At 60.1% G+C, this 66,375-nt stretch overlaps 3 protein-coding genes and 1 long non-coding RNA gene across 8 annotated transcripts; 1 reads left to right on the forward strand and 3 right to left on the reverse strand.

The window, feature by feature from the left end:
• The first annotated feature begins 17,483 nt into the window (after positions 1 to 17,483).
• Positions 17,484 to 21,386, forward strand: LOC141986039 (neurofilament light polypeptide-like). The gene is made up of 3 exons (XM_074950208.1): positions 17,484 to 18,491; positions 19,451 to 19,575; positions 20,205 to 21,386. The coding sequence occupies exons 1-3, from the start codon at positions 17,499 to 17,501 to the stop codon at positions 20,254 to 20,256; spliced, it is 1,170 nt and encodes a 389-aa protein (XP_074806309.1). The 5' UTR covers positions 17,484 to 17,498; the 3' UTR covers positions 20,257 to 21,386.
• A 1,810-nt stretch (positions 21,387 to 23,196) lies between these two features.
• LOC141987006 (interleukin-12 subunit beta-like) lies at positions 23,197 to 29,714 on the reverse strand. The gene is made up of 5 exons (XM_074952091.1): positions 29,558 to 29,714; positions 29,110 to 29,209; positions 28,417 to 28,625; positions 27,504 to 27,652; positions 23,197 to 23,582 (listed from the first exon to the last, which is right to left on the reverse strand). The coding sequence occupies exons 1-5, from the start codon at positions 29,712 to 29,714 to the stop codon at positions 23,454 to 23,456; spliced, it is 744 nt and encodes a 247-aa protein (XP_074808192.1). The 3' UTR covers positions 23,197 to 23,453.
• A 5-nt stretch (positions 29,715 to 29,719) lies between these two features.
• LOC141986041 (uncharacterized) lies at positions 29,720 to 32,213 on the reverse strand. Its single transcript, XR_012639110.1, has 3 exons — positions 32,106 to 32,213; positions 30,244 to 30,319; positions 29,720 to 29,806 (listed from the first exon to the last, which is right to left on the reverse strand). It is a non-coding gene; the product is annotated as an uncharacterized LOC141986041 (long non-coding RNA).
• A 6,929-nt stretch (positions 32,214 to 39,142) lies between these two features.
• On the reverse strand, positions 39,143 to 59,757 carry DQX1 (DEAQ-box RNA dependent ATPase 1). 5 transcript variants are annotated; one of them, XM_074952004.1, is made up of 12 exons: positions 59,706 to 59,757; positions 57,922 to 58,253; positions 55,414 to 55,607; positions 49,746 to 50,121; positions 49,320 to 49,565; positions 43,112 to 43,211; positions 42,633 to 42,791; positions 41,853 to 42,044; positions 41,386 to 41,511; positions 40,816 to 41,006; positions 40,396 to 40,586; positions 39,143 to 40,108 (listed from the first exon to the last, which is right to left on the reverse strand). In XM_074952004.1, the coding sequence occupies exons 2-12, from the start codon at positions 58,216 to 58,218 to the stop codon at positions 39,925 to 39,927; spliced, it is 2,256 nt and encodes a 751-aa protein (XP_074808105.1). In that variant the 5' UTR covers positions 58,219 to 58,253; positions 59,706 to 59,757; the 3' UTR covers positions 39,143 to 39,924. The 5 variants fall into 5 exon arrangements, with proteins under 5 accessions (XP_074808105.1, XP_074808104.1, XP_074808106.1 ...); XM_074952003.1 differs by lacking the exon at positions 59,706 to 59,757 and adding an exon at positions 58,722 to 59,236; XM_074952005.1 differs by lacking the exon at positions 59,706 to 59,757 and adding an exon at positions 58,584 to 58,603.
• Between the last annotated feature and the right edge of the window lie 6,618 nt (positions 59,758 to 66,375).

The raw sequence follows: 66,375 nt of genomic DNA on the forward strand, positions 1-66,375 counted from the left end.
TTCCTCTGAATAGTGTGGGGGTGCCTCAGTTTCCCCTAGGCAGTTCTTAAGTATCTAGGTGGTGGGATAAGGGTGTATGATCATTGCAGAGCCCTAGAGGGCAGGTGCATGCAGGGGTCTGGACACAGAGAATGGCCGACACCCTGTTTCCTGGCAACTGATGACCTGGGCCCTTCCCCCCCTGCAAGGTGAGAGCTAAAGGGTTGGAGAACAAAGGAATCAGGTGACCTTCTGGCCCGGGAAAGGGACAAAGCCCAGAGGAGGGGGGGCTGGAGGGAATTTCAGTTTGGGGCTGGCTGGGGATGAGGAGTGAAGGGCAGACGTGGTTGTCTGGCTCACTGGCCCCCAAAATGGACCCAGCTGAGGGGTCCTGTTCTCTACACCTACAAGCTCTGTGTTAGAACATGTTCCTGTCATCTAATAAACCTCTGTTTTACTGGCTGGCTGAGAGTCCCGTCTGACTGCGGAGTTGTGGGGCAGGACCCCCTTGCTTCCCCAGGACCCCGCCTGGGCGGACTCGCTGTGGGAAGCGCACGGAGGGGCAGAGGATGCTGAATGCTCCGAGGTCAGACCCAGGAAGGTGGAAGTTGTGTGAGCTGTGTGTCCTGCAGACAGTCTGCTCACAGAAAGGAGACTTCCCCAGAGTCCTAACTGGCTTCGTAGGGAGCAGTTCCAGAGCATTGCCTGGGGACTCTGTGACAACTGGTGGCAGCGGTGGGATGTACTGCACCCCATGGATGGCGCTTCCTGCAGTAAGTGACTGGGGAGCAGTAAAACGAAGGGGGATTGACGAGGACCAGGTGTGCTGAAGGCTCAGAGAGGAGCGGTTTCGGGGGATGGTTAACCACTGGAAGTGTGTGACCAGCGAGAAGGACTGTGCAGCGGGGAGCAGTCTCAGGGGCGGAGGAGCCTGCGGCTTGGCCCTGGGAGAGAGAAGGACTTTTGCAGTAACAGGGTCCCCCAGGGGATTGCAGCGAGCGATCCAAGGGGCGGAGGAGTCTGCAGCTCGACCCTGGCAAAGAGGTGGTGACCTCGAGAAGGGCTGGCACACTAGGGGTTCTCCCTGGAAACCGTGGGGAGCTGAGATCACACAGGCCTGTGAGTCCACAGCAACTGGGGAAGAGCGGAGTGATGGCCTGTCACCGTCTCCTTAAGAAGGACATTGTAACCCTGTGCAGAAAGAGAGGGTTGAGCATTGGAAAGTTCACCAAAGCACAGTTAATCGTGCAGCTGGAGGAGGATGACCGCTCTAAGGAACAGATTCCTGACCCCAAATGGGGCTATAGCAGGATCTGGGAGCAGCAGGAGTGGTAGCCAGGCATCCCCAAGACTCCTGTCCCACACCAGATGAGGGTCTTCACGATCGGGTTCCCCATCCGGGGATCGGAGATGGACGGGATTGGAGCTGAGTCCGAGAGAGCAAGAGGACTGTGAGAGACAGCGAGAGCCCGAGAAAGAGCTGCAGAAGCAGCAGCAGCATGAACTGGCAGTGGGGGAGTGGAGAGGCCTAGGGGACCTCCCAGGGGTGAGTGGGGATAGACCCCGGGGGGCCAGTTCCGCAGGGAACCTCGAGACTCAATTGCTGCCCCTGGGTAAGGAGGGGGGGATGTGGATGCCCACCTCACTGCCTTTGAGCAGGCTGGAGATGTGAACCGGGGGACCCTGCGGAAAAGCCCCTGTGTCTAGCTCCCTTGCTGGGTCCCAAGGCCATAGACTCCGTCAGCCAGATGGGTGGGGAGGTGGACAGCTCCCACTCCTGACCCCAACCTATATGTCTGTGTGGAGTCTCCTGGGGTCAGGCCCCTCGGACCCCCAGTGGGAGTGGAAGGTGATGGTCAATGGGGAGACGTTCCTGGGGTGGCGAGATCCTGGGACAGAGAGAACTGTTGTCAGGCCCTGGGTGGTGGAGTCTCAGATGCTGAGGGGCTGTCTGAGGGTCCCAGGGATGAAGCCCCTCGCCCTGCCTATGGCCCAGATCCCTGTGCAGACCCAGGAGGGGTGGGGCTGGCTGGCTGTTGGGGTTCTCCAGGACACCAGCTGCGAGACCCTGTTGTGGGGCGACTGTGTCTCTTTGGGACAGGATCCAGGCCTTGCTCCTGTAACTGCCAGGGGTTTGGATTTGAATCCAGGGAACCAATCGGTGGAGAGGGAAATGGTCAGTGAAAATGCAGATGACCTGGCTGGCAGGGGGGAGGAGCTGCTCGGCCTAGGCTACCTGCCTGCCTGTGACCAGACCCCTGGGGCTCCCTGCCCCCTTGCACACCGGAGCGGGGGTGGGGGGGGGCTCAGGTGGCTCAGGCTGGCTCTGATGCAGTGAGGAAAGCAGCGAGCTCGCTGCCTACCCCCGCTGGGACAGCAAGGGCAGCGCTGAGCACAGTGGGAGCTGAGACCCCAGCTGAGTGGGGGGAGACACAGGCAGGGCAGGGGATCTGTGGGGAGTGGCAAGGTGCTTGGTAAGGAAAGTCTGGATGAGCCTAGGCAGCCTTGTGAGCTGATGGCTGTGTCTAGTCAGCAGGGTGGGAAGGCCAGGAGAGTGGAAGATGAGTGTCCCTGGACCTTACCTGTTAGCTGGGTGGAGAATTGTGACAGGGAAGGAAACGTGCCTGTGTCTGTCAGGGGTATTGACTTGCCTATGGAGGGAGCTACCCTGATCTCCAAGCAGTTGTCTGTGACCAGCCTTGTGTGCTGGGACAAGGGGAAAGAGATCCCAAGCTGTGTGTTTGGTAAAGGAGAAAGTGTCTCCGGCTTTTCTTTGTCTGTGGAGCAGACAGAAGGGGCCTTTCAGCCTGTGACGGTTGAGGGTCGTGCAGTTGTCTCAGAGTTGGTTCTGGATTCAGCTAAAGCCCAGGAAGGGAAGGGTCCTAAGTTTGTGTCTGCTCGGGAGAATGGCCCTGTAACTAGGTCGCATCCAGTTAGTGTCTGTGTAAAATCCCAGAGCCCAGACAATTCTGGTGCTTGTATTTTGCCTGTTGCTCGTGTGTGGGTGGGAAAGGGTGCAGCAACTCTGTGTAATCAGGGTGAGATCCTAGCCAGGGCACAAGGAGAGCATGAAGGTGATGTGATTGTGTTACCTACTGAGGGTGTGGAAACCTGTTGGAAGAAGGAAAAGATTCCTGAACCTGTGTGTGGCAAAGGGAAGGAGAATGCTTCTGACCTTTCATCTAGGAAGTCTGTAAGTTTGCCTGGAAGGGGATTGTGTAGGAATCCGCCGGATGGGCCAGAGGTAATTCTGGGTGTAAGGGAGACCCAGAAAGAGTCTGTTGTTGCTCAGGAAAATGTTCCTCTAGAGCAAGCCCTAGGGAAAGAGGGTAAGAGCAGAATTTCTGTGAAGGGTGAATTGTTGCATAGAAAAGCCCTAGGGAAAGGTTTCAGAGTAGCAACCGTGTTAGTCTGTATTCGCAAAAAGAAAAGGAGGACTTGTGGCACCTTAGAGACTAACCAATTTATTTGAGCATAAGCTTTCGTGAGCTACAGCTCACTTCATCGGATGCATTCTGTGGAAAGTGTAGAAGATCTTTTTATATACACACAAAGCATGAAAAAATACCTCCCTCATGGAGGAATCCTCATGGAGTCTTTGCAAGCAGTTTACTGCAACTGAAGGGTGTGAAAGTGATTTAATCAAGAAAGTTTCAGTTCATAACAGCCAGAAATTTTCTGTTGTGAATGGATCCGCTGACTTTCCTGTTGAAAGATCCAGTGTGGATAGCTTTGAGAAGGTCTCAGGTGGAGTGAAAGCTGTTAAGAAAGTTAAACAGTCCTCTAACCAAGTGGCTGTGTTTGGTCAGCTTGTTGGGGAGACAAGGTTGTTGAGAAAGGGATGTCTCCATGCTAGTTCTGTAAGTGAACAGTATGTGACCCAGGTCAAGATGGGGGCCCTTAACCAAGAGAGCCCGAATTGCAGGCCTCCAGACTGGAGCGCTGGGAGAAGACCCGATCCCAGTTTGACCCCCGGAGTGTTTGGGATGGCAAAAGGGCGCGGGCTGCATAAACCTTCCCACATGTGGCATGCGAGTGCTATCGACCACCCCAGACCTAAGGGAGGGCGTGAAACTGGAAGGGCCTGGTGTAACTCCCACCAAGGAATGGGAGAGATGCTGGGGCATCCATGGGAACGTTGGTGGGTTCAAACTTCCCCAGGTCACTGGCTAAAGTGACCCCGCTCAGTTCGGTCTCAAAGGGGGGAGAGATGTGACGAAGCGGGACTGTTCTTAATGTTTCCTCTGAATAGTGTTGGGGTGCCTCAGTTTCCCCTAGGCAGTTCTTAAATATCTAGGTGGTGGGATAAGGGTGTTTGATCCTTGCAGAGCCCTAGAGGGCAGGTGTGTGCAGGGGTCTGGACACAGAGAATGGCCGACACCCTGTTTCCTGGCAACTGATGGCCTGGTCCCTTCCCCCGTACAAGGTGAGAGCTAAAGCGTTGGAGAACAAAGGAATCAGGTGCCCTCCTGGCCCAGGAAAGGGACAAAGTCCAGAGGAGGAGGGGCTGGAGGGGGAGTCAGTTTGGGGCTGGCTGGGGACATGGAGTGAAGGGCAGACGTGGTTGTCTGGCTCACTGCCCCCCAGAAAGGACCCAGCTGAGGGGTCCTGTTCTCTGCACCTGCAAGCTCTGTTTTAGACCATGTTCCTGTCGTCTAATAAACCTCTGTGTTACTGGCTGGCTGAGAGTCCCATCTGACTTCGGAGTTGTGGGGCAGGGCCCTCTGGCTTCCCCAGGACCCCGCCTGAGCGGACTTGCTGTGGGAAGCGCACAGAGGGGCAGAGGACGCTGAAGGCTCCGAGGTCAGACCCAGGAAGGTGGAAGCTGTGTGAGCTGGGTGTCCTGAAGACAGGCTGCTCCCCGAGAGGAGACTTCCCCAAAGTCCTGACTGGCTTCATGGGGAGCAGTTCCAGAGCATCGCCCGGGGACCCCGTGACACATACCACAGTTAGTCGTTCTGTAATTTCATCTATGAGTTCCTTGAGAACTCTTAAGTGAATACCATCTGGTCCTGGTGACTTATTGCTGTTTAATTGATCAGTTTGTTCCAAAACCTCCTCTATTGACACCGCAGTCTGGGTCCCTGGGACAGTTCCTCAGATTTGTCACCAAACAAGAATGGCCCAGGTGTGGGACTCTCCCTCCCGTCCTCTGCAGTGAAGATCAATGCAAACAATTCATTGAGCTTCTCTTAGCTTCATTTAGCCTTGTCTTTCCTGAGTGCTCTTTTAGCACATTGTGTGGCAGGCTTCCTGCTTCTGATGTACTTAATTTGTTTTGTTTTGCTTTGTTTTTTGCTCTTAGTTTTTCTGTCTTTTGCTAGTTGTTCTTCCAGTTCTTTTTGGCCTGCCTAATTATATTTTTACACTTGACTTGCCACAGTTTGTTCTTTTCTATTTTCCTCAGAGGCTTTTCCTTCCAGTTTTTAAAGGGTGTCCATTTGCCTCTCACCGCCTCTTTACGCTGTTGTTTCACCATAGTGGCATTTTTTGGTCCACTTACCACTTTTTTTTTAATTTGGGGTATACAATTAGCTTGCGCCTCTCTTGTGGTGTGTTTATAATGTTTCCATGCAGCTTGCAGGCGTTTCACTCTTGTGACTATTCCTTGTAGTTTTTGTTTAACTAGTTTCCTCATTTTGTGCAGTTCCCCTTTTTGAAATGAAATTCCACTGTGGTGGGTTTCTCTGGTGTGTTTCCCCTTACAAGGATGTTAAATTTAATTACATTATGGTCGTTATTACTGAGCAGTGCAGCTACATTCACCGCTTGGAGCGGATCCTGTGCGCTCCTTGGGACTGAATCAGGAATTGCCTCTCCCCTTGTGGGTGCCAAGACTAGCTGCTCCAAGAAACGAGCATTGGTGGTGTCTAGAAATTGTTTCTCTGCTCCCTGCCCTGAGGTGAGTGTATCCAGTCGCGAGGGGGAGAGCTGAAATCTGCCTTTATGACTGGGTTTTCTGCCTGAGCATTTCTGGTCAGGTGATTGGTAGCCTCTTCCTACTGCTAGACTCTTATTATACAGCCGGGAATTTCTAGCCAGTGAGTTTCTTAGTGATGCAGTTTGAGTCATTGACACTTTTTGCTATATATGACTCTCTGCTTTCTCTCCTGTACTGTGCCCCTCCCCACCCGCACAACCTACTCTGTCATTCCGGCATCGTTTGTGCCCTGGTTTTACTGTGTCCCTTTGATTATCAGTGTCCCAGCAAGTTTCTCTGATGCCTGTTGTATCAATATCCTCATTCAATACCAAACACCCGAGTTCACCCATCTGAGTATTTGGACTTCTAGCTTTTGTACACAAACACTTATAAAACTTGTCAAGATTTAGTTGTCTGCCTCCATGTGATGTCATCAATGGGACTCCGTTTTGTTTGACTGTTTCTCTTCAGCTCCTACCTGCACTTAGCAACTTCTATCCTCTCCTCTTTACTAGGATACAACTCCGCCCCTAAGGGGTGTCTCTGTCTGAGCCGTGTGCTCCTCCGCCCGTTGGCTTCCCCCGGGGGGCCGCAGCCTCCAGTCTGGCCTTTTACTGCAGCGTGCCAGCAGTCTGGTTCCATTGTACGTTAGGTGGAGCCCACCCTTCCTGTGTAGGCTCCTTATTTCCCAAAAGGTTTCCCAGTTCCTAATAAATCTAAACCCTCCTCCCTACCCCATCGTCTCAGCCACGCACTGAGACCCAGCAGCTCTGCCCGTCTCCCTGGCCCTGCGTCCGGAACTGGGAGCATCTCAGAGAATGCTGCTGTCACGGCGTGAGGGGGAGTCCGGGCCCTGCACCCCCATGTCCTGCCATTCCCCGTGACTCTCAGCCAGCCAGTAGAGCAGAAGGTTTATTAGAGACGACAGGAGCACAGTCCAGACCAGAGCTTGCAGGCATAAACAGGACCCTTAGTCAGGCCTTTCTGGGGGGCAGGGAGATTAGACCCCAGCCTTGGGGCTCCCTCCTCTTCCCCAGCCAACTCCCAAAACTGGAAACCCCTCCAGCCGTCTCCCCCAGCCCCCGCCAGCTCCTCCCCCAGCCTTTGTCCAGTTTCCCCCGGCAGAAGGTGTCACCTGGCCCCAGCCCCCCTCCTGGCTCAGGTGACAGGCTCAGGTATCGTCCCTCCAGGGAAGTCTCCCCTCCCCAGTGAAACTCCCCTGCCACATCCCCAGGTCAATCCTCCCCCTCCCTGCTGCGTCACAGCTGCCATGCAGGGCCCTCCGGGGGAGGGGGGGCAAATGGGGCAATTTTCCCCGGCCCCACAGGGGCCCCCACGAGAGTTTTCAGGGGCCCCCATGAGAGTTTTTGGTGGCACTTCAGCGGCAGGTCCTTCAGTGCTGCCGAACACACCCGGAGTGAAGGACCTTCCACTCCAGGTCTTCAGTGGCAATTCGGTGTCGGGGGGTCCTTCCACTCCATGCCTTTGGCGAAGTGCTCTGAAGACCCGGAGCGGAAGGACCTCCGCTGCCGAAGACGCCAGGCCCCCTGAATCCTCTGGGCAGCCCTGCTGCCATGGAGGTCCTGGACTTCAATTTCTTACCTGCCTAAATGTGGCCTCCAGGACCTCTCTCCTACCCTTCCCAATGTCACCAGGACCTACATGTACCACGGTCATTGGCTCCTCCCCAACACCACACATACGTCTATCTAGATGTCTCCAGAGATCTGCAACCTTCGCACCCCAGGCAGGCAAGTCACCGTGTGGTTCTCCCGATCATCACAAACCCAGCTGTCTACATTTCTAATGATCGAATCCCCCATCACTATTACCCGTCTCTTCCTAATAACTGGGGTTCCCTCCCTTGGAGGGGTATCCTCAGTGCGAGGGGACACCATGACATCATCTGGAAGAAGGGTCCCAACTATGGGATCATTTCCCTCTGTTCCAGTTGGATGTTCTCCTTCCTGGAGATTTTCATCCTCCTCAACAGCACAGATGCTCTCAGACCGGGGGTGGGACTGCTCTGGTGTGCCCCGGAAAGTCTCCTCCGTGTACCCCTCTGTCTCCCTTCGCTCTTCCAGTTCAGCCACTCTGGGCTCCAGAGCTCGTACTCCGTCTCTGAGGGCCAGGAGCTGCTTGCACCGAATGCACCCATAGGCCAGCTGCCCAAGGACCCGTAACTCTCCATGCTGCATTCAGGGCAGTACACTGGGCTGCTGCCAGCGCTAGTTTGACTCTGGCAGGGGGGTTGTTTGTTCGTTCTTTGGGGTCTTTTGGGGGGCTGTTTTTGGCCTAAGTATAAGGTAAGGCCTGGCTCTCATCCCCCCTCTCTAAACTCCCCCACACAACTCTCCCGTTTGCTAGCTCCTCTGTGTCTTGGGAGCGGGCTTTTAATCACTGTTCTCCCGGAGTCAGCGCCCCGAGAGGGATTGGGGATCCAAGACTGGCTGGCTAGAGCTCCTCGGGAAGCAGCTCCGCATGCAGCCCCCACTGTTCACTTCAGTCACTCACCCCCAGGGCTGGAGCTCACTCCCCTGCCAAGCAGTGGGTGCTGCTCCTGCCGAGCGGGACACTGGACACCTCTGGCAGTGACCCCAGGCAGCTTGCACCCCAGAGCGACGGGACTGGTCCCCTGGCAGGCAGCGTGGGGAAGTTCTCAGGCTCACATGGAGATACCAGGCTTGGTTTTACACCCATCCTGCCCGGGGAGACGGCCAAGCAGTGGGGAATGGGGGAAGCGGGGCAGGGGCTGGAGGAGCCATGGCCCAGAGCATGTTCTGGGGGCCTGGCTGCACGGGCTGAGTGTGAACTCGGGCATTCTGCAGCTGCATGCCACTGCACCACGGCCACCCCCAGTGTCGGGGGAGATCAGGGTTGCAGGCCAGGCACTGACTGGGGAGCAGCACTGGCCGCAGCCCCCCCTAGGAAAGGGCCTGCCTCCTGTAAGGACACAGACCCCTTCCCATCACCCTGAAACCCACCAGCTGCCCCACCGGAGAGCCAGGGACTCCTCAAACCCCAGGCATCTTGCCCACGACTGTCGACCTGAGCCCAGACACTGCGGTGATGGACGGGCTGAACCCCTGGCTGGGGGGCAAGATCCTCGCTGGGAACCAGGCACTCAGGGTGGGTCTCAGCACGAGGCGCGCCCTGGGCTGTGTGCTGGGGAGGGAGAGTTCCTGGGGCCCTTGGCCATGGAAAGCAACAACAGACCCGACTCCCGCAGCCCGGGGCGCAGCCAGGGCCTCGAGCCAAGCCAGAGGGGCGGCGCTGCCCTCTGCGTGGAGCATTGGCTGAGCGGCTCTGGGGCAGTGCACATGGGGTGGGGGTGGAGGGATGGAGAGGCTGCTGTTGGGGGGGAAGGTGGGGTGAGGTGGGTGGGGATGAAGTTGGGTGGTGGGTGGTGGGAAGGTTGGTATGAGGTTGGGGATAGGGGATGAGGTTGGTCTGGGGGGGGGGATGTGTGAAGTAGGATGAAGAGGTGGGGTCTGTGGGGGAGGTTTCATAGAATCTCAGGGTTGGAAGGGACCTCAGGAGGTATCTAGTCCAACCCCCTGCTCAAAGCAGGACCAGTCCCCAATTTTTGCCCCAGATCCTTAAATGACCCCCTCAAGGATTGAACTCCTAACCCTGGGTTTAGCAGGCCAATGCTCAAACCACTGAGCTAGGTTTGATGGGGAGGGGGAGCAGGAGGTGTTGGGGGAGGGGGAGATGGGATGTGGGGGAGATTTGTTGGGGGATGGGGAGCAGGAGGTGTTGGGGGAGGGAGAGATGGGATGTGGGGGAGGTTTGATGGGGGATGAGGAGGTGGAGTGTGGGGGAGGTTTGATGGGGGATGGGGAGCAGGAGGTGTTGAGGGAGGGGGAGGTGGAGTGTGGGAGAGGTTTGAGGGGGGATGAGGAGGTGGAGTATGGGGGAGGTTTGATGGGGGATGGGGAGCGGGAGGTGTTGGGGGAGGGGGAGATGGGATGTGGGGGAGGTTTGATGGGGGATGAGGAGGTGGAGTATGGGGGAGGTTTGATGGGGGATGGGGAGCAGGAGGTGTTGAGGGAGGGGGAGGTGGAGTGTGGGAGAGGTTTGAGGGGGGCTGAGGAGGGGGAGCTTTGATGGGGAGGGGGAGATGGGATGTGGGGAAGGTTTGATGGGGGATGAGGACGGGGAGGTGTCACGGAGTCCCCGGGCGATGCTCTGGAGCTGCTCCCCATGAAGCCAGGCAGGACTCTGGGGAAGTCTCCTCTCGGGGAGCAGCCTGTCTGCAGGACACACAGCTCACCCGGCTTCCACCTTCCTGGGCCTGACCTCGGAGCCTTCAGCGTCCTCTGCCCCTCCGAGCGCTTCCCACGGCGAGTCAGCCCAGGCGGGGTCCTGGGGAAGCCAGAGGTTCATAGAATCATAGAATATCAGGGTTGGAAGGGACCTCAGGAGGTCATCTAGTCCAACCCCCTGCTCGAAGCAGGACCAATGCCCAACTAAATCATCCCAGCCAGGGCTTTGTCAAGCCTGACCTTAAAAACTTCCAAGGAAGGAGATTCTACCACCTCCCTAGGTAACGCATTCCAGTGTTTCACCACCCTCTTAGTGAAAAAGTTTTTCCTAATATCCAACCTAAACCTCCCCCACTGCAACTTGAGACCATTGCTCCTTGTCCTGTCCTCTTCCACCACTGAGAATAGTCTAGAACCATCCTCTCTGGAACCACCTCTCAGGGAGTTGAAAGCAGCTATCAAATCCCCCCTCATTCTTCTCTTCTGCAGACTAAACAATCCCAGTTCCCTCAGCCTCTCCTCATAAGTCATGTGTTCCAGTCCCCTAATCATTTTTGTTGCCCTTCGCTGGACTCTCTCCAATTTATCCACATCCTTCTTGTAGTGTGGGGCCCAAAACTGGACACAGTACTCCAGATGAGGCCTCACCAACGTCGAAGAGAGGGGAACGATCACATCCCTCGATCTGCTGCCAATGCCCCTACCTATACATCCCAAAATGCCATTGGCCTTCCTGGCAACAAGGGCACACTGCTGACTCATATCCAGCTTCTCGTCCACTGTCACCCCTAGGTCCTTTTCCGCAGAACTGCTGCCTAGCCATTCGGTCCCTAGTCTGTAGCAGTGCATTGGGTTCTTCCGTCCTAAGTGCAGGACCCTGCATTTATCCTTATTGAACCTCATCAGATTTCTTTTGGCCCAATCCTCCAATTTGTCCAGGTCCCTCTGTATCCTATCTCTGCCCTCCAACGTATCTACCACTCCTCCCAGTTTAGTATCATCCGCAAATTTGCTGAGAGTGCAATCCACACCATCCTCCAGATCATTTATGAAGATATTGAACAAAACCGGCCCCAGGACCGACCCTTGGGGCACTCCATTTGACACCGGCTGCCAACGAGACATGGAGCCATTGATCACTACCCGTTGAGCCCGACAATCTAGCCAGCTTTCTACCCACCTTATAGTGCATTCATCCAGCCCATACTTCTTTAACTTGCTGACAAGAATACTGTGGGAGACCGTGTCAAAAGCTTTGCTAAAGTCAAGAAACAATACATCCACTGCTTTCCCTTCATCCACAGAATCAGTAATCTCATCATAGAAGGCGATTAGATTAGTCAGGCATGACCTTCCCTTGGTGAATCCATGCTGACTGTTCCTGATCACATTCCTCTCATGTAAGTGCTTCAGAATTGATTCCTTGAGGACCTGCTCCATGATTTTTCCGGGGACTGAGGTGAGGCTGACTGGCCTGTAGTTCCCAGGAACCTCCTTCTTCCCTTGGTCCTGCCCCCCAACTCCGCAGTCAGACGGCACTCTCAGCCAGCCAGTAAAACAGAAGGTTTATTAGACGACAGAAACATGGTCTAACACAGAGCTTGTAGGTGCAGAGAACAGGATCCCTCAGCCGGGTCCATTTTGGGGGGCAGTGAGCCAGACAACCACGTCTCCACTTCACTCCACATCCCCAGCCAGCCCCAAACTGAAACTCTCTCCAGCCCCTCCTCCTCTGCCTTTCCTGGGCCAGGAGGTCACCTGATTCCTTTGTTCTGCAACCCTTTAGCTCTCACCTTGCAGGGGGGAAGGGCCCAGGCCATCAAGGCAGGAAACAGGGTGTCGGCAATTCTCTGTGTCCAGACCCCTGCACACACCTGCCCTCTAGGGCTCTGCAAAGATCATACACCCTTACCCCACCACCCAGACACTCAAGAACTGTATAGGGGAAATTGAGGCACCCCCACACTATTCAGAGGAAACATTAAGAACAGTTCCGCTTCATCACATCTCTCCCCCCTTCGAGACCGAACTGAGCAGGGTCACTTTAGCCGGTGACCTGGGGAAGTTCGAAGCCACCAATGTTCCCACGGATGCCCCAGCATCTCTCCCATTCCTTGGTGGGAGTTACACCAGGCCCTTCCAGTTTCACGCCCTCCCTCAGGTCGGGGGTGGTCGATAGCACTTGCAGGCCGCGTGTGGGAAGGTTTATGCGGCCCTTGCCCTTTGGTCACCCCAAAACCCCAGGGGGGTCAAACTGGGATTGGGTCTTCTCCCCAACACGCTGGCCAAACACAGCCACTTGGTTATAGGACTGTTTAACTTTCTTAACAGCTTTCACTTCATCTGAGACCATCTCAAAGCTATCCACACTGGATCTTTCAACAGGAAAGTCAGTGGATCCATTCACAACAGAAAATTTCTGGCTGTTAGGACCTGAAACTTTCTTGATTAAATCACTTTCACACCCTTCAGTTGCAGTAAACTGCTTGCAAAGACTCCATGAGGATTCCTTTCCCTAGGGCTTTTCTATGCAACAATTCATCCTCCACAGAAATTCTGCCCTTACCCTCTTCACCGAGGGCTTGCTCTAGAGGAACACTTTCCTGAGCAACAACAGACTCTTTCTGGGTCTCCCTTACATCCAGAATTACCTCTGGCCCATCCGGCGGATTCCTACACAATCCCCTTTCAGGCAAACTGACAGACTTCCTAGATAAAAGGTCAGAAGCATTCTCCTTCCCTTTGCCACACACAAGTTCAGGAATCTTTTCCTTCTTCCAACAGGTTTCCACACCCTCAGTAGGTAGCACAATCACATCACCTTCATGCTCTCCTTGTGCCCTGGCTAGGATCTCACCCTGATTACACAGAGTTGCTGCACCCTTTCCCAACAACACACAAGCAACAGGCAAAATACAAGCACCAGAATTGTCTGGGCTCTGGGATTTTACATAGACACTAACTGGATGTGACCTAGTTACAGGGCCATTCTCCTGAGCAGACACAAACTTAGGACCCTTCCCTTCCTGGGCTTTAGCTGAATCCAGAACCAACTCTGAGACAACTGCACGACCCTCAACCGTCACAGGCTGAAAGGCCCCTTCTGTCTGCTCCACAGACAAAGAAGAGCCGGACACACTTTCTCCTTTCCCAGACACACAGCTTGGGATCTCATTCCCCTGGTCCCAGCACACAAGGCTGGTCACAGACAACTGCTTGGAGATCAGGGTAGCTCCCTCCCTAGGCAAGTCAATACCCCTGACAGACACAGGCACGTTTCCTTCCCTGTCACACTTCTCCACCCAGCTAACAGGTAAGGTCCAGGGACACTCATCTTCCACTCTCCTGGCCTTCCCACCCTGCTGACTAGACAAAGCCATCAGCTCTCAAGGCTGCCTAGGCTCATCCAGACTTTCCTTACCCAGCACCTTGCCACTCCCCACAGATCCCCTGCCCTGCCTGTGTCTCCCCTGACTCAGCTGGGGTCTCAGCTCCCACTGTGCTCAGCGCTGCCCTTGCTGTGCCAGTGGGGGTAGGCAGCGAGCTCGCCGCTTTCCTCACTGCATCAGAGCCAGCGTGAGCCCCCTCTCCACGGATTGGGTTCCTGGATTCAAATTCAAACCCTTGGCAGTTACCGGAGCAAGGCCTGGATCCTGTCCCAAAGAGATACAGTCACCCCCCAACAGGGTCTCGCAGCTGATATCCTGGAGCACCCCAACAGCCAGCCCGACCCCTCCTTGGTCTGCACAGGGATCTGGTTCATAGGCAGGGCGAGGGGCTTTGTCCCTGGGACCGTCACCCAGCTCACCAAGCCCCTCAGCATCTGAGGCTGCACCACCCAGGGCCTGACAACAGTTCTCTCTGTCCCAGGATCTCGCCACCCCAGGAACGTCTCCCCATTGACCGTCACCTTCCGCTCCCACTGGAGGTCCAAGGGGCCTGGCCCCAGGAAACTCCACACAGACATATAGGTTGGGGTCAGGAGTGGGAGCCTGTCCACCTCCCCACCCCTCTGGCTGACGGAGTCTATGGCCTTGGGACCCAGCAAGGGAGCTAGACACAGGGGCTTTTCCGCAGGGTCCCCCTGGTTCAAATCTCCAGCCTGCTCAAAGGCAGTGAGGTGGCATCCACATCCCCCCTCCTTAACCAGGGGCAGCAATTGAGTCTCGAGGTTCCCTGCAGAACTGGCCCCCCGGGGTCTATCCCCACTCACCCCTGGGAGGTCCCCTAGGCCTCTCCGCTCCCCCACCGCCAGTTCATGCTGCTGCTGCTTCTGCAGCTCTTTCTCGGGCTCTCGCTGTCTCTCACAGTCCTCTTGCTCTCTCGGACTCAGCTCCAATCCCGTCCGTCTCCGATCCCCCGATGGGGAACCTGATCGTGAAGACCCCCGTCTGGTCGGGGACAGGAGTCTTGGGGATGCCTGGCTCTCTCTCCAGCTGCTCCCAGATCCTGCTATAGCCCCATTTAGGGTCAGGAATCTGTTCCTTAGAGCGGTCATCCTCCTCCAGCTGCACGATTAACTCCGTTTTGATGAACTTTCCAATGCTCAACCCTCTCTTTCTGCACAGGGTTACAATGTCCTTCTTAAGGAGACGGTGACAGGCCATCACTCCGCTCTTCCCAAGTTGTTGTGGACTCACAGGCCTGTGTGATCTCAGCTCCCCACGGTTTCCAGGGAGAACCCCTAGTGTGCCAGCCCTTCTCGAGGTCACCACCTCTTTGCCAGGGTCGAGCTGCAGACTCCTCTGCCCCTTGGACCGCTCGCTGCAATCCCCCGGGGGACCCTGTTACTGCTAAAGTCCTTCTCTCTGGTCACACACTCCCAGGGGTTAACCACCCCCTGAAACTGCTCCTCTCTGAGCCTTCAGCACGCCTGGTTCCCGTCAATCCCCCTTCGTTTTACTGCTCCCCCATCACTTACTGCAGGAAGCACCATCCATGGGGTGCAGTACATCCCACCTCTGCCACCAGTTGTCACGGAGTCCCCGGGCGATGCTCTGGAACTGCTCCCTGTGAAGCCAGGCAGGACTCTGGGGAAGTCTCCTTTCTGTGAGCAGCCTGTCTGCAGGACACACGGCTCACACAGCTTCCACCTTCCTGGGTCTGACCTCGGAGCATTCAGCATCCTCTGCCCCTCCGTGCACTTCCCACAGCGAGTCCACTCAGGCAGGGCTCCTGGGGCAGCCAGAGGGTCCTGCCCCCCAACTCCGCAGTCAGACGGGACTCTCAGCCAGCCAGTAAAACAGAAGGTTTATTAGACGACAGGAACATGGTCTAAAACAGAGCTTGTAGGTGCAGAGAACAGGACCCCTCAGCTGGGTCCTCTTTGGGGGGCAGTGAGCCAGACAACCCCGTCTGCACTTCACTCCTCGTCCCCAGCCAGCCCCAAACTGAAACTCCCTCCAGCCCCTCCTCCTCTGGGCTTTGTCCCTTTCCTGGGCCAGGAGGTCACCTGATTCCTTTGTTCTCCAACCCTTTAGCTCTCACCTTGCAGGGGGGAAGGGCCCAGGCCATCAAGGCAGGAAACAGGGTGTCGGCCATTCTCTGTGTCCAGACCCCTGGATACACCTGCCCTCTAGGGCTCTGCAATGATCATACACCCTTACCCCACCCCCTAGATACTTAAGAACTGCCTAGGGGAAACTGAGGCACCCCCACACTATTCAGAGGAAACATTAAGAACAGTCCCAGGTGGGATGTGGGGGAGGTTTGAGGGGGGATGAGGAGTGGGAGGTGTTGGGGGAGGGGGAGATGGGATGTGGGGGAGGTTTGAGGGGGGCTGAGGACGCGGTGTGGGCACCAGGGCTGACCGCGGTCTGCGGGGGCAGCGGCTGGGCTGACACAGCGAATGGGTGCCAGGCAGCTGGAGCTCTCCCTTGCATGGGCTGGCTCTGACAGTGACTCCTTGAGGATCCCCCCACACAGCCGGGGCAGCCGCCCAGCAGGGCCAGGCCCAGTTCCGGCCTCCGCCAGTCGTCCAGCCCCTCCATGTGGGGCCCGGACTGCCCTGGGCTGGCCTGGGGTCGGGGAGGCAGGCGCTGGATCATGCCACAGCGGAGGGCGGCTCTGAGGGGCAACGCAACAGTGCCCCCGGCTGGCAGCTGCTTCCCATTGCGCCTGTGGGCCTGAGCCTGGGCCATGACAGGCAGCAAGCGACCCACACCACTCCCGAGCTCACTGGGACAGGGCACGCCCACCCCAGCACAGCCCCACAACCCGGCTCAGGCCCGGCCTGTAGAGGGGAGCAGTTTGTGGGGCTGGCCAGGAAAAGTGCTATGGCGGAGTTGGGGGGGGGCACGTTTGGGGTGAGAAAGATTAGAAAAATTGGGTGTGTTTGGGATTAGGGATTGGGGGACAGGTGCAGGGGGTTGGGGGACAGTGAGGTTTGGGGGAAGGAGAGGTGCAGGGGGTTGGGGTGTGCCTGGCATGGCCTCACTGGGCTCCTGCCCCACACCCTGCAACTCCCGCCCCCACAGCGCCCCCTGCTGGGACAGGCCGGGACTGTGGTAGCTGGGAACTCCCCCCCACACCAGCCAGGGCTCCTGCCCCGCCCGCCAGCGCCCCCTGCTGGGACAGGCCGGGACTGGGGTAGCTGGGAGCTCCCCCCACACCAGCCAGGGCTCCTGCCTCTCCCGCCAGCGCCCCCTGCTGGGACAGGCCGGGACTGGGGTAGCTGGGAGCTCCCCCCACACCAGCCAGGGCTCCTGCCTCTCCCGCCAGCGCCTCCTGCTGGGACAGGCCGGGACTGGGGTAGCTGGGAGCTCCCCCGGGTCCTGCCCGCTCCCCGGCGCAGATCGCGCTGCCCCTGTCACACTCCGAGCAGGAGTCCCAGGGTAACAACTGCAGAGAGACGGGCCAGTCTGGGGGGACCCCTGGGACTCCACATGGGGCCGGACTTTGCACCCGAGCCCTGCGGGGCGTGGTGGGTGCCGGGGGCACCCGGACTGGGGCAGGCAGGGCCCCAGCCTCCAGCCCGTTCGCTGCCGGCTGCGCCCTCCCGCTTCTCTTCCTGGCTCCTGGGCTCTGAGAACCAGCGAACTGCTCCTGCTGCTCGCCGCAGCGCCCTCTGATTGGCCCCCCGCGCTGGGGGGAGGGGGAGGGGCGGGCAGGAGGCCCTATATAAAGGCAAGGGCACTGCAGCATTTTGGCATTGGTGCAGAGCCGCGGCTGGTGCTCCGGCTGCTGGCTGTGCCCCCCCCCCTTCCCTTCCCCCTCCCCCGCTGCACCTGCTGGCTCTGCTCACCCCCCCAACCCCGCTCCAGGCCCAGCCCTGCTCTCCCCCCCGCACCCCCTTGCAGCTGCCCGGCAGCCAGGCTCCCTTGGCCAAGATGAGCTACGACCCCTATGGCTTCCGCAAGCCCTGGCAGGAGTACCGGAGCGTCCGCTCCACCAAGTCCACCGTCTCCTCCTCCCTGTATGCCCTGCACCGGCCGGCGCTGGCCCCCGCCACGCACTCGGGCTGCGTCGCCTCCCTGGAGAAGTTGGACCTGTCCCAGGTGAGTAGCCTGAACGCGGAGCTGCTGGGGCTGCGGGCCCAGGAGAAGGAGCAGCTGGTCGGCCTCAACGACCGCTTGGCCGCCTACGTCGAGACGGTGCGCCGGCTGGAGCGGGAGAACGAGGTGCTGCGGGCGGAGCTGGAGGCGCTGCGGCAGGAGCAGCGGGGCCCCTCGCGCCGGCAGCTGCTCTACCGTCAGGAGCTGCGCGGCCTGCGTGGCCTGCTGGAGGCAGAGGCGGGCGAGAAGATGCGCGTGGAGGCCAGCCGGGACCAGCTGCGCCACGCCTGCAGCCAGCTGAAGGAGCGGTACGAGGAGGAGGCCCGGCTGCGGCTGCAGGCCGAGGAGACGCTGCAGAAGGTGCGGGAGGAGGCCAGCCAGGCCGCACTGGCTCACAGCGACGTGGAGGGCAGCATCGGCTCCCTGCTGGGGGAGATCGCCTTCCTCCACAAGGTCTTTGGGCAGGAGCGTGCCGAGCTGTCGGCCCAGGTGGAGGCGGCCAGCCGGCCGGTGGACGTGAGCCTGGCGGGAGCCAAGCCCGACCTGGCGGCCGCGCTGCGGGAGATCCGCGCGCAGTACGAGACGCTGGCCGGCAGGAACATGCAGGCGGCCGAAGACTGGTACCGCACCAGGTTCGCCTCGGTGGCTGAGCTGGCCAGCAAGAACAACCAGGCGGTGAGGTCCATGCGGGAGGAGACGGCCGAGTACCGGCGCCAGCTGCAGTCCCGCTCGGCCGAGGTCGAGGCCCTGCGCAGCGTCATCGACTCCCTCAACAAGCAGCTGGAGAGCGCGGAGGACAGGCAGAGCAGCGAGGTGGCCACGTACCAGGTGAGGCCAGGGCCGGCCTGGCATGGGGCAAGCCAGCTCCCTCCCCTGTGGAGGGCAGGCGCACGGACCTGGAGCCAGGACTCCTGGGTTCTCAGCTTCATTTAGCCCCCCGTGGCACGGACAGAAAGCTGGGCCCAGGGCTGCCAGGGTCTCCTGCCAGGGTCCGACGCCCTCCCCACAAACAGCCCCTGGCAGGGCTGGCCACCACAGCCTGCACTGGGGAGGGCTGGCACCAGGCACAAGGAGGGAGCCTGGGAAGTGCCCTCGATCCTTGGGAGAGAGCAGCTCTGGGCCAGGGGGAGCGGGGCCATCGGCCGGGTCGTTTGAGGGGCACTGGGAGCAAACCGCATCCTGGGGGCGGCAAGGAGTGGGGAAGGGAGGGGGCGCACACTCTTTGGAGCAGAATTTCTCTCTCAATGAGCAGCGACCCTGGCGGGTCGGCCCCGCTCCCCAGCTCAGAGGGATGGTGCTCCCATGGCCCGGAGCTGCCAGGGGCCAGGAGAGAGCAGAAGTGCCACGTTGGCTCAGACGCCCTGAGGGCATGAATGCCATGGAGGTGACCGGGCCATGCCCCAGTGGCGGCCGGATGGGCCGGGGGTCATGGGAGGCGTTGGCAGGTCAATGGGTCTGTCTGGAGCCAGCTCCCTGGGCAGGGCTGGGAGCCCCAGGGTGGGGGCATTCAGAGCCTGGGGAAGGCTCTGCCCCTCAGCCCTGGAGCCTTTGCCATCCCTAGCACCTCTGGCCGTGGGGCCTGGAGGTTGGGAACTCTGCCCAGTGCGGGGCTGGGGTACCCTGGCCAGACAGTGGCTGAATGGGGGAGCAGGGGGTGAAGGCGCAGGGACCTGGCTGGCCAGTGGGTCTGGGGGCTGGGTCGTGACCCCCGGGCTTGGATACGGCAGGCCCAGGGCTGAGAGCGGGGCCCAGGCGGCACTGACCGGCCAGGCCTCTCTCCCTGCCAGGAGCGTGTGGCCGACCTGGAGCAGAAGATCAGGGAGGCCAAGCAGGAGATGGCACGGTACCTGCGTGAGTACCAGGACCTGCTCAATGTCAAGATGGCGCTGGACATCGAGATCGCCGCCTACAGGTACTGGCCCCCAGCCCTGCCTGGCCCCCCAGCTCCCCCAGGCTTCCAGAGGAAGTGGCTGTCCCCAGAAGGCGGGCTGCAGGGCGGGCTGTGTCTGGACTCCTGGGTTTGGTTCCCAGCCCTGCACTGCGGCCCCCTCTCGCCTCAGTTTCTTCCCCTGCCGGTGCATGGGGAGAAGGATCCTGACTCCGCACTCTGAGGGGGAAGAGCCAAGGGTTACATGCTTCTGGCTGCCCTCGGGCCGTCTTGCTACGGTGCCACCTATGCTCAGCCACAGACTGGGGGACGCGCCAGCCCCACGTTGCCCCAGTGCGAGGTCAGTGAGCTCTGCCCCTACAGATCTCCCTGCTATGGACAGGGCCCCCGAGCACCAGCCCCCAGAATGGCTCCGTGCCCAGGTCGCTCCCTGGGTCACAGGGTGATGCCTGCCCCCTGCTGGATGGACCTAGAGCTGCTCCACCGTGTCCCGGGCCGCCTGGTCGGGACCAAGAGTCCCCCTTTGTTTATCTTGTTGGGACAGGTGCTCCGAGCTCGGCCTGTCATGCAGTGGGGCTGTGGTTGGGCCTGGCAGGGGGCTCCTGCGTGGGCTGGGGGGCTGAGCTGCGCTATCCCCTTTGGGTGTCTTACAGGAAACTGCTGGAGGGGGAAGAGATCCGCCTGAGCTACTCATCTCCCCTGTGATCAGCGGGGGCCCCTGCAGCAGGAGCGCAGCCCCCAGTCACCCCCACGTTCTCTGCACCCCCTGCTGCCCTGTCCCCTTCACACCCCTCCAGTCACTCCCCTTTCGCCCCCAGTGCTGAGGGAGCCGAGCAGCTGCCCCCCAGGGCCATTCACCAGCGGCCAGGGCCGTGCTGCCAGGCGCGTGTGAGAGCCCAGTCTCGTGGGGCAACAAGGCCAAGGGGCTGCAGCCAATCTCTGCCATGGCCCGGCAAGGGCAGGCTCCAGACCCCCCGTCACCAGTGCAGGGAGAGGCCAGGAGCGTCCTGGACTCCAGCCACTCCCTTCCCCTCCCAGCGCTGTGCTGAACACGGGCCAGGCCCTGCTGGACAAGGCCTCTCGGGTGTGTCCTCAGGAGCCCAGCACCCGCCCCAGGTACCGCTTGGCCCCAGCAGGGCTCCCGGGGCTGATGCCCTCTTGCTGCTGCCTCCGACCCAAGTGACGTCCCCCGGGCACCGGGCCTTGAACCACAAGTGGCACGTGCCCTCTCCGGATCCCGGAGGGCGAAACCACAAGTGACGTCCCCCTCAGAGCTGCCCCCCCGGCCGTGCTGAGGGAGAACCGCAGCGGGGCGCAGGCAGCACTGCCATGCCAACAGGGAGGGCTGCCCCCAGGCCCTGGGCTGCCCCAGGCTGCCCCCCCAGGAGGGGGCAAGGCTGACCAGCATGCACCCCCTGCTGTAAAGGGGCAAACAGCGCAGGGAGGGACAGCAGTGGGCAAGCAGGGAGAGCTGTACCCCATTCCCCTGACCCTGCTGTGCCCCCCCCAGAGGTGCCTCCCACCACTGGGTGTCCCCCACACAGAGGGGGGATCCCACAGAGCTGGGAGCCAGCCCAGCCTCTCCTGAAGGGGGTGCTCACAGCCACCACAGGGCCCAGTCCAGCTCTCCCAGCAACTTCCCCCAGGGAGCCCCCATGCAGGCGGAGGTGGTGTGGGGCTAATCAGCACAGCGCCCCCCGTAGGCAGCTCTGCTGCATCAGTCAGCGTGGGGCCAGCACAGACCCTTCATCTCTCCCAATCATTGCACCAGCCACCCTTTCGGCCAGCGGCTGGGCCAGCCTGGCACTGCCCCTCTGCCAGTGCCTGCGAGGGAAGCACCTCAATAAAAGCCCCATGGCATTAACCTGAGCCGGAGACTCTTGCTGTGGGCTGGTGAGAACGGGGCGGGAACGAACACAGCCCTGTAATGCAGCAGCTCCGGGTCAAGACCTCCGCAGTGCCCCCTGCTGGGAGAGGTCAGGGCTGGAGTAGCTGGGCGCTTCCCCCACCCAGGGCACCTGCCCCGCTCCCTGCAGTGCCCCCTAGGAGAATCCTGCAGAAAGGCGTGCTCTAGCCTGTCTGCTGTCCGTGACGTCTCTGCTCTAGTGCCCAGCCGGGGCCAAGGGCAGGGCCCAGCCCCAGAGATGGGCTAGAGGGAAGCGCTCTTGCCCCAGGCTGCGGCTAGTTCAGTGCGAGAAGGCCACCCGCTCCCACCAGCTCCAGGGGTCTCTTCATGGCCAGCAGCCCCTCCTTCTTGGCTGGGAATAGGGCCCTCCAGGTGGGGCGGGTCCATACCCCATGGAAGCTGCACGCCCCCCCTTCCTGAGCTCTCACCTCAAGTCTGCAGCACCAGGGCATGGTGCCCTCACCCAGGTCGGGGCAGGGGCCCTGCTGGGGCACCCCAGGCTGGGGCGAGCCAGGCGTCCCCCTCACCTCCAGGTGATGCTGAGCATGGAGGCATTCGCATGGCACAGCCGTGCCAGGGCTGGCTGAAGGGCCGGCGGGCAGCAGGCTGGTGTAGCGCAGAGCGGGCTGGGCCTGGGGCTCCGTCTCACCCACCAGCGCCCAGAAGCGCTTGTGCTGGGAGACAACGAGGCGCTGGTGGGTGCAGAAGACGACACGGCAGCCAGCTGGCCCCTGGGGTGGACACTGCCAGGATGCATCGGCAGGAAGAGCATGGTGAGCGTACAGGGGGCCCTGCACCACCTGCTATGCAGCCACGCTGAATGCCACCACCTGGGGGAGAGGGGCAATATGGGGTGTGACCTGCCCCTGCTGGGACATACCACATGGGGGTGTGACCTGCCCCTGCTGGGATATAGCGTGGGGGGGAAGGGGTGTGATGGAATGGGAATTTTTTGTAATATTTCATATGAATGTGTGTGCCTCGGTTTCCCCATGTGGTGCATGGTTAACGAGGTGGTGGGAAAAGGTTGTTACCAGCAATCCAGATGTGACTGACACCTAGGTGCCCATGGAGAATCCAAGAAGACAATGGCCACTTCAACTGCCCAGACATTTGGTACCTGGCAACAAACGACCCTGGATGACTCCCATTCCTTAGGAGGCCAGCCAGGTGTGAGCAGCTGGAGGACAAAGGGCTGAGGAGGGGCCCAGTGGGGTGGTTCCACGGGGGCGGCTGCAGGCGGGAGAGACGTTTCTGCATGGGGACTAAAGGGGTCGGGGGCTCGGGGCTGACCCTGCGGGCCCAGGCTGTAAATTGCTGCTCTCTGTGGTAACCAAGGCCTGGCTACGCCGTGTTCCAGACACCTGCTAACCCCCCGGCTGAGAGTCCCGGCCGATCAGGGGAGGTGGGGGTGCAGTGCTCCCTTTGGGGTACACGTCTCCCCACAAGGGACCTGGGGGCATTCCTCGGCAGGCTGTAGGGACTGCACACAGAACCATGCTGGCCATGGCCCCTTGGGGAAGCGGGACACCCGCCTGGCTGGAGGGACATTCTCTGGAGCACAGGGTCTGGTCTGGGGCAGACCCAGGAACTGCCTCTGGAGGGAACAGCCAGTTTCCATGGGGCCATTCCCATTCCATCCCCACGCGACACAAAGACCTCCCACCATAAGCTGCCCCCCCCCCCCCAGCCTGGCCCATCCCTCCACCCTTGAACCATGAGACAACACCAAGTCCAGGGCACCAGCTGCCGTTTATTGTAGGCACTCCAGAGAGCAGATCCCAGCCGTGGGAGCTGGTTGGAGGGGGATCAAGATGGGACAGGGCTCTGGGGTTGGCAGCCCCGAACCCTAGATGCCTTTTGGGGGTCTGTCAGACTAGTGTTAGGCCTCCCAGCAATGGGGTTGGATGGGGGCAGCATAGGTTGGGTTAAATACAGCAGATGGGGGGATGGGTTGAGGGTAAGGGGGCTGCAGGCCCAGCTCTGACAGGCCCCATCACACGTTCTCCCAGGTGGTCCAGGGGCTCCAGGTGGAGTTGACCAAGGGGTCCTGGCAGCGGATCTGCACCCGCCGTACATCCCCCTCGACGCTCATCTCCGTCACCCCCTCCAGCTGGAGGGAACCCTGAAATACAGAGAAACAGTGAGGGGGGGGCTTGCCGTGACCTCAGCAGGGCAGAGGGGAGATGTGACACGGGCAGGGAGAAAGGAACCCTGGGGGAGGGGAGAGGAGACCTGTGATTCTCAGCATTTGGGCCTGAAGCCAGGCTGCCCTCGGAGAAGGTGGCTGCTGATCTGGGCTGGGGTTTGGACAGGGAGCCATGAGTGACGCTGGCAGGGGGGTGGGGAGCACATCTGAAAGTGACAGAAGTCAACTTCCTGACTCAAACAGCATTGTAGCAACATGGGAGACCTTGTGCTGACAGGACTAGAGTGGGTGGTTGCTTCGTTTCAAGTGACCATGACTTGATCACATTTGCGATGCAAATGCAAAATAAAGTCCAAACAGTTATATATATATTTGGCTCTTTAAAAGGGCCAAGCTGAAAACAATCATAAGCCAGATCAGTTGGGAGACAATTGAAAACAGAAAATGTGAATGATAATTGGGAACTGTTCAAGAACATGTTAGTAGATGCCCAAAAAGCCAGGAAGAAGGCTACACTGGTTAAAAAGAGGGGAAATAAAAGCAGCTCTTAAAAATAAAATAAATAATACATGGAAGAAAGGGTAAGCTGATAGTAATGAATATAAATCAGATCAATGGCTCCTTGTCAAGTTGGCAGCCGGTATCAAGTGGAGTGCCCCAAGGGTCGGTTTTGTTCAATATCTTCATTAATGATCTGGAGGATGGTGTGGATTGCACCCTCAGCAAGTTTGCAGATGACACTAAACTGGGAGGAGAGGTAGATACGCTGGAGGGTAGGGATAGGATACAGAGGGCCCTAGACAAATTAGAGGATTGGGCCAAAAGAAATCTGATGAGGTTCAACAAGGACAAGTGCAGAGTCCTGCACTTAGGACGGAAGAATCCCATGCACCGCTACAGACTAGGGACCGAGTGGCTCGGCAGCAGTTCTGCAGAAAAGGACCTAGGGGTTACAGTGGACAAGAAGCTGGATATGAGTCAACAGTGTGCCCTTGTGGCCAAGGCGGCCAATGGCATTTTGGGCTTTATAAGTAGGGGCACTGCCAGCAGATCGAGGGACGTGATCGTTCCCCTCTATTCGACATTGGTGAGGCCTCATCTGGAGTACTGTGTCCAGTTTTGAGCCCCACACTACAAGAAGGATGTGGAAAAATTGGAAAACGTCCAGCGGAGGGCAACAAAAATGATGAGGGGACTGGAACACATGACTTACGAGGAGAGGCTGAGGGAACTGGGATTGTTTAGTCTGCGGAAGAGAAGAATGAGAGGGGAATTGATAGCTGCTTTCAACTCCCCGAAAGGGGGTTCCAAAGAGGATGGATCTAGACTGTTCTCAGTGGTAGAAGATGACAGGACAAGGAGTAATGGTCTCAAGTTGCAGTGGGGGAGGTTTAGGTTCGATATTAGGAAAAACTTTTTCTCTAGGAGGGTGGTGAAGCACTAGAATGCGTTACCTAGGGAGGTGGTGGAATCTCCTTCCTTTGAGGTTTTTAAGGCCCAGCTTGACAAAGCCCTGGCTGGGATGATTTATTTGGGGATTGGTCCTGCTTTGAGCAGGGGGTTCGACTAGATGACCTGCTGAGGTCCCTTCCAACCCTGATATTCTATGATTCTATGACAATAGCCAGTATCAGATGCTTCAGAGGGAATGAAGAGAACAGGGTAATTATCAGATGATGAATCCCCTGTCATCCAGTCCCAGCTTCTGGCAGTCAGAGGTTTAGGGACATCCAGAGCATGGGGTTGTGTCACTGACCATCTTGGCTAACGGCCACTGATGGACCTATCCTGTATGAACTTATCAAATTCTTTTTTGAACCCAGTTATACTTTTGGCCTTCACAACATCTCCTGGCAGCAAGTTCCACAGGTTAACAGTGTGCTGTGTGAAGATGTACTTACTTATACAGTATTTGTTTTAAAGCTGCTGCTTATTAATTTCATTGGGTGACCCCTGGTTCTTGTGATATGTGAAGGGGTAAATGACACTTTCATATTCACTATCTCCACACCATTCACAATTTTCTAGACCTCCATCATACACCCCCACGCCTTGGTCGTCCCTTTTCCAAGCTGAACAGTCCCAGTCTTCTTCATCTCTCCTCCTATGGAAGCCGTTTCAGACCCCTCAGCATTTTGGTTGCCCCTCTCTGTACTTTTTCCAATTCTAATGTATCTTTTTTGAGAGGCGCAACCAGAACTGCACGCAGTGCTCAAGGTGTGGGAGCACCATGGATTTATGTTATTACCTATTATGATATTTTCTGTCTCATTATCTAGCCCTTTCCTAATGATTCTATTCTGTTCACTTTTTTGACTGCCGCTGCACATTGAGTGGATGTTTTCAGAGAACTATCCACAGTGACTCCAAGATCTCTTTCTTGAGTGGTAACAGCTAATTTAGAGCCCATCATTTTGTATGGGTAGTTGGGATTATGTTTTCCAATGTGCATTACTTTGCACTTATCAACACTGAATTTCACTGGCCGCTTTGTTGCCCAGTCACCCAGTTTAGTGAGATCCCTTGGTAACAATTCGCAGTCAGCTTTGGTCTTAACTATCTTGAGTAGTTTTGTAACCTCTGCAAATTTTGCCACCTCACTGTTTACCCCTTTTTCCAGATCATTCAGGAATATGTTGAATAGGCCTGGGCCCAGTACAGACCCCTGGGGACACCACTATTTACCTCTCTCCATTCTGAAAACTGACCATTTATTCCTACCCTTTGTTTCCTATCTTTTAACCAATCACAGACCCATGAGAGTACCACCCCTCTTATCATCAAGTGGGCGTGCTTCTCGTGGGTCCCACAGGGATCAGCTCTTGGCCCTACGCTATTTAACATTTTTATCAGTGACCTAGAAGAAAACATAAAATCATCGCTGATAAAGTTTGCAGATGGCACAAAGATGGGGGAGTGGGAAATAACAAAGAGGACAGAGCACTGACACAGAGCGATCTGGATTGCTTGGTAAGCTGGGCACAAGCACAACAATGTGCGTTTCAATACGACCGAATGTGCAGTCCTATGATCTGGGAACAAAGAGCGAAGGCCACACTCACAGGGTGGGGAAACGACTGTGACAGGCACTAGGGGTGGTGGTGGATAATCAGCTGACCAAGAGCGCCCAGTGCAATGCCGTGTTCCAAAGAGCTAATGCCATCCTGGGATGCATCAACAGGGGAACACTGAGCAGCCGACAGGCGATTTTCCCTCTGGATTTGGCACTGGGGTGGTTGCAGCTGGAATGCTGCGCCCAGGTCTGGTGCCCACAATTCAAGAAGGAGGGGTCAGAGAAGAGCCAGGAGAACGATTAAAGATTAGAAAACCAGCCTGACAGTGACAGACGCAAGGAGCTCAGTCTGTTTAGCAGAACAAAGAGAAGGTTCAGGGTGACTTGATCCTTGTCTACCGGTGCTTGGGCAGCAAGTATTTAATAAGGGGCTCGACGCGTCAATCCTGCAGAGAAAGGTCTAATCCGATCCAGCGGCTGGAAGTTGAACCTAGACATGTTCAGAGTGTTGAAAGTTTGTGCCTGATGTCCAGGACATGAACCATGGGAACCTCTTCCCAAGGGCTGTGGTGGAGTCTCGGTCACTGATGATTTTTAAAAGGAAACTGAATGGTTTCCTAACCCCTCTGCCCTCGCTCAGACAGAAGTGAACTCAGGGACGTCCTCTGGCCTGTGTGGCACAGGAGGTCACACTGGTGATGACAGTGCTTTCGTCTAGCCACAGACTCTGTGTATGGCGTGGGGGACAGGCGGGGGGGGAGGATACAAGCGGGGGGGGTGACAGGTGGGAGATGGGTCGGGGCGTGGCTTGGTGCCGTGGTGATAGGCAGAGAAGGGGTGACACAAGCCCAGGCAGGATGAATGACAGGTGGGGGGACAGTTACCTTGGTGCCGTCCCAGTGCTCGTACTCCAGCTGGTAGCGCAGGAGGAAGTAGGAGTGTGGGCTGGACCAGGAGGCTGGGGGGGCCCAGGACAGGTGCAGGAGCCCACCCTTGCTCTGCGCAGTCACGTCTTGCGGGGGGCCCGGCCTCACTGTGGGCACAGAGAGTCGTTAGTCATGGGGGCGGGTGGGATCAGACAGATGGGCAAGGGGAGCCCCTCCACTCTCTGGGTACTCCCTCCCCTTGGCCTTTCGGGAAGGGCCCCATCACCCCAAGGCTGCCTAACCCCAGCTCTGGACACACTGAGCTGGAACAGACCCAAGGCAGGAACCAGGCCCTTTGGATGATTCCTCTACCATGGGAGAGGGGCGCTATGGAGCAGGGCGGGGGGGGCACAATCTCTGTACCTATGGGAAGGATCTGTGGGGCATGGCTGGGGACAGAGACAGTCCATACGCCAGTGAATGGGGGGTGGCGGGCTGACAATCCATGAATCCATGGGAGACTCTCTAGGGCAGGGTGGGGGGTGACCGTCCCGATAGCCATGGGGGGGGGCATGACTGTCCTGGTAACCATGGATGGGGCTATGGGGTGGGGGGAGATGGCTCCAGTAGCCATGGGGGGGCCTATGTGGCGAGGAGGGAATGGTCCCTGAAGCCATGCAGGGGTCTATGGAAAGGGAGGATGTGGGTCCTGGTACCCATGCGGTGGCAGGGGCTCTGGGGCAGTAGGGGGCCAAGTACCCACACAGGGGGGCTCTCGGGCAGTGAGGGGCCTGATACCCATGCGGGGGCAGGAGCTCTGGGGCAGTGAGTGGGGGGTCCTGATAACCATGCAGGGGGGCTCTGGGGTAGTGGGGGCCCGGGTACCACACGGGAGGCTCTGGGGCGGGGGCCGGTACCATGCGGGACCCACCGATGTCCCGGAGGAAGAGGCGGTGGGTGATGTTCACGAAGCTCTCAGCCGAGATGCCCTCCAGCGCCAGCTCCAGCGGCCTCGGCTCCTCCGCGAAGGGGCAGAAGGTCCCGTCCGCCAGGGTCACCGTGAAGGGCTGGGGCTGGTCCGGGCCCTGCAGCGCGGAGCCTCCGCCCACGTAGAGCCAGGCCCCGGGGGCACCGTCGGGGCTGCGGCAGAGCAGGGGCAGGTCAGGCGGGGCGGGATGGGGGGGCACAGCGGGGCCAGGGGAGGAGGGGGGGTAGGGGTCCAGCCAGAGGGCGGGGCGGCGGACTGTGGGTAGGATGCGGGGGGAGGAGTGGGGTCCGGCCGGGGGACAGGGAGCGCAGTGGGGCGGAGCCTGGACCGGGGGCAGTGGGGCGGCACAGCAGGGGAGGGGGCGCAGTGGGGCGGGGGGCATGGCGGGGGGCAGTGGGGCAGGGCCCAGCCCGGGGACTGGGGGCAGTGGGGCGGCACAGCAAGGGGAGCGGGGCAGTGGGGCAGGGCCTTGGGGCAGAGGGCAGCACGGTGGGGCAGTGGGGCGGCACGGCGGGCGGGGCGCTCACCTGCGGGAGAGGCGGGCGCGGAAGGCGGCGGGGGGGCAGTGGGGCTGGGGAGGGGGCAGTGGGGCGTGGGAGGGGCGCAGTGGGGCGGCACGGCGGGCGGGGCGCTCACCTGCGGGAGAGGCGGGCGCGGAAGGCGGCGGGGCGCAGCGCGGTCCAGGAGCAGCTCAGCTCGCCGCCGTAGGACTCCGCCCGGCAGGTCACGGCGCTGCCTGGGGGCAGGAGGAGTCAACATCGCCCGGCCCCCCAGCGACCCGCCAGAGCCCGGCCCCCCGGCCCTGGAGTCCGCCCCCCCGCGCTCCCCGATGGTCACCCCCGCCCCTGACAGCGTGACCCCCCGGGTGGTCCCCCCGCGCTCGCAGTCCCCCCACGACCGGTGAGCCCCCCGCGAGCCCGCCCCCCGCGCTCTGTGCCCTGGGAGCAGACAGCCATGGGCTGTGCCCCCTGCCTGCCCTGTTGGCGCAGAGCCCCGGGGGAGCTGGAGTTCCTGGCTCTCCCCCCCTTGCGCCCCCTCCCTCGCCCCCGCGAGCTCCAGCCTCTGCCCCCCACGTGGCAGGCACCTGGGGCGCCCTGCAGCAGGGGGTAGTCCGGGTCGCTGACCACCACGTAGGTGGAGTCCAGCAGGCGAGGGCCGTGCCAGCAGGTGTAGTTGCCGGTGGCCGGCTGGTCCAGGCCCTCGAGCGTGAGGGTGCGGCCGGCGATGTGGTGCTCGGCCATGATCTCCAGATGCTCGTTCTGCTTCCAGGACACGTGCTCCTGGGCGGTGTCGCAGGTCACCGCCACCTGGCCGTTCACGTCCCCGACCAGAACTGGGGAGAAGGGAACCCGCCGCGTCAGCGCCCAGCGGGGGGGCCTGGGGCAGGCCAGACCCAAGGGCTGCAACACCCCCACCCCTGCCCTGGGCAGGGTGTACCCGCTGCCCCCCCACCCCTAGGGGCCAGACGTACCCCTCCCCCCTACCTCCCCAAAGGGGCTAGGCATGCCCTGTGTCCCCCTCCTCTACTCCCAGGGGGCCAGATGTACCCCTACCCCGTCTAGGGCCCTGCGTGACCTGTGCCTCCCCCCTTCCCCCCCCAAGGGGGCCAGGCATGCCCTGTGTCCCCTTCCCCTACTCCCAGGGGGCCAGATGTACCCTTACCCCTCTCCAGGGCCCTGTGCTCCCCCCCCGCCCCGGCGCAGGGGCCAGGTGTGTTGCATGCCCACACACAGTCTCCTTCCCTATCACCCTCCCCAGGGCGTGACTCACACTTGCTGGGGAAGTCTGTCAGGGCTGCTGCAGGGACCACACACAGCACCTGCACTAGGGCCACCAGCATCAGCATCTGTGGGGCAGGAAGGGCAGAGTTAGTGCTTCGCATGGGCACCCACAGGGAGCTCCACGTCCCAAAGCCCCAGCACCCCCTGAGACTAGCCCCAAGGTCTGAGCGCTCAGCCCCTGCCTGAGGGACTCCCAGTCACAGCGTGAAGGGCCCAGCCCATAGGCCTGGGGTCCTGGGGGACCCTCTCCACAGGAGCCACAGAATAAGCAGCCAGGGCCCTTCGTCTATGTAGCCGGGACTGTCTCTGTCTGTCTGTCTGTGCCACACCCAGTGCAACAGGGCCCTGATCTTGGGGCGGGAGAAGGGGGCTGTGCCATGCCTGGCGTGGTGGGGCCCGGGTCTCGGGGGGCAGGGCGAGGCCCTGATTGCAGGTCGAGGGGCTGTGCCTGGCATGATGGGGGCTCCATTCTCTGGGGTGGGAGTGTGGGTCTGTGCACCTGGGGCTGGCAGAGAGGGGTCCACAAGGAAGCAGGTGCTGGAAAAGGCCGTGGGCTAAGCTGTTGAAGAGGACGAGGTGATGGGCCCGGGCAGGTAAAAGGAGGTGCATGAGGTGGGGGGGGGGCAGCACTGGGGGAGGGGTAGAGAGCCCCATGGATCAGGGAGCATGAAAGGGTCAGGCCAGACTCTACCCCCAGAGCCTGCAGTGGGCCAAGGTAGCTGTTTCCTCTGCAGCCCCCTCCCCAGCCCCAAACTCTGCGGACCCCAGCACCAGAGAAGGCAGTGCACTCCCTGGGGCCGCCCTGGCTCTAACCCCCTAGCCATGGGGCTCCCAGCCCTTCCCCCGGCGGGGAGTCCACAGCTGGCTCCCCGGCTCAGACAGCTGAGCCCTATCCTGCCCTCAGGAGTGCTGGGCCCCTGGCCAGGCTGCCGGCTGGCTCCCCCCGCACATCGTGTCCAGCCCTACCTCGGAGAGTCAGTGCTCTCTGCTGCTCGCAGGGCTGGGGAGTCTGGTGCTGAAGCAGGGCTGGGGTGTGCTGTGTGTGACCCGTATATATTCACCCCGGCCCGGCAGGGGAGACCCCGAAGGCACAGAAAGGAGAAGCAGAGAAACCACATAGCTGGAAGCACCAATTCTCAGAAGAGAGAAAGCTGGAGAAGCCACGCTGGGCTGGGGCCAAAACCAGAGAGAGAGACAGGGCCCCGCATCTCCTGAGGTGAGGGGCCCAGCCCCACAGCAGTTGCTACAGGGTCCCCCCATTGCTCCTGCAGAGTGAGGGGCCTGGCCCCATAGCAAGTCCTGGTTATCACCCCCCATCAGTCACACTCACCTGGAGCCCTGGCATGGCTTGATTTGTGTCCATGCAGCTGCCCAGACCCCCACCGAGATCGGGGCGCCGCCATGCTGGGCAATTTGCAAGCATATGACGGGGACAGTCCCTGCCCCTGGAGCTCACTGGCCACGTGTGAGATGAGAGAGCCGGGGTACAACAGACAGATGGCAGAGCACAAGGCGGCAGGGAGACGGAAATGGTCTCGGTGAAGCTGGGGGGTTATTGTAGGCCTGGCGGCAGAGGGAGCTGGATGGAGCCAATGAGGTGGCCTTGCAGAGCTTCAGGGGAGCTCGCCCTGCGTGTAAGGGCAGCCGGGCAGAAAGGGCAAAGGTGGGAACTGCTGCAAGTGCCCAGTGTCTGCTGTCCCATTGGCAGGGCGAAGGCGGAGTTGGCCCAGTGGTGTCTGGGAGATGATCGGGTGGCGGGATGGGACAGGCCGTGGACATGGAGATGGGGGGTTTGTGTTTGATGGGAATCTGACACCAAGGCCATTGGTACCAACTGCTCTGTAACAGCACCTCCTCCTGGTGCACAGCTTGCAGGGCATTTATCCACAGGGCATGTCGGGAAAGCCAGGCTCAGGCTGCTCCCCACGCTCCCGGGGTGAGGCTGCAGGCGGCTGGTGAAGAGGGAAACACGTGTCACCATCTGAATCCGGGCAGGCTGACAAACAGGTTTGAGGCAGACCAGGGAAGTCGATTCACCCGTCTTGCTGTTGGCTAGTCATGGGGCATTGTAAGCCAATACAGCGAAGCCAAACCTGCGCACAGAGCAAAGAGAGGGAGGGGGGACACCAGCAACTAAGCCCCAAATGGCTCTCCTGTCTCCGGGGGGTGGGGGATATAGAGAAATGTGGGGCTGGGAGGTCCTCCAGTTCCCTCCCTGCGCTGTGGTAGCACCAGGTGACCCTAGACCAGCCCTGACAGGGGTTTGTCCAACCTGGTCTTAAAACCTCCAGTGACAGGATCCCACCCCCCACCCCGGACGCCTGGTCCGGAGCTTAGCTACCCTGAGAGTTCGACAGCTTTCCCCAATGTTTCCCTCGAGCTCCCCTGCAGCAGAGCAGGCCCGTTCCTGCTTGTCCTGCCTGCAGACTGGGATCAGGTCCGCAGGCTCCTGTTCTCACCAGTGAACATGCCCTTGCTTAACCTTCCCTCAGAGGCCACGCTTTCGAAACCTCGGATCATTTGTGTTGCTCTCCTCTGGACTCCCTCCAATTTATCCACATCTTCCCTGGAGTGCGGCACCCAGACCTGGACGCGGTGCTGCAGCTGGGGCCTCCCCAGTGCTGTGTAGCACAGGGCAATGACCTCCCCTGTCTTACATGCAACACCCCTCTTAATAAACCCCAGAATTACCTTAGCCTTTTCTTTTACAACTGCATCCCGTTGTTGACTCGTATTGAATTTGTGATGCCCAGCTCCTGTCCCGCAGTCCTACCGCCTAGCCAGGTGGTCCCATTTGCAGTTGTGCATTTGAGTTTTCCTTCCTGACTGAAGTATGTTGTACTCGTCTTTACTGAATTTCAACTTGTTGAATTCAGACCAGTTCTCCCATTTGTCAAGGCCATTTTGAATTCTCATCCTGTCTTCCAAAGTGTTTGCAACCCCTCCCAGCTTGGTGTCGTCTGCAAATTCTATACGTACACTCTCTCCTCCATTACCCAAGTCATTAATGAAAATACTGACTACCATGACTACAGAACGAGCCATGCTCCCCCAGGGTTTGGCTTTGGGGGACTCGCTGACTGGGGCTCATGGGGTGGAGCAGGGGGCTGCAGGCCTAGGGGACTGGTCTAAGGGGTCAGTGAAGCCATACGGCCTGCCCTGGAGAAAGGGTGAGAGCCCTGGGGGTCTGGCCCACTCCAGGGGGCCTTCCAGGGACTGCTCCAAAGGTCGGGGTGTGATAACAACTGTCACAGGGCATAGGGAGGCCTTAGGGGAGCCCAGAGAGCTGCAGGCTACAGCAGGGTCCATCCTGGTCAGCCCAGAGCCCAGCCAGGCTGCAGTGACCCCTTGGTGCAAGACTTGTCTGTCCCTCGTCTGACCTGCTTCATCAGACTCCAGGTGAGAGCCCTGACTCCTGCCAGCAGCAGCTTTGTCCCCGCCTCACACCTCCCCTGTCCAGGTGGGGAGATCCAAATCCCTCTGTGGTGTCAATATCTGAGCAACTGGATTTATGGTTGTCTTTTCAAGGCCGCGGAGACCAACACCCAGATGGCGAGGTGACACCCACACCCCTGTGTCTTAGAGCAAACAGGCCTTTCCCACCCACTGAGTAACAATGCATCTTAAGGGAAACTGAGGCACAAACAGGTTTTTCCCCCCCCCCCTCAAATATTACAGAATATTCCCACTTTGTCACATCTCTTCCCCCTTCCAGACCGAACTAGGCAGGGCACTTTAACCAGTGACCTGGGGAAGTTCGAACCCACAAGTGTTATTCACAGGTGCCACAGCATCTTTCGCATCCCCTTGGTAGCTTCCTGCCTGGCACTTCCAAGAGTTAGGACACAGAACCACAGGGTTAGAAGGGTCACCTAGTCCAACCCCAGCCAGCAGGCAGGAGCTGTTGTGTCCTTAACTGTGTCTACAGCGCCGTTGCTATTCAATTAAACGTCCCGTATCCAGTCCGCAGCTTGGAGCTGGGTCCCGTCCGCCCTTAGGGCTGGGCTGGTCGCTCGCACTCACGGGGGGCACGAGGAGCTGTCATGAGACCTGTGCCCGTTTGCCACCCCAAAGCCCTGGGGTTTGGAACTGGGCTGGGGTCCTGCCACTGGCTCCTCCCTGTCATCTGCCAGGGAGTGAGGGCAGCGAACTCCCCCTCCCCGTGTCGGCCACCTGGGCTGCCCTGACCCCTAGGCTGGAGCAGGGGGTGAGCCCTTGGGCATTTGGTCTTAACCCAGCCCTGTCTCTGGGGTTCCGATGTCCCAGGGGCTGGTGAGGCGGGGGCAGGGTGCTCCTGCACCTGGGAAGGCCCCTCTGGAGCTGTCCCCCAACCCCAGGGCTGTGCGTATGCCAGGAGCCCATCCCCCCTTGGGGGTAACCTGCTGCCCTCTCCCGCGATGGGCTGTGGTTCAGGCTGCCTGCTGAGTTCACCGTGCTCCAGTAACACCTGAGCTGGTAGGAGACAGGCAGCCATCCCGTTAGCTTGCAAGCATCCCGAGAGATTCCCCTTTCTGACCTCCCGTGGCACCTTCCCTGGGGACTGCTGCTGTGAAGCAGCCACTGAGGACGTGTTTCCAGTGTGCACAGATAACGTCTCCCATCGCTGCAGCGCGCACGCGTCACAAGGCTCGCAATCCCCAGGGGGCCCCTGGCTTTCCTCGGAGACTCACGACGTTATGGGTGAGCCAGACTCAGGTCACAGGCCCGGCAGTTAAGGGCAGAAGGGGCCACCGGTCAGCTAGTCTGACCTATAAATCACAGGGCCCCCTGCCAGCACGTGCCCACTAAACCGAAACTGGACTAAAAGAGCACAGCCCACAGGGGACTAGACTGTGTGTCACCAGCAGTGAGCAGGCGGCCAGAGGGGCCCGGGGCCCACGCAGTGACAGGGAAATGACAGAGTGAGCTACACCCAGCTAATTCTGGCTGGTGACCACCCCCATACGCTGCAGAGGAAGGTGACAAACTCCTTGGGACAAAGGGGGAATTTTCTGTAATATGATGTATGGATACTGTACATGCCTCAATTTCTCCTATGTGCTGCATGGGTAATTAGGTGGGAGGAAAAGGGTGTTTACTCTGTGCAGAGATCCAGGTGTGACTGCGCCTCGCTGGCTGGGCCCCAGGCCCACGGACAGTCCCAGAAGACAATGGCCAGTCCAACTGCCCAGACATTTGGCACCTGGCAACTGACAACCCTGGATGACCCCCTGCCCCGTTTCCCCTGCAGGAAGCCAGTTGGGTGTGAGCAGCTGGAGGACAAAGGGCCCCTGCTGCCATCCGGGCCCCACTGCTCCACCTACCCTCCTGCTCACACACCACCCGGGCCCAGCCCCACAACACGCAGGAGCCCTGGGACCAGGGACTGGCACTGGCTGCGCTGCCTTCACCTTGGCCCCCAGGCCAGAGCTGCAGGGCCAGACAGGTGCGGAGCCGGGGGTGACGGGCAGCTGTGGGTGCAGGCAGAGCGAGAGAGGCGCTGTCCCCTGCGCAGTGTCCTGGCCATGCCGATGGGTGGGGCCCCAGCTGCCATATCCCCCAGCCAGGCCATGAGGGGGGGTGTAGGGGCTGCCATGGGGCTGGGGGAGGTCCATGGTGTGCCAGGGCCGATGAGGCGCAACCCGGGTCTGGGCCCTGCTGTGAGCTGAGCTGCCGTGGACGTGTCTTTTCTGAGCACACAGGAAGGAGTCGGCAGCCCAGCCACATGAGCGTGGCACAAGCCTGGCCCCCCACGGCAGAGCGGCCGTGCCAGCAGCTGTGGCTCTCACCTCACCCGGGTTGTGGCCTGTCCCCCCCGGTGCAGGCATGCTGGTCACAGGCTCAGCGCATGGAGCAAGGGGTTAGTGTGGGCACGGGGCCCACCCGGCTGCCCCGATTCTGCCACACTGGGCGCTGGGGCTCTGAGCTGACCATGGGCTGCAGCGGGTGGGGCAGGCGAGGGTCTGGCCTGTGCCCTGCAGGGGTGGGACTGGCTGCCCACGATGGCCCTTCTGGCCTTACCGGCTCTGAGGCTTGTGCAGTGGGTCAAGGCTGGGCAGGGGGGCTCCCCAACTGGGGGGAGGGATAGTGATGTGCCCCCTGCCCCCTGGGGTTGGGGGGAGGCAATGACAAGCCCTCCACCCCAGGCCTAAGGGGCCGTGCCCAGAGCAGCACCACAGCCTGGCTGTCCCAGAGGGCGTCGCACCAGGGCCCAGCCTGTAGCCAAGGGCTGGGGGGGTGCCTGGGCATGCCGTGGGGACGCAGCCTGGGTTTGAAGCGGGGGTTTGGCTGCAGCCCCCTTGCTCCACAGGAGATCCCCCAGCTCCCACCTCCCCCTGCATCGGGGGCTCTCTGCCAGCCTGGTGCCCAGTTCTACTCGGCCTGGCACAGGGGCCCAGGGCACGGAGCTCCCCCAGCCTCACGGACTGTCTCGGGTTCCTGGAAAGCAAGGGGGAAGTTGGGGACTGCTGTCACTGAGCTGATAAGGGCAGTGTCATGCCGTGCCCGGCTCGCAGGGTGCAGCCCGGGCAGCCCCGGGTTCAGCCCACTCCCAGTGGGAAGGCCAGACTGGCCCACAACCTCAGGGAGCCCCGCCGCCAGCCCGAACAGCTACAGGTAACCCCAGTGCAGGGCTCCAGCCGCTCTGCCCGAGAGCAGCAGGGCAGTGCCCATGGGCCCAGGACCCACCCAGGCCTCCACCACCCCCATGGCTGGGCTCCCTGGGAGCAGGGCTGCTGTAGGCCCAGGCCCCCTGCCCCGTGACACTGGCCCCTTCCCAGCTTTGCAGCCGGCGGGATGGTGTGGTGGGGAAATACCGCAGTGCAGTGCCCCCTGCAATCCCATCCCCGGCTCTGCCAGCTGCCTCCCCTTCTCTCCCCACGGGGGCGCAGGTGTTTGCGGGGGCTCCATGTGGGGCCTGCCCTTCATGTGCTTCACGGACCTGGGAGGGGCTCCTCTGCTCAGCACCCCAAGCTGGCTACCGGACCCAGGCCCCCTGCAGCCCCTGCCCAAGGGAGCCCAGCCCCTAAACGGCTCCATCCCCTCTGCCATGGAGCGGGACAAGCTGGGCAGGGCCCGCCTGGCCCATCGCCCAGCCTGCAGGGAGAGGCCCGACAGCTCCTGCCCCTTGGCCCCTGCCCAGAGGAGAGGCTGGGCCCAGCAGAGCCGGGATATGAAGGGCCAGAAGGTTCCTACAACTGGGCTCCCCCCAGGTACTGGCTCCCCACAGCTCAGACCACAACTTCCCCTGTGAGCTGCGGGGTGGCCAGCCCGGCGCTGACTCCTCTGCTTCCCCAGCACTTCCAGGGAACGCAACCGTGCCGGGGGGAGCCCCACTGAACTGCCAGGGCCACCCCCTCCCTCCTCGCGTCACAGGGGCCGCAGGGCGGGGCTGGCAGGGCAGGGGCTGCCTGGCTCCCAGGGGGGATTTCGCTTCAACCGCCGCCCGCTCCCAGGGGAGCACAGTGCGAGGCTCCCCCCAGCCTGAGGGCTCCGCTTTCCTGGGGTGGGAGAGGCCTGTGAGGCCAGGGCCTAGGACCACTCAGCTGGCCAGAGCGAGGGAACAGCCCAGCACCACCGCCTGGGACCGCAGAGCCCCTGGGCTGCTGGCCTGGGGGGGCCAGCCCAGGGAACTGCCCCGCGGGGCACTGCACAAGGTAGGAGGGCACCTCAGCACCAGATCGAGGGCAGCAGGGCCCATTGCAACGATCCAGTCTGATGCCCCGGTACAGCCCAGGCCAGACCCCGGCTGCCCGCTCAGCCCTACGGCCGAGCTGCTAGACACAGCCTGGATCGAACAGAGAATCCACCTCCTCCCTCAGGGGTCCGGTCCCATGGTTAATTCCCCTCCTTGTCAAAGGCTGAGCGTGTCCCTCCTCGGCTAGCCTGACGGGCCTATTAGGTGTCTGTTCCCCCGTAGGTACCTGCAGCCCGGGGTCAAGTCGTGCCTGAACCTGCTCTTCAAGCTAGATGGAGCTCCCTGAGTCTCTCACTCTGAGGCAGGGTTTTCCAACCCTTCACTCACTCTCCTGGCTCTTCTCTGCCCCCTCTCCAGTTTGTCAACACCCCTCTTGGATTGTGGGCACAGGATCCCAGCAGCAGTCGCACTGGTGCCAGATTCAGAGGGGACATTGCCATCCTGGGCTGTGTAAACAGGGGCAGAGAGGTTGAGTCCCCCTGGCCTGGCTGGCCCAGGCTTCTTGCTGAGATTTGCTTTCATGTAAGCTCCATAGGGTCGCTGGGGAGGGAAGGGCTCTGAACCAGCTGGGACCAAAGATGCACCGAGCAGCCCCCATGCCCGGCTCCGCCCACCCCAGCATGCAGCCTGCAGATGCTGGGCCCCACGCCCTGGGGAGTCTGCAGCCACCAGGGCAGCCGGCACCCAGAGCTGGAGAAGAGGGAGGCAGGATCCCAGGAGCAGCTGACCCCATACTGCAGCCCCAGTTCAGCTCTGCCTCCACCCCTGCCCTTGCTGGGGGCCAGCATGCCCTGGTGACATGGGAACAATTCACAAACTGTACCCACCCGCAGGGGAGGCAGAGGCCAGCTGGCATCTCCAGGCTTCTGGCTCCACCTTGGCCTGCAGCCCCAGGGGTTCGGGGACTGGGGCTAACGCTAGAGGGGAGCCCAGGGTGAAGCCCTTGCACTGTCACGCTGCTTGCCGAGACCCTGGCTGGGGGTAGGCAGCTGCTCCCCTGGCCAGGCTGAGCAGGGAGCCCCAGGGCTGCGGGTTACGAAGGGCACAGGGCTGTTTCCGCTCTCACGCTTCTACCCCTGTCCAGCACAGGGAGCTGCTGCAGAAGGCTGGGGAGAGGTCAGGGAAGCGGAGGCGGGGGCTGGTATCTGTAAGGAGCTGTGTATTTCTCAGACCACGAAGAGCGACGTGAAGGGGGCTGGAGCAGGCTCAGAGTGGGTGGGGGGAAAGAGTCCTGGGGGGTGGGTTCATCTACGTGACAGGGCAGGCTGAGGGGGCAGTAGTGGTTCTGGGAGCAGGGGAGCTGGGCCCCACAGTCCCACCTCTGAGGAGGGGGCACAGCAACCGGAGAGCGGAGCATCCCCAGCACCTGGGTGAGTGGCCAGAGGGGCCTGCGCTGGCGCTGAATGTGCAGCCCCAGGCCCACGCAGGCGGGAAAGGCTGCACCCCCAGCACCCTGGGGACGAGGCCCAGGGCCTGCAGAGCTGGCTGGCTAGGTACAGTGCCAGGAAGGGGACGCAGCCCAGGGGCAGGCACTGACCCCCCGGCTCGGAGCAACGGACACCAGGCTGGGAACAAAGGTCACAGAAAAGCTTTATACAGTCAGGACATAGGCCCCTGCGCCCCGGCCCACATGTGGTGCCTGGCCCCGCGCCATGGAGTGTGTGGGGCAGGACAGTTTGTTCCAGCCCCGGGGGGAGGCTGTGCCCCAAGTAACACACCAGCAGGCAGGAGGGGAACCTGAGAGCAGCCAGTGGTGCCTGGGGCGAGGTGGCTCAGAGAGAAGGTGGGGGGCAGCCCTCCTGCACCATGAGCTGGGAGGGCCGGTAGCCCCGCAGGAGCCGACTCGAGCGCACGGCAGAGCACCCCGCAGGTACAGCAGCACGGGGGGACTGGGGGGGCAGCACGGCCAAGGGAAAGGACCCTGCGCCCCCTCCTGGGGCTCCCTGTACCCCCCATTGTCACAACAGCGGAGCCCAGCCAGCCCCTCGCGCCCACTCACTGGAGTGCGCACACATCCTTGCCCTCACCCTCCCCGTCCCCCGCCCCGTCCAGCGCTGGCTCCAGCTGGCCCAGGGGCTCCGCGGCACCAAGCAGCTTCTCCCTCAGCTCCATGAGCAGGTCGCGGCTCTCGCTGGGCGGCAGGTTACTCAGGTAGTACTGGGGCGCCAGCTCTACCAGCCTGCGGGGAGAGAGCAGATCAGCGCCGGCCTGGCCTGGCCCTTGCTCCAGGGCCCGCTGCACCAAGGGCTGGGCAGCACCAAGGGGCACGAGGCTGGAGAGGCCCAGAGAAGGTGCCAGGCCCTGCCCCAGGCGGGGTGCTACCCTGCCAGCACCGCCAGGGCCTGCCCTGCAGCCGGCCACAGATGAGGCTGGGGGCTCCGCCCTTCCCCCCCCAGGCTGCCTTCCCTCCCCCACCGGGGCACTCCCCTCCCCTCTGCCCCACAGCACCCCCCCGCCCACCCTTACATCTGGGGCTGGATCTCAGACACCACGCTGAGACAGTTGTCCTGCGAGATGGTGAACTCGTGGTACAGGACCCAGGGGGGTGGGCGGGGCAGGGGCCTCCGCACCACGTAGCAGCAGTGGGGGGGCAGGTGGGCCACATGCTTGTGTGTCAGCATCAGGTAGTTCCCGGAGCCGTCGATGTCCCGGGCCACCTGCAGGGAACAGAGGGGTCAGCGGGGCCAGGCACAGCGGAGCCTACGGCAGCCGGGGCAGTGCCCCCACCCCCTTCCTCCCCCACATAGGGCTCCCCACCCCCTGCAGAGGTCCGGGGCAGCCTGGGCAGGGGCCCCCACCCGGCACACATGCAGGGCCCCCCCTTCCCCGCAGGGACCCTGGCAGCCGCCTGCCCCACAGGGCCCCTTGCTCTAGGGGCCCCCCCACCTTGAGGAAGTAGCCAGAGATGAGCGCCCTCTTGAGGTTGAGCACGTTGTCATCCGTGCCGAAGGCTGGGGGAGAGACGGGCAGCTCGATTCGCTGCATCACCTCCAGCAGCTCGGCCCGCACGACGCCCGCCAGCCGCAGCCCCGAGCTGCTCAGCCCGTGCTGACGGCACCAGCCCTCATCCAGCTCATCTGTGGGAAAGGGGCGTGAGCTGGGGGCCTGCCCCTTCCCTCCGCCAGGCTCTTGCCCCTGCCCTCCCCAGCGGCCACGCCACCTCCATCGCCCACGTCTGTCACACCCAGCCCCAGCCCCACAGGGACGCCCGGCACCACTCGTGGCTTGGGACCAGGGAGACAGGCCTATCGAGTGCCCGTAGCCTCTGGAACCGCAACCTGCCCCCAGTGCACCTTGTCGCCCTGCCAGGGCAGGGCCCATGCCCATATGCGTAGCCCCAGCACAGCAGGACCTGGGCATGGGATATGGCCAGCCGGTGCAAGTGGTGGGCGATGCCAGGACGCGGGCAGCAGCAGACGCTGGGGAGACCCCCTCTGCATGCAGAGCGGCACTCACGCTGCTGGAAGGCATTGAAGACATTGATGAGGGTGAAGTGGTCCCCGTCGGGGTGCAGCAGGGCTCGCCGGCGCACGGCCGCAGCCTCCTCGGAGCGCGCCACTGGGGTCACGAAGCAGGGTGAGGCTGGGGAGAAGCAGGCGGGAAAGGGTTACCCGAGTGCCCGGCAGGGCTCTCCCTGCGGCTGCCCCCACAGTCCCCAGCATGGCTCTGGATGGCCCAGGAGGCTGTGCGGCCTGCAGCCCGCGGCTCCCCGCAGTGCTGAGGGGAGCTGGTTGGGGACTAGGCCTTTTGGAGAGAGAACCTCTCTCAGCCATAGAAAGGAAGGAGACACAGACAGACAGCATGGCCAGGCCTGACTTGGAGCGCATCCCCCAGCCGGAGGCCTGGGGCTGCTCCCTCTCACGGGGGACACCGCCGCCGGCTGGAGCCGCAGGGGGACACGGTGCCCACGCCTGGCCCCCTACCCGTGAGCATGGCGGCCATGGTGAGCATCTCGTGGACGCAGTCGAACTCGCAGGAGGCAATGAGCGCCTTGGCCAGCTGGGGGTCCAGGGGGAACTCCGACATGATGATCCCCACCTCCGAGAGGTTCCCATCGTCATCCAGCGCAGCCAGGTAATCCAGGTCCTCCAGGGCCTGCATCAGCGACTCAGGGGCTAGTTGGGGGCAGGGAGTCAGCTGGGAGGGAGGGGAGGTGCCAATGCCGCAGCCCCAATGCCAAAGCCACCCTGGGGCCCCCCACAACATGCCAAACACCCTTCCCGCAGGGCTCATCCCCCTCCGCAGCACCAGCAGTTATCCACTCCCACGCCAGGCCTGCCAGCTCCGTCCCCCTCCCCTCCAGGATGAGACCATTCTTCTGGGACGGAGGGGTGGCGGAGGGGTGGGGTTCCCCCAGAAGCTCTGGCCCCCCTGCGTGCATGCCATCTCTCCTGGTGCCAGATCCCCCCAGCCCCAGCCCGCCAACTGCCCCTGCCCACGGCGGAGCTGGGGGTCCCCAGGCCAAGTCTCCTGTTGCAGTTTCCAGCCCCTCCAAGCTCAGTCGCTGTCCTTGCTGGGGCAGCAGCTCCTCCCGGCACGGGGCCAGCTGGGAACCCCGTTAACAGGCCATTTACCCTTCTCCTCAATTGTTAATGGGTCACAGAGAGCAGCCCCAGGTTTTCCCCTGCATCTCCCAACCCTTCAGTTCCAGCCCCAGTCCTGCAGACACCCTTCACTCCCGACCCACAGCCCCTGGGCTGTACCTGGCCGGTCAAGGAAGTCGCACTGGCCCATGTCAGCGATGTCGAGTCTCTTGAGCAGCAGCACCAGACGGCTCAGGTTGGCCTCGCTCACGTGGGGGGCGGGGGCGGCCGGGAGGAACTGCTCATAGAAGGCTTCGGAATAGAGGCGCACGCAGGTGCCTGCCAGATGACAGGGGAGCTGCCATGGAGTGGGGTGCAGGGGGCGAGCTGGACTGAAGGCGGGGTTGGCATTGGGGAAGAGGCACGAGGCGGGGGCGGGGGGGGCGGCAGCAAACTGGAGTCAAGGCTGCATGGATTTGACAGCTCCCAGAGCGTCCATAACACATGCTGCCTCTGGCCCGGGCGCTCACCTGGGGGGACAGCCTGCGGGCTCGGGCCCGGGCCCGGGCGCTCACCTGGGGGGACAGCCTGCGGGCTCGGGCCCGGGCCCGGGCGCTCACCTGGGGGGACAGCCTGCGGGCTCGGGCCTGGGCACTCACCTGGGGGGCTGCCTGCGGCCCGCTGCCTCCGTGACTCCGCCTGGCTCTTGCTGATGGGCCGCAGCACCTGGGACTCTGCGCGGATCCGGGGATTGTAAACCTGCAGGGACAAGGGCTGTGAGGGGCAGGCCGGCCTGATACTCCCTGGCCAGCAGTGGGCTCTGCTCACCACCCGGCGCTGGGCTTGTGTCCCCCATTCGCCAACCGGAGGCAGAAATCAGCCCCCGCCCCAGCGAGTTCTCCTGGCTGCGTGGCAGGGTTTGCTCCGCAGAGCTGCCGTGCCACATCTCACCAGCATAGGTCCACGTCAGCCCAGCCACCCTGGGGAGATTTCCGGGACTGCAGCCAGGCCCCCCGGCTGGGCAGGGCAGGAGCGGGCGGGACTCGGGCCCTTCCCCTCTCGGGGGCCCTGGCTCCGGCCCTAGGGTTACCAGCTCTGACGGAAGCTATTCCGGGAGGGTTTCCCCCCAGCACGACATCGTTTTCTTAAAACAGCCTATTCAGATCTCCTGGATTGGTTTCAGTGGTCACCGGCAGGTAGATGCTGATTCCGGGAGAGTCCAGGCCAAACCTGGAGGGTTGGCAACCCTATCCGACCCAGCCCCAGGGCGGGGACTGGCTGGCTCAGAGGACTGGGATGTGGGGCCTTTCCTCTCTAGGGAGCACGAGCTCCAACCTGGCCCCGGGGCAGGGGACTGGGATGTGGGGCCTTTCCTCTCTAGGGAGCACGAGCTCCAACCTGGCCCCGGGGCAGGGGACTGGGATGTGGGGCCTTTCCTCTCTAGGGAGCACCAGCTCCAACCTGGCCCCGGGGCAGGGGACTGGGATGTGGGGCCTTTCCTCTCTAGGGAGCACCAGCTCCAACCTGGCCCCGGGGCAGGGGACTGGGATGTGGGGCCTTTCCTCTCTAGGTGCAAAGGCTGCAGTTCAGAGGAGACATCTGGACAGATGTCTGTGTAGTGCGGGGGAGGAGCTAGTGGTCGTGGTACATATATGTGTCAGTAACATTGGGAAGGATAAGAGAGAGATCCTGGAGGCCAAATTTAGGCTGCTAGGCAAGAGACTGAAATCCAGGACCTCCGTGGTAGCATTCTCGGAGGTGGCTCCTGTTCCACACACAGGGCCAGGCGGAGCTGCATGGATTAGACAATGGGGCTCAGGTTCATTAGAAACTGGGGAACCTTTGGGAAAGGAGGGGCTGATACAGGAGGGATGGGCTCCACCTAAACCAAACTGGCCCTAGACTTCTGGCACGTCACAGTAAAAAGGTCGTAGGGAATTTTTTTAACAGCTGGGGAAAGGCAACAGGTGCGGAGGACACAGCTCGGACAGAGGCATCTCGTAGGGGTGAATTCATTAGGGGGGAAACTTTAGATCCTAGAACATAGGATAGGAAAGAAATTGGTAAAATACAGGCCTGAGCTCGCGAGGACCAGTCAAATGGAAGAGTCCCATTTAGCAACACACATGAGGGAATGCAGCTGAACACTGACGAACTGTCCCGGGGCTTCGACAGAAATGCCAGAGACGTGAAAGCTGAGCTGGGGAAGCCAAGGGACTGGCCTTACACGAGAACGCTGATGTAACACGCAGCGCAGACAGTCGGAGAATGGGGATCATCAGTGGGGCAGGTAATACCGGAGTACCAGTGAGACGTGGGGGAGGGGCACTACGTGACAGAAAGCAGAGAGTCAAATAGCGTAAAAGTCTTAAATGGATCAAACTGTCCCACAGAATCTCTGTGACTAGAAATTCCCGGCTTGAATAAAAAGAATGTAGCCGTAGAGATGTACTACCGGCTGCCTGACCAGGTGACCGTGAAATGCTCGGGGCGATGAGAGAGGTTACCCAAAAGGTAGAAAACACAACAAAGGTGGATTTCAACTCTCCCCATATTAACTGGATACGTGTTACTCAGGACGCAGAGATAAAGTTTTTAGACACAAATGACTGTTTCTTGGAGCAGCTAGTCCTGGAACCCTCAAGTGGAGAGGAAATTCCTGATTTAGTCCTAAGCAGTGTACAGGATCTGGTCCAAGAAGTGAATATAGCTGACTTGCTCACTAATAGTGACCATAACAAAATCAATTTAGCAACCGTGTAGGGGGAAAATACCAAAGAAACTCACCACAGTGACATTTAATTTCAAAAAGGGGAACAGCACAAACATGAGGAAGCTAGTTAAATGGAAATAAAAAGCAACAGTCGCAAGAGTGAAATGCCCGCAAGCTGCATGGAAACTCTTTTAAACTCTGTAATAGAGGCTCAAATTAAAATGTATAAACAACAACGAACAGTAAGAGGATCAAAAAAGCCACAGAGTAAGAGGTGGCTCGAGGCAAATGGGCATCCTTTCACAACTGGAGGTTAAAGCCCACTGAGGAAAACAAAAAAGGAGCATGAACTCTGGCAAGTCAAGCGTACGGCTCCGGCTCCACTGGAGCGTTTTCAGCCGCTGCGTGGCGGTAAGCTCTGTAACGTAGCCGCTCAAAGCAGATAGGAGAGAGCTCTCCTGTCAGGGTAACTACTCCAGCCCCGCGAGCAGCGGTAGCTACATGGGCAGGAGAAGCTCACCCGCTGACATAAGCACCGGTGTGGACAGCACGAGGTAGATGTAACTTACGTCACTCAGGGGGTGCCTTATTCACACCCCTGAGCAACAAAAGTTATACTGCGTAAGTGCTAGTGTAGACAACCTAAAAGTATCATTAGGCAGCCAAAAAAAAAATAATAATAATAATGTGAAAAGCAACTAGCAAGAGACACAAAAACTAACAGCAAAGATTTTTTTAAGAATGTCAGAACAGGAAGCTGCCAAACAACCCGTGGGGCCACGGGACGATGGAGGTGCTAAAGGAGCACTCAAGAATGATAAGGCCATTGTGGAGAAACTACAGAAATTCTTTTCTTCAGCCTTCATGGCTGAGGACATGAGGGAGGTTCCCAAACCTGAGCCATTCTTTTTAGATGACAAATCTGAGAAACTGTCCCAGACTGAGGTGTCATTCGAGGAGGTTCTGGAACAAATAGATGAATTAAACAGTAATAAGTCACGAGGGCCAGATGGTATCACTCAAGAGGTCGGATTTCACCACTCAAAGATGAAACTGCAGTTTGTAACCTAGTGCTTAAATCAGCTTCTGTACCAGATGACTGGAGGATAGCTAATGTGACACGAATTTTTGAAAAAGGCAGCAGAAGTGATCCTGGCAATTACAGGACGGTAAGCCTAAATTCAGTACTGGGCAAACTGGTTGAAATTATAGTAAAGAACAGAATTATCAGACACATAGATGAACATAGTATGTTGTGGAAGAGTCAACACGGCTTTTGTAAGGGGAAATCATACCTCACCAATCTACTAGAATTCTTTGAGGGGTCAACAAGCATGTGCACAAAAGGGATCCAGTGGATATAGTGTACTTGAACTTTCAGAAAGCCTTTGACAAGGTGTGACGAAGCGGGGATTTTCCCTTGTTATGTTCTATGTGAGTCTTACTGTTTTACATGAATGCTGTGTGTGCCTCAGTTTCCCTGTGTATTGCACCAGTGTCTAGGTGATGGGAATAAGGGTATGTGACTTTTGCGGGGGCTGCTCCAGCTGCCTGCATGGATGCTATGGCCGCCCTTTCATAACCTGAGACCCAGGAGGGGGATGCGACCAAGTGCCTCTTGGCCCAGGATGCAAGACAAAGACAGGAGGAGGAGCAACAGTCAGGGCAGGGGTCAGGCAGCTGGAAGGGAGTCAGTCTCAGCTGGCTTGGGGCACAGGGGGAGGACAAGAGCCCTGGCTCTGGGATCCCCACCCCACAAGATGGACTTGGCTGAAAGTCACCGATTTCTGTGCTAACAAGTTCTTCCCTACATTGTGTTCCTGTCGCCAAATAAACCTTCTGTTTTCCCGGCTGGCTGAGAGTCACGTCTGACTGCGGAGTTGGGGGGCAGGACCCTCAGGCTTCCCCAGGACCCCGCCTGGGCGGACTCGCTGTGGGAAGTGCATGGTGTGGACGGAGATGCTGAATGCTCCCAGGTCAGACCCAGGAAGGGCAAAGCTGTGTAAGCGTCTGCTCAGAGAGAGGAGGCTCCCCCAGAGTCCTGGGTGGCTTCATATGGAGTAGTTCCAGAGCATCGCCCCAGTGACTCCGTGAGACAAGGTCCCTCACCAAAGGCTCTTAAACAAAGTAAGCTGTCACGGGATAAGAGGGAAGGTCCTCTCATGGATTGGTAACCAGTTAAAAGATAAGAAACAAACGCTAGGAATAAATGGTGTTCAGCATATTCACAAATGATCTAGAAAAAGGGGTAAACAGTGAATTGGCAAAATTTTCAGATGATACAAAACTACTCAAGATAGTTAAGTCCAAAGCAGACTGTGAAGAGCTACAAAAGGATCTCACTAAACTGGGTGACTGGGCAACAAAATGGCAGATGAAATTCAGTGTTGATAAATGCAAAGTAAGGCACATTGGAAAACATAATCCTAACTATATATAGAAAACGATGGGGGCTAAATTTGGTGTTGCCACTCAAGAAAGATCTTGGAGTCACTGTGGATAGTTCCCTGAAACATGCACTCGATGTGCAGCGGCCGTCAAAAAAGCGAACAGTGTTGGAAATCATTAGATAAGACAAGAGAAAATGTCAGTGCCTCTATATAAATCATGGTATGTCCAGACCTTGAATACTGCATGCAGTTCTCATTACCCCATCTCTAAAAAGATCTTTAGGAATAGGAAGAAGTTCAGAGAAGGGCAACAAAAATGCTGAGGGGGATGGAACAGCTTCTGTAAGAGGAGAGTAAAAAGACTGGAACTGTTCAGACTTGGAAAAGAAGCGACGAAGCGGGGCTACGATGGAGGGCTATACAGTTGTGACGGGTAGGGAGAAAGTGACTAGGAGTGGTATTTACTCCTTCGCAGAACAGAAGCACTACGGGTCACCCAATTAAATTAATGGCAACAGGTTTAAAACAAACAAAAGGAAGTATTTCTTCACACAGTACACAGTCAACCTGTGGAACTCCTTGCCAGGGGATGTTGAAGGCCAAAACTGTAACTGTGTTCGAAAAGAATGAGAAAAGTTCATGAAGGACAGGTCCATCAATGGCTATTAGACAAGATGGTCAGCGACACAACCCCAGGCTCTGGGAATGGGCGATGGGATGGATCACTTGGTGATTCCCTGTTTGTTCATTCCCTTTGGGGCACCTGGCACTGGCCACTGTCGGAAGACAGGACACTGGGCTGGATGGACCTTTGGTCTGACCCAGTCTGGCCGTTGTTGTGCGTCTGTCGACAGCTGCTGCGCAGGCTGCTCTCCTATGCAACAGGCAGGGGTCCGGCCCTGCCCATCCCACCATTAATACAAGCTCCCAGCCCTATACTATACAGATTTCACAGAGGGAGACCAGCGTTTCTCAAAATGGGGGTCCTGACCCAAAAGGGAGTTGCAGGGGGATCATAAGGTTATTTTGGGGTGGGGGGGGGTCACGGTACTGCCACCCTCACTTCTGCAATGCTGCCTTCAGAGCGGGGCAGCCGGAGAGCAGGGGCTGTTGGCCAGGCACCCACCTCTGAAGGCAGCGCCCCACCAGCCGCAGCAGAGAGGTAAGGGTGGCGATACCAGACCAGGCCACCCTCACTTCTGCACTGCTGCCTTCGGAGCTGGGCGGCCGGAGCAGCTGGGCGGCTGCTTATTGAGGCAGCAGCGCAGAAGTGAGGGTGGCCGCACCGTACCAGGCCATCCTTACTTCCACGCTGCTGCTGGCGGGGCTCTGCCTTCAGAGCCGGGCTCCCAGCCAGCAGCCGCAACTCTCCAGCTGCCCAGCTCTGAAGGCAGAGCCGCTGTCAGCAGCAGCGCAGAAAAGAGGGTAGCAAGTACCACCCCCCCCTACAATAACCTTGTGACCCCCCCCCATACACACACACACACCCCCCTCCTTTATGGGTCAGGACCCCTACAATTACAACACCATGATTTCAATAGCTGAAATCTTGAAATCTAACATTTTAAAAATCCTATGACCATGAAATTGACAAAAATGGACCCTGAATTTGGTAGGGCCCTACTTATTTTCATGTGGAAATTGGCAGGAGGGGCAGTCCTGCCCAAGAAGTTGTGCAGAGCTGGCTTTGAGCAGGGCCACACCTGCCCTGGAAAAGGGGCTGGGCTGGACAAGGCAGAGCCACGCACCCCGCTCCGTACTCACACTGCGCAGCTCCAGACCCGTGTCGATGACGTAGCGCACAGTCCCCAGGGAGAAGGACGAATCTGCAAGCCAGTGGGTGACGATCACACGCCGGCTCTGGGGCCTGCTGCACTGCTCCGGCACCTCGTAGACCTTCTGGGCTGCCCGCCCCACCCCTGGGTGCAAGGGTAGGGCCAGCAGCGGGCCCAGCCCAGGGTTCAGGGCCACAGCCTCGGTGCGGATGGCCTCGCAGCACTCGCTGATCTCCTGCAGGGTGGGGAGCAGGCGCCGTTAGTGACAGGACACCCCCTTTGCTGCAAGGCTGGGGAGCAGCCCCCTGCTCCTCATGTCCCCAGGACCACGACCCAAAGTGAGTCCCAACACCCCTTTCCCTTCTCCCGCAAGCACCCCACCAGGGAGGGGTCCCAGTAGCCCCCCAGTCTCCACCTGCTCACTGGCCAGGAAGAGCAGCACATCGCCGGGTTCCTGGCGCCGGTGAATGTCCAATACCGCCTGGCATGCAGCTGAGACGTGGCCCCGAGCCGGTGGATCCCTGTACACCAGCTGGCCGGGAGGGCTGGGTCCTGGCACCCGCACCACGGGAGGGTCCCCGCAGAAGGCCCGCAGCCGCTCCTCCAGGGCTGGCACCGTCACCACCACCACCTTGAGCTCGGGGCGCTGGCGAAGCACGTCCTTCAGCAGCCCGAGCAACACGTCTGTGGGTACTGTGCGCTCCTGCACCTCGTCCACCACAATGACCCCGTACTGGCGCAGCAGAGGGTCCGACATCATCTCCCGCAGCAGCATCTCATCCGAGCAGAATCTGCCAGCACCAAGCACCAGGGTCAGAGGCAGCCCAAGGAAGGGGGAGCCCGGCTGGGATAGCGGGGGGCTGCAGGTTGGGATTGAGGGGCACCGGCAAAGCTGGGGGGGACTTGGAGGGGATTTGGGAGGCCCCCCTTCCCCACTCTCAGCTCTCTCACGAAAGAACCGTGTCCTCATCCCTTGAGCCGAGAGGTGCCAGGCCCAACCCAAGAGAGCGCTGGGCAAAGGTGCCTGCCCTAACCCCTTCACTGCCAAAGCCCCCACCTGACACCCACAGCCTGACCCCTGCACCGCGGCCTCCTCCTCGCCCCTCCAACCCTGGAGCCCTTCCTTAAACAGTGTCCTGGCTGGGCCCCGCACTGCCCGAGAGGGGTGGGAGCCTGGACACACAGAGCCTGGCACAGGCCCAGCTCTGGTCTGTCTCGTCTCAGCATGGAGCACCAGGCTCCTGCTGTGGGGAACGTGGGACAGAGCTAGCCTCCACCTCTCCCCAGGAAGGAGGCCGATGGAGTGGCCTAACTGCCTGCTGCTGGGCCCCGCACTCCAGCTCCGCCCTCGTATGCCGTGGCTCCAGGCTGAGCACCCTGACGAGCCAGCGGGGGTTGTGACGAAGCGGGACTGTTCTTAATGTTTCCTCTGAATAGTGTGGGGGTGCCTCAGTTTCCCCATACAGTTCTTGAGTGTCTGGGTGGTGGGGTAAGGGTGTAGGATCACTGCAGAGCCCTAGAGGGCAGGTGTGTGCAGGAGTCTGGACACAGAGAATGGCCGACACCCTGTTTCCTGGCCACTGATGGCCTGGGCCCATCCCCCCTGCAAGGTGAGAGCTAAAGGGTTGGAGAACAAAGGAATCCGGTGACCTCCTGGCCCAGGAAAGGGACAAAGCCCAGAGGAGGAGGGGCTGGAGGGAGTTTCAGTTTTTGGGTCTGGCTGGGACATGGAGTGAAGTGCAGACGGGGTTGTCTGGCTCACTGCCCCCCAAAATGGACCCAGCTGAGGGGTCCTGTTCTCTGTACCTGCAAGCTCTGTGTTAGACCATGTTTCTGTCATCTAATAAACCTTCTGTTTTACTGGCTGGCTGAGAGTCACGTCTGACTGCAAAGTTGGGGGGCAGGACCCTCTGGCTTTCCCAGGAGCCCCGCCTGAGCGGACTCGCTGTGGGAAGTGCACGAAGGGGTAGAGGATGCTGAATGCTCCGAGGTCAGACCCAGGAAGGTGGAAGCCGTGTGAGCTGTGTGTCCTGCAGACAGGCTGCTCACAGAAAGGCGACTGCCCCAGAGTCCTGACTGGCTTCGCAGGGAGCAGTTCCAGACCATCGCCCAGGGACTCTGTGACAACTGGTGGCAGAGGTGGGATGTACTGCACTCCATGGATGGCGCTTCCTGCAGTAAGTGACTGGGAGCAGTAAAACGAAGGGGGATTGACGGGGACCAGGCATGTTGAAGATTCATAGAGAGACGGTTTCAGGGGGTGGTTAACCCCTGGAAGTGTGTGACCAGAGAGAAGGACTTTAGCAGTAACAGGGTCCCCCGGGGGATTGCAGCGAGCGGTCCCAGGGGCGGAGGAGTCTGCAGCTCGACCCTGGCAAAGAGGTGGTGACCTCGAGAAGGGCTGGCACACTAGGGGTTCTCCCTGGAAACTGTGGGGAGCTGAGAGCACTCAGGCCTGTGAGTCCACAACAACTTGGGAAGAGCGGAGTGATGGCCTGTCACCGTCTCCTTAAGAAGGACATTGTAACCCTGTGCAGAAAGAGAGGGTTGAGCATTGGAAAGTTCACCAAGGCACAGTTAATCGTGCAGCTGGAGGAGGATGACCGCTCTAAGGAACAGATTCCTGATCCCAAATGGGGCCATAGCAGGATCTGGGAGCAGCTGCAGTGGGAGCCAGGCATCCCCAAGACTCCTGTCCCCAACCAGATGAGGGTCTTCACGATCAGGTTCCCCATCGGGGGATTGGAGACGGACGGGATTGGAGCTGAGTCTGGGAGAGCAAGAGGACTGCGAGAGACAGCAAGAGCCCGAGAAAGAGCTGCAGAAGCAGCAGCAGCATGAACTGGCCGTGGGGGAGCGAAGAGGCCTAGGGGACCTCCCAGGGGTGAGTGGGGATAGATCCCGGGGGGCCAGTTCCGCAGGGAACCTCGAGACTAAATTGCTGCCCCTGGTTAAGGAGGGGGGGATGTGGATGCCCACCTCACTGCCTTTGAGCAGGCTGGAGATTTGAACCAGGGGGATCCTGCGGAAAAGCCCCGGTGTCTAGCTCCCTTGCTGGGTCCCAAGACCATAGACTCCGTCAGCCAGATGGGTGGGGAGATGGACAGGCCCCCACTCCTGGTCCCAACCTATATGCCTGTGTGGAGTTTCCTGGGGCCAGGCCCCTCGAACCCCCAGTGGGAGCGGAAGGTGATGGTCAATGGGGAGACATTCCTGGGGTGGCGAGGTCCTGGGACAGAGAGAACTGTTGTCAGGCCCTGGGTGGTGCAGCCTCAGAGGCTGAGGGGCTGTGTGAGCTGGGCGAGGGTCCCAGGGATGAAGCCCCTCGCCCTGCCTATGGCCCAGATCCCTGTGCAGACCCAGGAGGGGTGGGGCTGGCTGGTCGTTGGGGTTCTCCGGGACACCGGCTGCGAGACCCTGCTGTGGGGTGACTGTGTCTCTTTGGGACAGGATCCAGGCCCTGTTCCGGTAACTGCCGAGGGTTTGAATTTGAATCCAGGGAACCAATCAGCGGAGAGGGAAATGGTCACTGAAAATACAGATGACCGGGCTGGCAGCAGGGAGGAGCTGCTAGGCTCAGGCTACCCGCCTGCCTGTAACCAGACCCCTGGGGCTCCCTGCCCCCCTTGCACACCGGAGGGGGGGGGGGGGCTCAGGTGGCTCAGGCTGGCTCTGATGCAGTGAGGAAAGCAGCGAGCTCGCTGCCTACCCCCACTGGGACAGCAAGGGCAGCGCTGAGCACAGTGGGAGCTGAGACCCCAGCTGAGTCAGGGGAGACACAGGCAGGGCAGGGGATCTGTTGGAGTGGCAAGGTGCTTGGTAAGGAAAGTCTGAATGAGCCTAGGCAGCCTTGTGAGCTGATGGCTGTGTCTAGTCAGCAGGGTGGGAAGGTGAGGAGAGTGGAAGATGAGTGTCCCTGGACCTTACCTGTTAGCTGGGTGGAGAAGTGTGACAGGGAAGGAAACGTGCCTGTGTCTGTCAGGGGTATTGACTTGCCTAGGGAGGGAGCTACCCTGATCTCCAAGCAGTTGTCTGTGACCAGCCTTGTGTGCTGGGAAAAGGGGAATGAGATCCCAAGCTGTGTGTCTGGGAAAGGAGAAACTGTCTCCGGCTCTTCTTTGTCTGTGGAGCAGACAGAAGGGGCCTTTCAGCCTGTGATGGTCGAGGGTCATGCCGTTGTCTCAGAGCTGGTTCCGGATTCAGCTAAAGCCCAGGAAGGGAAGGGTCCTAAGTTTGTGTCTGCCTGGGAGAAAGGCCCTGAAACTAGGTCGCATCCAGTTAGCGTCTATGTAAAATCCCAGAGCCCAGACAATTCTGGTGCTCGTATTTTGCCTGTTGCTAGTGTGTTGTTGGGAAAGGGTGCAGCAACTCTGTCTAATCAGGGTGAGATCCTAGCCAGGGCACAAGGGGAGCATGAAGGTGATGTGATTGTGTTACTTACTGAGGGTGTGGAAACCTGTCGCAAGAAGGAAAAGATTCCTGAACTTGTGTGTGGCAAAGGGAAGGAGAATGCTTCTGACCTTTTATCTAGGAAGTCTGTGAGTTTGCCTGAAAGGGGATTGTGTAGGAATCCGCCGGATGGGCCAGAGGTAATTCTGGGTGTAAGGGAGACCCAGAAAGAGTCTGTTGTTGCTCAGGAAAGTGTTCCTCTAGAGCAAGCCCTAGGTAAAGAGGGTAAGAGCAGAATTTCTGTGAGGGGTGAATTGTTGCATAGAAAAGCCCCGAGGGAAAGAAATCCTCATGGAGTCTTTGCAACCAGTTTACTGCAACTGAAGGGTGTGAAAGTGATTTAATCAAGAAAGTTTCAGGTCCTAACGGCCAGAAATTTTCTGTTGTGAATGGATCCACTAACTTTCCTGTTGAAAGACCCAGTGTGTATAGCTTTGAGAAGGTCTCAGATGAAGTGAAAGCTGTTAAGAAAGTTAAACAGTCCTATAACTAAATGGCTGTGTTTGGCCAGCTTGTTGGGGGAGAAGACCTAATCCCAGTTTGACCCCCGGGGGTTTTGGGGTGGCCAAGGGCACGGGCCGCATAAACCTTCCCACATGTGGCCTGCGAGTGCTATCAACTACCTCCGACCTAAGGGAGGGCGTGAAACTGGAAGGGCCTGGTGTGACTCCCACCAAGGAATGGGAGAGATGCTGGGGCATCCATGGGAACGTTCGTGGCTTCGAACTTCCCCAGGTCACCAGCTAAAGTGACCCTGCTCAGTTCGGTCTCGAAGGGGGGAGAGATGTGACGAAGTGGGACTGTTCTTAATGTTTCCTCTGAATAGTGTGGGGGTGCCTCAATTTCCCCTATACAGTTCTTGAGTGTCTGGGTGGTGGGGTAAGGGTGTATGATCATTGCAGAGCCCTAGAGGGCAGGTGTGTGCAGGGGTCTGGACACAGAGAATGGCCGACACCCTGTTTCCTGCCTTGATGGCCTGGGCCCTTCCCCCCTGCAAGGTGAGAGCTAAAGGGTTGCAGAACAAAGCAATCAGGTGACCTCCTGGCCCCGGAAAAGGGACAAAACCCAGAGGAGGTGGGGCTTGACCGAGTTTCAGTTTGGGGCTGGCTGGGGACATGGAGTGAGGGGCAGATGGGGTTGTCTGGCTCACTGCCCCCCAGAATGGACCCAGCTGAGGGGTCCCGTTCTCTGCACCTACAAGCTCTGTGTTAGACCATGTTCCTGTCGTCTAATAAACCTTCTGTTTTACTGGCTGGCTGAGAGTCACATCTGACTGCGGAGTTGGGGGGCAGGACCCTCTGGCTTCCCCAGGAGCCCCACCTGAGTGGACTCGCTGTGGGAAGCTCACGGAGGGGCAGAGGATGCTGAATGCTCCGAGGTCAGACCCAGGAAGGTGGAAGCTGTGTGAGCTGTGTGTCCTGCAGACAGGCTGCTCACCGGAAGGCGACTGCCCCAGAGTCCTGACTGGCTTCAGGGGGAGCAGTTCCAGAGCATCGCCCAGGGACTCCGTGACAGGGGCGGATCAGGGTACCAGGCGGCCGGCAGGCGAGAGGGATCCTGGATTGGGGAGGGAGGGGCAGCCCCAGTCCCACGAGCAGGTCCCAGTGCCCTATGGGCGCAGCGTCCAGCCTCACCTGAGCAGGGTCTCTGGAGTGCAGCAGTCCTCATGGGGGACGCAGTAGCCAACCTCGTGGCCCAGGTTCAGATCCATCTCGTCAGCCACACACAGCGAGAGGCTGAGGGCGGCGAGGCCGTGGGGCTGGCTACAGGCCACCAGGCCATGCGTGAACTGCTGGGAGAGGGCGTACTCCGCACACCACTGAGGGATCTGCAAGGAGGAGAGCAGGGCAAGGGGCCCCGGGCAGTCACTGTTGTGAGCACAGGTCACCCCAAGGGAGCCAGAACCCCCCCAACACTGGGTACAGGCCCCCCCCCCCCCCCGAAGACTCGCACATTCACTCTGCAGCTCAGCCAGTTGGGTGGGGCCAAGCTGCGCTCCCTGTGGACACAACGGCCTCGCCCCCCAGCCTAGAGCCACGCGCGTGGCTGCGGGTGCCCACACGGCTCGCCAGGGGTGGAACCAATCTGTCCTACTGGCAGGGGGTCAGGAGATCCCAGCAGAGCTGCCTCACCCAGACACTGAGGCAGGCACAGATGGTCCTGGGCACAGAGGTTGGCAGCAGGCACCCAGCTATGCCATCCATGGGGAGTTGAGCCAAGCCCCATGGCTCCCTTCCTGACAGCTCAGCCAGGGGCTAGTCCCCTCCACCCTGCCACACCCAAACAGCTGTGGGCCCCACAGCCAAGGGGGAGGCAAAGTCTTCAGAGATTCAGGGCAGCTGATTGTGAACCTGGAGAGGCCCCTGTTCCCTGCAGCATCCCATGGACCCCCAGGGGCAGCCTGGGCAAAGCACGGGGGCAGAAACCTAGTGTACAGATGAGAGGGTAGCCCAACGGTTCTGGCACAAGGCTGCGACCTGGATTCAATTCCCAGAGAGACCTTGAGTGACAGTCTCCGCAGTGCAGCAGGGCTGCCCTGCCCCATGGGGTGCTCCACCGGCTGCACAGAGCTGAGATCACAGTCGTGGGGCCAGATACCAATCACAGAGATAAGGGAAGCGCCCAGCCCCCTCCAAACGCCTCTCGCGCCCCCCTTCGGCCCGATTCGCTTGCAGGCACAGCTCGCTCCCAGGCAGAGCCACCCCCTGCCCATCCTCCACACCAGCCAGGCTCCAGCTTCGTGCTGGGAAGCCTGGACACCCCCTGGGTGTGCACCAGGAGAGGTCGCCGGCAATTAACAGCGTCCTGGGAGATTCCATGGGAACGCAAACATCTCCTGCCTCCGTCTCCAGGCCCATGGCCTGGCCGGGGCCTACAGAGCTCCACAGACACACGCTGCTTGAAAACAAACCCTCCCCCAGGTCAAAGTCCTGACTGTAGTGTCTCTAGTTTCCCTGCTGGGGCGGAAGAGACACGCACAAGGGGCAGAGGGCCAAGGAACCCAGCTGCCTGCAGGCCCTGCAGCTTGGAGGTTTGGCACCAAGACGGCTGATTGTCAGGTACTGGCAGCCTGGGACTCCACAGACAAGCGAGCCCCGTCAGTCTGTCTGCCCAGCTGCGTGTGAGAGCTGCCTGGGGCAGGGGCCTGTGTGTTTAAAATGCCAGGACAGCAGCCAGAGAACTGGGTCCCGACGGGGGCGCTCGGTGCGCCAGCATCACAGACCAACAAGTCTGGGTGTCTGGGGCCCTCAGTACCACTCTTCCAGGCTCACCCACCCTCCAGTTCCCAGCACAGACCCAGCTGACTCCCGGCCAACACCGTGCATGACTGAAAGCCAAATCCCAGCGCATCCAACAGGGAGAGCCCAGCCTCCCATCACCCTGACCTCCCCACGTGCTGCCCCGAGGGGGCTTTGCAAACAGACAGGAGCCGCAGTCAGGCGTACAATGGACCCTGCCTCAGAGGTTAAATGAGGAGTCACTGGCCCCCCTCCCCTGGCACTTGTAGCCACAGCACCCTAGACTATGGGACGCAGCCAGGGACGGCTCCAGGCACCAGCGAACCAAGCAGGTGCCTGGGGTGGCCAATGTAAAGGGGCGGCAGGAGGTCGGGCTCTGGGGCGGCAATCTGCCCGCGGCGGCAATCCAGCAGCCGCTCCGTCACAGTGCGTTTCGCGCTCGGGGGCAATTCGGCGGCGGGGATGCGACTCTTCTTCGGTCGCCGGCAGCAGTTCGGCGGCCGCTCCGTCACTCCGCCTCCGTGTTCGGCGGCGAGGTTTTTTGGTTTGCTTTTTTTTTGCCACTTGGGGCGGCAAAAACGCTGGAGCCAGCCCTGGACGCAGCCACGGCCAGCAACAGCTGCCAAGCCATTTAGCTCTGTAATCCTGCCCCCAGGAGAGCCTCCGGACACCAGGGCAGTGCACTCAAAGGAGCCCAGGCCGTGTCTCACCGGCAAGCCAGCAGCACAGGCCCCCTAGCACTGCACTGACTGCGAGGCGGCAGCCCCCCACCCTCTCCCTGCAGCACCGGCTGCTCCCCGAGCCAGCCCAAGCCCACCACACGCAAGGGGATTATTGGGTAGGTGTTTTTCCCAGCGAGGGCACTCCTGCCCTGGCCATGCCCTCCCCATGCCCCCCTCGCACCTGGGTGCTCTTGCCGGTCCCGGGCCCCCCGGACACCAAGACGATGCCGCTGCTGCTCTCCAGGAGCTCCATGAAGCTGTACTTGGCGGCCCAAACAGGCAGGTCTCGCCGCCGCTGGAGCAGCTCATAGTAGCGGGAGGAGAAAGGCAGCCCATCGTACGGGTTCACCTCCAGGTCCCCCTCACAGTCCAGGGCCAAGCCTTCGCCTTCGCCCTCCTCCTCCTCCTCCTCCTCCTCCAGCGGGGAGTCAAGGCCATTCGGCCGCAGCGGGGAGGCAAAGCCATCGCTGGTCTCCATGGCGGCCTTACTGTGGGGCAGATGGAGCCAGGGACCTGCAAGGGAAAAGGGCAGGAGTCAGAGCAGCCACTGGGCCCTAGGGGAGAAACTGGTTAGCAGGGTGGGGAGACACCCCATCCCCACTGCCCCAGCTCCACTCCCACCGGCTGGGGGGCAGTCAGAAATCCTGAGGCCAGCAGGGCCCATCGGGACCATCTAGTCTGGCCTCCCATATAACACGGCCAGGGGCTGCCCCACAGTAACACCTGGAGTGGATCTGCTAGCAAAGCAGCCAGTCTGGACTGAAAACTGTCAGGGATGGAGAATCCACCTCGGCCCTTGGGTATGGTTCCCGTGGTTAATTCCTGTCACCATTAACAACGTACCCCTAATTGCCAGTCTGAATTCATCCTACTTCAACTCCTAGCCACTGCCCCGTGTTTGACCCGTCTCTGCTGGACTGAGCAGCCCATCACGAAATATCTGTTCCCCACGCAGGTAGCTACAGACCGGGATCAAGTCACCTGTGAGCCTTCTCTGTGTTATGCAGAACAGCTCAAGCTCCCTGAGTCTCTCACTAAAAGGCAGGTTTTCTATTCCCAGCTCTTCTCGGACCCTCTCCAGTTTATCAACAGCCTGAACGGGGGGCACCAGTCCTGGGCACAGGCTTCCAGCAGCGGCCGCCCCAGTCCAGAGAGAGGGAAAGTCGCCTCTCCGCGGCGACGCCCGTTTGTCTCTGCGAGGCTCACATGAGTTCTTCTGGTCAAAGCTCAAGTGGCTCGCGGAGTGCGTCACGGCCTCCCCGGCCAGCCCCCCGCAGCCTGCTCCCCGCGCCAGAGGCCGCGCCCGGCTTCCCAGGAGATCCAGGTGAGGCTGAATCGCCCCGGGGAACCACCTGCTCCAGCTCGTCTGGGGCCACCCCAAGCAGGCTCTGGGGGCAGGGGCCTGGGACTCCCGCCGGGCCCCAGGGAGCAGGGCTCGTGTCCTGGAGACCGGCCGGGAGCGCCAGGTGGTGGGTGAGCCACAAACAGCCCCGCTCCCCTGGGCGTGCGCGGCGCTGGAGGGCGGCCAAGGCAGCCGGCACCGCCCCGGGCCGCGGCACCCACCCCCGGGGCAGGACAAGCCGCACCCCAGGGCAGGGCCCGGGGTATCCGGCACCGCGCCCGGGCCCGGACCCGGACCCGGACCCGGACCCGGACCCGGACCCCGACCCCGACCCCGACCCAGCCGGGGGGGCGGGACCCGGCCCGCGGCCAAGCGCAGGACGGGGCTGCAGGAGGCGCCCCCCTGCAGCCCCCGGCGCCCCCCCGCAGCCCGGCCCCCGCCCCGCGGAACCCAGGCGTCCGGGGAACCGGTCCGACGGGATGCGGCACCCCCGGCCTCGCCCGCCGTGAGCGCCACCCCGCCGTGCCCTGCCCCGGGCCCGCCGGGGGCGGCTGGTTGTGGCGCCCCGGCCCCGCCCCCCAGCGGCCCCCCGCGTACCCCGGGCGCTGCCGCCCCCCGCTCACCTGTAGCCGGCTCTAGGCCCCGCCCCGGAGGCTGTCACGCGGCGCCAAGCACGAGTCACGTGCTGCGCCGTGGCAGCCAATCAGATGGGGCCCAAGTGGCTTCGGCCCCGCCCCCTGTGCCGTCTTACCCCGTGGCCCCGCCCCGGGCCCTGCTGTCCCCCGAGCCCCGCCCCGCAGCGCCAGGCCCCGCCCCCGGAGAGCCTGTCGCCCCGGCCACGGCTCTGCGCGGCGCGGCGCTGGGGGCGGGGCCAGGGTGCCCGCGGGGCGGGGCCTCCCGAGGGGGCGGGGCACGGACACACCGCAGCCGGGAGTTCCGCGGGCCGGACTAGCTCCCAGCACGCCAGCCTCCCTCTGTCCGCGGCAGTGATCAGCCTGTCGGTGCCCCCCAGCCCTGCACTGTAACCCCCCCCAGCCAGCCCTGCCCAGTGCCCCCCCAGCCACCCAGCCTTGTAACCCCACCCCAGCCAGCCAGCCTTGTAACCCCCCCAGCCAGCCCTGCCCAGTGCCCCCCCAGCCAGCCAGCCCTGTGACCCCCCCAGCCAGCCCGCCATGCCCAGTGACCCCCCAGCCAGCCAGCCTTGTAACCCCCCCCAGCCAGCCCTGCCCTGTGCCCCCCCAGCCAGCCAGCCTTGTAACCCCCCCAGCCAGCCCTGCCCAGTGCCCCCCCAGCCAGCCAGCCCTGTGACCCCCCCAGCCAGCCCGCCATGCCCAGTGACCCCCCAGCCAGCCAGCCTTGTAACCCCCCCCAGCCAGCCCAGCCTTGTAACCCCCCCAGCCAGCCAGCCTTGTAACCCCCCCCCAGCCAGCCCTGCCCAGTGCCCCCCCAGCCAGCCAGCCCTGTGACCCCCCCAGCCAGCCCGCCATGCCCAGTGACCCCCCAGCCAGCCAGCCTTGTAACCCCCCCGCAGCCAGCCAGCCCGGTAACCCTCCCAGCCAGCCCTGCCCTGTGCCCCCCCAGCCAGCCAGCCTTGTAACCCCCCCCCAGCCAGCCCTGCCCAGTGCCCCCCCAGCCAGCCAGCCCTGTGACCCCCCCAGCCAGCCCGCCATGCCCAGTGACCCCGCAGCCAGCCAGCCTTGTAACCCCCCCGCAGCCAGCCAGCCCGGTAACCCCCCCAGCCAGCCCTGCCCTGTGGCCCCCCCAGCCAGCCCTGCCCAGTGCCCCCCCAGCCAGCCAGCCCGGTAACCCCCCCAGCCCGCCAGCCCTGTGACCCCCCCAGCCAGCCCTGTAACCCCCCCAGCCCAGCACGCCCTGCGACCCCCCCAGCCAGCCCGCCAGCCCAGCACGCCCTGCTCAGCTCGGCCAGCATGTTCCTATCCCAGCCCAGCCCCGCTTCATGCCCTGCTCTGTGGCTGGGGAAGCAGGAGTCCTGTTGGCTGGAGTGAGACATTCGATGCAGCCTCCAGCATCCCCAGGGTTTTGGCACCAGAGTCACTTAGGGCTCTGCCAGGTGCCACCTGCAGGTCCCCCTCACAGTCCAGGGCCAAGCCTTCGCCCTCCTCCTCCTCCTCCTCCTCCTCCTCCACATGGGCCCACTGGGACAGCCGCAGCCACCGGGCCCATCCAGGCCTGCTCATCGCCTTGCCCACCCGGTGGCCCTGCAGTAGCGGAGGAAGGCAGGCTCGGGCTGCAGGGCGGGGCCCGGGAGAGCATGCTTAGGCTGGGATAGACTGTCACTGCTGCACAGTCCTGGAACCGTAGGGGCCCTCGCCAGGTTGTCTAGTCCAGCCCCCTGCACTGAGGCAGGACTCCTGGACCATCCCTGACGGGTTTGTCTGACCTGCTCTGAAACACCTCCAGGGCCGGAGATTCCACCACCTCCCTGGGCCGCTTGTTCCAGGCGTGACCACCCTGAGAGCGAGGAGGGAGTTTTTCCTAATCTCCAAACTAAACCGCCCCGGCTGCAGTTTCAGCCCATTGCTTCTTGTCCTGTCCTCCGAGGTTAAGGAGAACAAATTTTCTTCCTCCTCCTTTTACATACTTGAAAACTGGTATCAGGTCCCCTCTCAGTCTTCTCTTCTCCAGACTAAACAACACCAATGTTTTCAATCTTCCCTCACAGCTCATGTTCTCTGGACCTTTAATCATTTTGTTGCTCTTCTCTGGACTTTCTCCAATTTGTCCCCATCTTTCCTGAAATGTGGCGCCCAGAACGGGACACAATACTCCAGATGAGGCCTTATCAGTGCTGAGTAGAGCGGAAGAATTACTGCTTGTGTCTTGCTTACAACAGCCCTGCTAATACATCCCAGAATGCCAGAATGATGTTCGCTTTTTTTTTTTTTGCAACTACATTACACTGTTGACTCATATTTAGTTTGTGATCCACTGTAACCCCAGATCCTTTTCTGCAGTATTGCTTCCTAGGCAGCCATTGTCCATTTTATATTTGTGCAGTTGATTGTTCCTGCGTAAGTGCAGTACTTTGTCCTTATTGAATTTCATCCTATTTATTTCAGACCATTTCTCCAGTTTGCCCAGATTATTTTGAATTGCAATCCTTTCCTCCAAAGCGTTTGCAACCCCTCCCAGCTTGGTATAGTCCACAAACTTTATAAATGTGCTCACTGTGCCATTATCTAGATCAGCGCTTCTCAAACTTCATTGCACTGCGACCTCCTTCTGAAAACAAAAATTACTGCACGGCCCCAGGAGGGGGGAACAAAGCCTGAGTCTGCCTGATTCCCACTGCCCCAGGTGGGGAGCTGGAGCCAAAGCAAAAGCCTAAGCCCCACTGCCCTGGGCAGGGTAGGGGTCAAAGCCGAAGCCCAAGGGCTTCAGCCGCGGCCAGAGGGCCTGTAACCTGAGCCCCACCGCCCAGGGCTGAATCCCTCGGGCTTTGGCTTCAGCCCCAGCAGTGGGGGCTCAGGCTTTAGCCCCGAGCCCCAGCAAGTCTAAGCCAGCTCTGGTGTCCCAAACCCACTTTGGGGTCCTGACCCACAGTTTGAGAACCACTGATCTAAATAATTGATGAAGATATGGACCAGAACTGGGCCTAGGGCAGATCCCTGCAGGTCTTTACTCAATATGCCCTTTCAGCTTGATTGTGAACCATTAATGACTACCCCGAGTACGTTTTTCTGAACAGTGACGCACCCATCTTATAGTAGGTTTGCCTAGGCTACGTTTCCCTAGTTTGTTTATGAGAAGATCGTGTGAGACATTTGATGAATATGCATTACCTTCTTTGCATACCAATTTCTCCTCTTTTTCTCTGGTTCCCCATGTCCCCTCTCCCTGCCCTCTACAATGGACTCCCTGACCCCAGGTCACTGGAATGCTCTCCGCAGCTTAGCCAGGCTGCTGGTTCCACCCATGGCTCCCAGAACCAGTCACATGCACTTGGGCCTTTTCACACCCGTAGCACTAGTGCTTCTGGTCAGCGCCTCAGACCAGTGTGGAGGAGGGACCTGTCTGTGCCACTTCTCACACAAAGAATGGCTCCTTCCTCAGCGGGTGCTGCCCTGGAGTGTCCTCCTTGGAGCACGGCGTCTCCCTTGTGATAAGTATGAATTTTCCCTGGGTGTGAGTGTGACGAAGTGGGGATTTTCCCTTGTTATGTTGTATGTGAGTCTTACTGTTGAGCCTACGTGACTTTTACATGAATACTGTGTGTGCCTCAATTTCCCTGTGTGCTGCACCAATACCTCGGGGGTGGGAATAGGGGTGTGTGACTTTGGCTGAGACCTCTGGGGCAGGTGAAGCTTCTCCAACTCCCTGCACCTATGCTATGACTGGTGCCCTTTGTCACGGAGTGCCCGGGCGATGCTCTGGAACTGCTCCCCATGAAGCCAGTCAGGACTCTGGGGCAGTCGCCTTCCGGTGAGCAGCCTGTCCGCAGGGCAAACAGCTCACACGGCTTCCACCTTCCTGGGTCTGACCTCGGAGCATTCAGCATCCTCTGCCCCTCCGTGTGCTTCCCACAGCGAGACCACTCAGGCGGGGCTCCTGGGGAAGCCAGAGGGTCCTGCACCCCAACTCCGCAGTCAGACGGGACTCTCAGCCAGCCAGTAAAACAGAGGTTTATTAGACGACAGGAACATGGTCTAAAACAGAGCTTGCAGGTGCAGAGAACAGGACCCCTCAGCTGGGTCCATTTTGGAGGGCAGTGAGCCAGACAACCACGTCTGCACTTCACTCCATGTCCTAGCCAGCCCCCAACCTGAAACTCCCTCCAGCCCCCCCTCCTCTGGGCTTTGTTCCTTTCCCAGGCCAGGAGGTCACCTGACTCCTTTGTTCTCCAACCCTTTAGCTCTCACCTTGCAGGGGGGAAGGGTCCAGGCCATCAGTTGCCAGGAAACAGGGTGTCGGCCATTCTCTGTGTCCAGACCCCTGCACACACCTGCCCTCTAGGGCTCTGCAGTGATCATACACCCTTACCCCACCACCTAGATACTTAAGAACTGCATAAGGGAAATTGAGGCACCCCCACAATATTCGGAGGAACCATTACGAACAGTCCCACTTCGTCACATCTCTCCCCCCTTCGAGATCGAACTGAGCGGGGTCACTTTAGGCGGTGACCTGGGGAAGTTCGAAGCCACCAACGTTCCCATGGATGCCCCAGCGTCTCTGCCATTCCTTGGTAGCAGTTACACCAGGCCCTTCCAGTTTCACGCCCTCCCTTAGGTCGGGGGTGGTCGATAGCACTCGCAGGCCGCATGTGGGAAGGTTTCTGCGGCCCGCCCTTTGGCCACCCCAAAACCCCAGGGGGTCAAACTTGGATTGGGTCTTCTCCCCAACAAGCTGGCCAAACACAGCCACTTGGTTATAGGACTGTTTAAGTTTCTTAACAGCTTTCACTCCATCTGAGACCTTCTCAAAGCTCTCCACACTGGGTCTTTCAACAGGACAGTCAGTGGATCCATTCACAACAGAAAATTTCTGGCTGTTAGGAACTGAAACTTTCTTGATTAAATCACTTTCACACCCTTCAGTTGCAGTAAACTGCTTGCAAAGACTCCATGAGGATTCCTTTCCCTAGGGCTTTTCTATGCAACAATTCACCCCTCCCAGAAATTCTGCTCTTACCCTCTTTACCTAGGACTTGCTCTAGAGGAACACATTCCTGAGCAACAACAGACTCTTTCTGGGTCTCCCTTACATCCAGAATTACCTATGGCCCGTCCGGTGGATTCCTACACAACCCCCTTTCAGGCAAACTTACAGACTTCCTAGATAAATGGTCAGAAGCCTTCTCCTTCCCTTTGCCACACACAAGTTCAGGAATCTTTTCCTTCTTGCTACAGGTTTCCACACCCTCCATAGGTAACACAATCACATCACCTTCACGCTCTCCTTGTGCCCTGGCTAGGATCTCACCCTGATTAGACAGAGTTGTGACACCCTTTCCCAACCACACACGAGCAACAGGCAAAATACAAGCACCAGAATTGTCTGGTCTCTGGGATTTTACATAGACACTAACTGGATGCGACCTAGTTACAGGGCCATTCTCCTGAGCAGACACAAACTTAGGACCATTCCCTTCCTGGGCTTTAGCTGAATCCAGAACCAGCTCTGAGACAGCTGCACAACGCTCAACCATCACAGGCTGCAAGGCCCCTTCTGTCTGCTCCACAGACCAAGAAGAGCCGGACACACTTTCTCCTTTACCAGACACACAGCTTGGGATCTCATTCCCCTTGTCCCAGCACACAAGGCTGATCACAGACACCTGCTTGGAGATCAGGGTAGCTCCCTCCACAGGCAAGTCAATACCTCTGACAGGCACAGGCACGTTTCCTTCACTGTCCCAATTCTCCACCCAGCTAACAGGTAAGGTCCAGGGACACTCATCTTCCACTCTCCTCTCCTTCTCGCCCTGCTGACTAGACACAGCCATCAGCTCACAAGGCTGCCTAGGCTCATCCAAACTTTCCTTACCGAGCACCTTGCCACTCCCCACAGATCCCCTGCCCTGCCTGTGTCTCCCCCCACTCAGCTGGGGTCTCAGCTCCCACTGTGCTCAGCGCTGCCCTTGCTGTGCCAGTGGGGGTAGGCAGCGAGCTCCCTGCTTTCCTCACAGCATCAGAGCCAACGTGAGCCCCCTTTCCGGTGTGCAAGGGGGGCGGGGAGCATCTCTCTGTCCCACCCAGCCCCAGGGGTCTGGTTACAGGCAGGCAGGTAGCCTGAGCCTAGCCGCTCCTCCCTGCTGCCAGCCAGGTCATCTGCATTTTCACTGACCATTTCCCTCTCCGCCGATTGGTTCCCTGGATTCAAATTCAAACCCTTGGCAGTTACAGGAGCAGGGCCTGGATCCTGCCCCAAAGAGACACAGTCACCCCACAACAGGGTCTCGCAGCTGGTATCCTGGAGAACCCCAAAGACCAGCCAGCCCCACCCCTCCTGGGTCTGCACAGGGATCTGGGCCATAGGCAGGGCGAGGGGCTTCGTCCCTGGGACCCTCACCCAGCTCACACAGCCCCTCAACCTCTGAGGCTGCACCACCCAGGGCCTGACAACAGTTCTCTCTGTCCCAGGATCTCGCCACCCCAGGAATGTCTCCCCATTGACCATCACCTTCCGCTCCCACTGGGGGTCCGAGGGGCCTGGCCCCAGGAAACTCCACACAGACATATAGGTTGGGGTCAGGAGTGGGAGCCTGTCCACCTCCCCACCCATCTGGCCGACAGAGTCTATGGCCTTGGGACCCAGCAAGGGAGCTAGACA

The sequence above is a fragment of the Natator depressus genome, chromosome 4 (genome assembly GCF_965152275.1).
Source record: "Natator depressus isolate rNatDep1 chromosome 4, rNatDep2.hap1, whole genome shotgun sequence".
Classification (NCBI taxonomy): Eukaryota; Metazoa; Chordata; order Testudines; family Cheloniidae; genus Natator; species Natator depressus.

Excerpts from the sequence above, each read along its gene's own strand:
- LOC141986039 (XM_074950208.1), top strand. The coding sequence starts at position 17,499 with ATGAGCTACGACCCCTATGGCTTCCGCAAGCCCTGGCAGGAGTACCGG. Across the intron at positions 18,492-19,450 it reads GCGAGGTGGCCACGTACCAG|GAGCGTGTGGCCGACCTGGA; the intron begins GTGAGGCCAGGG and ends TCTCCCTGCCAG. Across the intron at positions 19,576-20,204 it reads ATCGAGATCGCCGCCTACAG|GAAACTGCTGGAGGGGGAAG; the intron begins GTACTGGCCCCC and ends GGTGTCTTACAG.
- LOC141987006 (XM_074952091.1), bottom strand. The coding sequence starts at position 29,714 with ATGGCCGAGCACCACATCGCCGGCCGCACCCTCACGCTCGAGGGCCTG. Across the intron at positions 28,626-29,109 it reads CGCGCCCGCCTCTCCCGCAG|CCCCGACGGTGCCCCCGGGG; the intron begins GTGAGCGCCCCG and ends GCTCTGCCGCAG. Across the intron at positions 27,653-28,416 it reads CCTCTTCCTCCGGGACATCG|TGAGGCCGGGCCCCCCGCAA; the intron begins GTGGGTCCCGCA and ends CTGTGCCCACAG.
- DQX1 (XM_074952004.1), bottom strand. The coding sequence starts at position 58,218 with ATGGAGACCAGCGATGGCTTTGCCTCCCCGCTGCGGCCGAATGGCCTT. Across the intron at positions 41,007-41,385 it reads CTTCAATGCCTTCCAGCAGC|ATGAGCTGGATGAGGGCTGG; the intron begins GTGAGTGCCGCT and ends CCTTTCCCACAG. Across the intron at positions 40,109-40,395 it reads TCTGAGATCCAGCCCCAGAT|GCTGGTAGAGCTGGCGCCCC; the intron begins GTAAGGGTGGGC and ends CTCTCCCCGCAG.